This window comes from Cupressus sempervirens, chromosome 6 (genome assembly GCF_028749045.1).
Source record: "Cupressus sempervirens isolate cs-2001-9-10 chromosome 6, ASM2874904v1, whole genome shotgun sequence".
NCBI lineage: Eukaryota > Viridiplantae > Streptophyta > Pinopsida > Cupressales > Cupressaceae > Cupressus > Cupressus sempervirens.
The window spans coordinates 399,417,734-399,489,822 of NC_143123.1; the positions used below are offsets into that span (position 1 = coordinate 399,417,734).

General features: G+C 36.3%; 1 protein-coding gene across 1 annotated transcript; it reads right to left on the reverse strand.

Moving 5' to 3' along the window:
* Window positions 1–18,806: 18,806 nt before the first annotated feature.
* LOC149552745 (protein NRT1/ PTR FAMILY 6.2-like) lies at window positions 18,807–22,502 on the reverse strand. The gene is made up of 5 exons (XM_089788290.1): window positions 22,378–22,502; window positions 21,772–21,892; window positions 21,464–21,681; window positions 20,540–21,096; window positions 18,807–20,190 (listed from the first exon to the last, which is right to left on the reverse strand). The coding sequence occupies exons 1-5, from the start codon at window positions 22,378–22,380 to the stop codon at window positions 19,266–19,268; spliced, it is 1,824 nt and encodes a 607-aa protein (XP_089644416.1). The 5' UTR covers window positions 22,381–22,502; the 3' UTR covers window positions 18,807–19,265.
* Between the last annotated feature and the right edge of the window lie 49,587 nt (window positions 22,503–72,089).

A 72,089-nucleotide genomic window follows, 5' to 3' on the forward strand; every position in this document is an offset into this window, starting at 1 on the left:
TGACCTTGAAAATTAAAATGGTGTAGCATCTATGCTTGGCCTCTGAAGAGCTTGACTTAGAGGAGTAGCAGATTAATCGCACTAGTGTTTGAATTGCTAGTTGCTCCTCTAGCTTGGATGTCAAGCTTAACTCTTCAGTCATGTCCTTCTCTTCCTCTGTAGTTCTGATTGCACCTTGATATTGTGCTAGAGGTGTAGGTGTATCTACCTAACCTATTTGTCCTTGAGTACCTTCATTATTTTGTGTCTCTACCTTATCTTCTCTAACTATCTCATCCTTATCTTTTTCAAATTTTTTTATATTCACTGAGACTGGAGTGTCTTGCATAAGTGACAATGGAACTTGTTATCTCCTTCCTTTGATATACCACTATAGGAAGTGAAGGTTGTACACTTGTGACTTGAGAAGTGACTATAAGTGTGTCTAGTATTTTCACTTCCTCCTATGTAGTTGTCTTTTGAATTTCATCTACACTCACCAGTAAAAGGTTGTCACATAGTTTGGCGTGGAGAGTGGTCTCAAAAAGTATCCTTTTCAAATCATCCTCTATGATGGAATTGATGTTTTGAGCAATAGTCTAAAAAAATCCTTAACATTGAAAATTTTAATTTTTGTACCTATCTCTTGTGGAGGCCTGGCACTTGGCACCTATGTCTTGTACACTCTATTCTATTCACTACTCTTCTTCAACTAGTGTGTGGGTGTCAATGCTCATATATATGCCTCCCTCAATTGTGTCTTGTTCTTTGTCATCTTCTTCATCCTCACCTACCTCAATAGGTGTTTGCACACCTTCCCCAAACATTGACAATCCATATGTTATTTCCTACATTTTCTTGGACTTCTATTCAGCATCCTCTATGTTGTTTTGCAATATGTTGAATGCTTTGTATTTTGGCACAAATCTTGCAGCATACTTCTTAATGGCTTTAGTCATTTCAGCCTTACTAATTTATGGCATAATTTGGGCAAGAGTTATCTCCCTAATTTATTTCTTAGTGTCTAAATAATAATGCCACTTTTTCTCAACTCTATCATACAAGCTTTTAGGTATGGAGTTGGTAAGTTCTAGAGGAGTCTTTTTGAATATTGTCATCATCGCATACACTACCTCTTCAACTTGGTTCTTTTCAATCTTCTCAAGATTGTCAAACTCAATATGAGAGAATATTGATAATTTAGCATTGTTCCTAATATTCTCACATAGATTATCTAAATCTGAAGAGGGATTATGACTCACCACTTGAAATTGGTTGTTGTCGTCCGATTCAGTCTTCTCATCATTAGTTTTAGCTGGAGCAACATATTTCTTCTTTGGTCTATTCTAAGCTTCAACTTTCTTCTCCTTAGGCTTGGCTAACTCTTTAGCCTTTTGTGTAGTGACTCTAGTGCTAGCCCTTGTGGTAGGCATTGTAGGCTTGGACTATGTAGGTTTAGCAACCTTCTTGGGTTTTCTCATTGCTTTTTTCTTTTCTCTTCTCTTTTTCTTATTAGTAGTTGTAGATGCTTCACTAGCTTCTTTTTCCTCAACACCTTCTACAATTTCCACTTCTTCTTCTTTTTGGTCTTCTCCTTGACCTTGTGTTAATGCTAATGGTGCTTTCACTAATGTTTCCTCTTCTTCTTCATCATCTTCCTATTCTTCTTCATTTAATTCTTCACCAAATCTTTCTCTCAGCTTCTTAACTAGTTTATTCTTCTTCCTTATCACTAAGGTAGTCTTCAATTCCATTGTAATCTTTGACTTGGCGATGTCATAGTTTCCAAATGTTGTGGCTTCTTTATCTACCTCTTCTATAAGTAATTTTGTGATTATTGCAAAGGCCTCATCAACATTTCTTTCATATCCTAATGGCCTTATCCATCTCACTCTAGGAATTGATGCCTGAACATATTTGAAATTAGTGTCAACTAGGAAGCAAACATCATCAAAATATTTCTCCACTAGTGAGACTGGTATCCTCGGTATTTTCTTCATTTATTGTTTGAAATCTTCAAAATAACTTGTCATGATAGATTCAAAGGTATCACCTAGTTGCTCAATAAATTCACCTATTTGAACTACAATAGGTTTGTTTACTTTCCATGCAACTTTACCAAATGTGGGAAATGTATTCTATACATGAAAGAAAATACATAAAAGAATAGTTTTGAATTTAAATTGTGCACTTTTGGTTTTCCTTATAGCTCGCAAATTCTCAATCAATTGATGCAACTGCAACTTGGCAAGATCATAAGTATGATCCTTCTTTACTATTTTGCAACCCACATCAACTACAATGCAAGGTACACTATTTAATCTGATAGACTGATAGAACTTGTGTGCTATAACCCTCACTACAAAAGCTATTAGGGGATATGTGATTGTATCAATTGTCATCCCTCATTTATTCCACATAGCCCCTGTATTTCTTTCAATTATTTCCTTAGCTTCACTTCTCATTGTCCTGGGTAGATCTAGGGTTGGATATAGTGTGACTCCATGTACAATCTTCTTGGTGATTTTCATCAGTCCTTTCTCTAGCCATACAAAGTTGTCATGAATTCTAATCAAAACAATTTTTATCCACTCTGTTTTGAATATGTTGGGGAAATCTAGGGCATGAGTTAACCCTTTCTTCTCAACAATTTTAAATTCTTCCTTTAATGCTCAATTCTCACATAGTTTTCCATATGTCTCCCTAATTTCCATATCACCTATACTTCCAAGTTTGCATTTATAATAGTTTCTAACATCTTGTATCATCAAAACTTGCAGTGTTTCATGGATAATGCACTGGAGGGATCCTATTTGTAAGCGATATTTGGGATATCCCTAAAAGAAGGTTGTTTGATTTCATTACTTATCAATTGCACATTTAAAATATTTTTTCCCTCTATAACCTTGGTTGCTAAAGAACTAGATGCCATTACATGAAAACTAGGGTTTGTAAAATTTAAAATTGCATAGCTCAGCACACGATAAATACCTTGTGAATCCTATTAGAATGGTGTTGAATATCCTTTTAAATATCTTGCAAACACTTAGATCAATTTCTCTAGATCACCTTTATCTCTTCGTGCTCTACTTCAAATTTGAATGATGTCAAATGAGCAAAAATTGATCAAATAGCCCTTAAAACACTACATTTAATGCTAAGTGCTTACACAATTGTAAGCTCGACTTCAATTGAATTTCTAGCTTACTCAGCATCCATGTGTTTTTCCATACACTTGGAAACCACTACAAGCTCAACCTTTACTAACAACTTTTCTAGCTTGACATCCACTAAATTTTCACTCGACAACCATAGTGAAATTTTTCATGCTCAACAGTAACATGAAAACTAACAAAACTTAAAGATTTATTATTGATTCCTAACAACACTTTGCATCTTTATGCATGCATATGTAATCTTTTCAAAACTAAATCCTTGGAACTATTAATGTATAGTTTACCCTTTTAAATATTAGCCCCACATGCCTCTTGATTACTTAATTTGAGGGGGTGTGATCACCTAACCCATTGGGTGAAGCAATCTCATCTTCACTTGATGTGCTAAAATCTTCCTTTCTCCTCCATGTCTTGTTCATCTCATCTCTGACATTTTCAATATATGCCTGTCCTTTGCCTTTGTTGAACTCACAATTTGGTTCCTTTGACATTGTTGGACAATTTTTGCTTATGTGACAAGTCTTCAAATAGCTAAAAATGTTGTTTGACTCAACCACCTTTTGTAATTACTTCTAAAATGTGTTCTAATACAATTCTCAAGAATATGTCCATACTCTTGATAGTAGTGACAAATATACCTTGTATTATAATCCCAATTATAAGAATTCCATTTTTCTTTACCTTTGTCTGCTTGTTTGATGACCACTTGGGTTTGGATCTACATTCAAAAGCTATTTTTCTGTACTTCTGACAGTTATAATAGTATCCTTCAAATCTTTGAGTTTGCACAGTATTGGTTGTGCATTCATGTTCTTGATGACCTTATTTTTTACACTTGTGGCAATGACCCATGTTCTTCTACTTAACATTTAGATTTGTAGTCTTGTTCCTACAAACATTAGCAATATGACCTATTTTACCACAATTATGACAAATAGGTTTGGAGTTCTACCTCTTTTGCTTCTTTCTTCACCACTTTTGGATGATTATCCTTCTTCAGCAGTAGTGTATCCCAATCTAGAATTATCATTGTTAGATCTATGAGATCTCATCAATTATTCAAAGTACTTGATGGCTTCACTAGGTTTATTAATTTTTTTAGCAAACTCTTTTTCCCTTTGCATATCATTGCTCAACTATTCATTCTACAATTTTAATGATGTGATCTCAATGTCTTTGCTATTTATTTCATGATTAGCAATCATGACTTGATTCATTATTTTCAACTGCATGCGAGCAATCCTATTTATCTCTGATGATTTCTCTTCTAATCTGTTGGTCAAAATTCTTTTGTCATTTTCAATCATGACTTTTTATTCCATAGATTTCTTTATTTGTTTGGTCAACTCACATAGCAATATGGCTTGTGATTCTTGCTCTCTCTTTAGATTTATGATCTCTTCACCTAAGGTACTGTTCTTTTTCATTAGATATGCAACTCCTGCATCAAATTCATTGGAGTTTCCATTTGCAAATAGTTCAATAATGTCTATATTTAGGTATTGTGTGTCATTCTCTTCAATAGCAATTTCCTTCCTTCTTTTCAATGATTTATTTAGATCATCTCTTGCTTTATTCAAGTGATGTAGAATGAGTTGTATTTTAATCTTCTAGTTCTCAATAATCTTTCCCAACTTGTAGACTTCTATTTTCAAGAATTTTCCTCAAAGCTGCAAAGCTCTACTTTTAGAGAACTAGGCTCTGATACCAATTGTTGGAATTACAATACAAAAGGTAAAATTAGATGTCTCTCTATTATCCATTGTTTCCTCTCCTTTGTTCTCCTTTAACTAATTCTTCAAATGATACTCAAATCATAATACCTTGGTCACCATGAAGGTCATGTTTGCACATGCAAACTATCCCTCTCTTCACTTTGAACATTTATGATTTTTCCTCCTTAAGAAGACCTAAGTGACTTAGGATTAGGTATGAATAAATGACTATGATTCACCCATATTGATGCTTAAACCTTCCCTTTTTTTGATTGGATGCATGTAATACATAGGGATTCAAAATTAAGATTCGTCCTTATCAACAAAAAATTGTAAATCAATCCTTAAGTCAGCTTAAGAAAGGTTTACTTAGTAGTTTGTGCCAATACAAATAACTATGTTAAAACTATGTTACTCAGCATCTGAACTCCCTAGTGCTTGGCACTGACTGTAACTTCAATAATGTAACTCATCATTTGAATGACTTGGCATGCACTATTTGGTCAACACCTGAATCACTTGGCACATGAGTGGTTCAACACTTACTATTTTCTCGGCATGTTCTAACTTATATGTTGTGCTTAGTATATGTTATTTGTTTGGCATAAACTAAGTAAATGACTTAAGTGTATATACACTCACTTGTCAAAACCAATTTGAGATTAATAATGATTGGCCATATCTTTGGTAGACTCTTACTCATTTTTAAATTAGCAACATCTGATTTTAAGTACAATGCTAAGGGAGCAGATTCCTTTCTGAGAAAATAGTAAGTGTTGAGCCACTCATGTGCCAAGTGATTCAAGTGCTAACCAAATAGTGCATGTTGAGTCATTCAAATTCTTAGTGACATTATTGAAGTTATAGTTAGTGCCAAGCACCAAGGAGTTCAAATGCTAGTTAACATAGTTTTGACATAGTTATTTGTATTGGTACAAACTACAATGTAAACCTTTTTAAAGCCGATTTAAGGATTGATTTATGATTTTTTGTTGATAAGGATGAATCTTGATTTTGAATCCCTTGTTGGAAGTGTAGATGGAGTAACTGAGAGGGGAGGTGAATCAATTAGCACAAAAACATTCCCATAGATCCCTTAGATGTTAACAAAATGTCATATCAGTTGTCAGTCTATGCTTACTAAGCTCACTTGGTCAGCAAGACAGTTTCTCTTATCTACTGAGCATTCCTAGAGATTACTCTACAAAGATAGTGTCTACCAAGCTCACTTGGCCATTAAAGGAGATTATAGCAGAAAGTAGTGTTAACCAAGCTCTCATGGTTAACAAACAAAAGTTGGTCAGAGTCAGTGTTCACCGAGTTCACTCAGTTAACAAAGGATTTTACAAGTTCATAGTGTTAACCAAGTGTCTATTGGTCAACATAGGAAATCATGTCAGGACTAATGTTTACCGAGTAGGGTCATCCAATGAAGAATTTTTTTGTTTTCGGATGTGAAGTTTAATTATTTTAAGTGTTGTTTCTAGCTGACTGAGGTAATAATTATTAGTAATTATAAGATGTAAATGAGCTGACTTGATAATTTGGATGGTATATATGAAAGGTCAAGTTGAGATTCTAATGTATGTATGAGTATGCAAGTGCATTGATTAAAAAGGAAAGTGTGTGAGAGAATTTGAAGGATGGTCAGATATCATTGTGGAGTAGCATAGTAACATTCAATTAGGAAGGACCAAGGCTTTGTGAATAGAATAGAGATCTAGATTCAACAATTTAATTGCATCTCAGTCAAGTCATTTCATTTTTACTTTCTTACCATTGTAGCAGTGATTTCAAAATCTCTTAACAGAGTTGGTTTAATAGCCAGTTGTAAATCCTCTAACAAGGTGATAGTTCCATTGAATTGTTTTAAGACCTCTTGCAAGGCCACTTCTAACAAGGTGATTAAATCCTCTACCAAGTTCACACCTAATAGTGTGTTTTGTAACCTTTAACCAGGTTGGCTCCTAATAGGGCTCACTTCAAAAGAGTGAAAATCAGTAACTAGTTACATTGGTGATTTTTCCCATATTGGGTTTCCACATTAAATCTTGGTGTCTCATGTGTCGATGTTATTTCTTTTATGCTTTCAAGTTAATCACTATGAATGTTTAAGTTCAGTTAAAAGTATAACATACACTGCACTTACTAAGTTACAACATTTTTCAATATGTTTACCGAGTGATAGTAGTTTTGTTGACATCTAAGGGATTTGTGGGAATGTTTTTGTGCTAACTGATTCAAATTCCCCCCCCGCCCCCCCCCTTCCCCCCCCCCTCTCTTAGTTACTCTATCTACATTTCTAACAATTGGTATAAGAGCTTTTGGTGCTTCCAGGAAAGGTTTTAAGGACCTAAGCTATAGATCAAGATGTCTTACAAGAGAGGAATTCCAAAGCTTAACAGAGAAAAATTTTCAGCATGGAAAGGACTCATGAGACTTCATCTAGCTTCCATTGGTGATTCAGGGTGCAAATATCTTGATGAAGAATACACAACTCCTTCTGGCACATTATCTGTTGAAGATATTGCTGAGGAAAAGAACCATAACACCATGATGATAGATATTGCATTTGCTCTTATTTATGAGAAATTTGATGATATCAAGGACTAAAAAACTGCTTTTGAAATGTTGAATAAGCTAAAGGACATCTATGGTGGTGATGAAAATGAGAGGAGAGCCAAAGTTGAAAGCCTTAGAGGAGAGTTTGATCAGATGAGAATGAGAGAAGATGAAAGTGTTGCCAAATATGTGGAAAGAATCAAAGCCAATGTTAGTGCAATCAAAGCATCTAGAGGAGAAATCAAGGAAGAAATTGTTGCAAGTAAATTTCTTAGAACATTGCTCCCTATCTATGCAATTAGAGTATCTGTTATTCAAGAAAGGAGATGTGAGACAAATCATAAGATAACATTGGATACCTTAGTGGGAAGATTGACAACATTTGAACTAGACAATTATGACAATTATGTTCCAGCTTCCAAGAATATTGAATTTGCATTTGAGGCCAAGCTTTCACTTAAGGAGAAAGGCAAGAAAATAAAGGACATCTAGTCAAAAAGTGAAGAAGAACTAGAGGAAAGTTCTAATAGTGACCTTGAAGTTTTTGAAGCTCTACTTGCAAGGAAATATTCTAGAGGCAGAGGAAAATACCAAGGTAAGGTTCCCTTAATCTATTTTTCATGTGAAGAAGTTGGTCATATTGCTCCTAAGTGCCCAAACAAAGAAACCAAGGATGAGAAGAAGAGTCACAAGTGCAATGGCAAGAAGGATTTTAGAAATCACAAATCATTCAAAGAAAAAGGTAAGAAGACCTATTTTATGACTAAGGATTTTGATAATAGTGAAGATGAAATAGTTTACATTGCTATGAAAGATGAATCTAATGATGACGAAGATAAGATGACACTTATCTCTAATGTGAGAAAAAATGATACATGGATCATAGATAGTGGATGTTCACATCATATGATTGGTGACAAAAAAAGTTTGAACATTTTGAAGACTATACTGGTGGTAGTGTAAGGTTTGGAAACAATGAACCTTGTTTCATAAAAGGGAGAGGCCAAATCTCATTAACGAAAGAACTTGTATGTCACAATGTCTATTGAGTTAAAGGACTAAAACATAATCTGTTGAGTGTGGCACATATAATCAACATTGGATTCAAGGTGGAATTCATGCATGGCAAGGCAAGACTACTAGATGAAAAAGGAAAACTGATTGGATCAAGAAAACAAACAAAAGGTAACTTGTTTTATCTTGATCTTGGTGATTGCTCATGTTTTATTGCTCAAGTTGAAGAAAGTTGGTTATGGCACAGAAGGTTATGTCATGTAAATTTTGATAACATGGTGAAAATAAGAAAACTTAAGAAAGTAAGAGGCATTCCTAGTTTGAAGAAACCAGATGTTGGTTTATGTAAGAATTGTTAGATTGGCAAAATGGGAAAGACTAGTTTTAAAAGCAAAAACTATCAATCTGAAGATATCTTAGAAATTGTACATACTGATTTGTGTGGACCTATTGAAATAGAACGCTATACTGGAGAAAAGTTATTTGTTCTTTTTGTTGATGACTATTCAACAATGATGACTATTATGTATCTTAGAGAAAAGTTAGAAGCATTTGAGACATTCAAATGGTATCTAGCAAGAGTAGAGAAAGAAACAGGAAAAAGACTGAAATGCTTAAGATTAGATAGAGGTAGTGAATTCATCTCCAATGAATTCAATAACTTTTGTATTGAAAGAGGAATCAAAAGATAGGTATTAACCCCTAGAACTCTCGAGTAGAATGGAATAGTTGAAAGGAGAAATAGATCTATCATGGATCGTGCAAGAACTTTGATGATTGAAAAGAACATTGCTATCAAATACTAGAAGGAAGCTATCAGCACTGCAATTCATACCTTAAACTGAGTATAGTTGAAGAAGGACTCACTTAAAACTCCCTATGAGTTATGGTATGGCTACAAACCCAATGGAATTTACCTGAAAGTATTTGGAAGTAAATTTTATATCTTGAAAGAATCTAGAAAAAGAAAGTTTGATGTGAAAGGTGATGAAGGTATATTCTTAAGATATTCTTGTAGAAGTAAGGCATATAGATGTTTGAATTTGTCTACTCATAAAATCATAGAAAGTGCACATGTGAGAATTGATGAGTTTGTAGAAAAGACTAAAGAAGAAAGCAAAAAGGAACTAGAAGACTATAGGATATTTGTTTACATAGAACTTGATACGTTGCCAGAAAAATCTATCAATAAGGAGACTTCTACTCTTGAGTCCTCCTCAGTCACCGAGATGCAAACTAAGTCACAAGGACCTGAGTCATAGTTTGAAGCTATTGAGCCAATGACTACTGATTCTAAACGACTTGAGCCTCAAATAGATCAACTAAAGCCAAAAGTTGAAATTCAAAATGAAGATAGTGGAATTTAGTCAAAAGGAAAAGAACCTGTATTGGCCAAATATGTCAGGAGGCATCATGCACCAGACTAGATTATTGGAGATAAATTAGAAGGTACTATGACAAGAAGTAAGCTAAAAGGTAAATGTTTACTTGTTGATTTTGAACCTAGAAATGTTAAAGATGCATTTGAAAATGAAAGTTGGATTGAGGTCATGAATGAAGAAATTGAGCAAATAGAGAAGAACAAAACCTGGGCTCTTGTACTTAGGCCTAAAGATAAAAATGTGATTGAAACAAAATGGGTATTCAGGAATAAATTGAATGAAGATGGTAAGGTATCAAGAAGCAAAGCTAGATTGGTATGTAAAGGCTACTCTCAAGAAGGCATTGATTATGGTGAGACTTTTGCTCCTGTTGCAAGATTGGAAGGTGTTAGGACCTTACATGCATATGCAACACATAAAGGATTTAAGGTATATCGGATGGATGTTAAATCTGCATTTCTCAATGGTATTCTGAATGGAGAAGTCTACATTGAACAACTAGAAGGTTTTATTGATCCAGATAGAAGGGACATGGTCTACAAATTATACAAAGCATTGTATGGTCTGAAACAAGCTCCTAGAGCATGGTATGGGAGGTTGCACAACTACATTATACAAATTAGTTTCTAGAGAACAAATGATAACAGTAGTTTGTACATCAAGGAAGGACCAGATAACAAGATAGTATGACAGAAATATTTGTGGATGATACTTTATTTATAGGGAATGATGATCTATGCAAATAATTTTCAGAGAAAATGAACAAAGAGTTTGAAATGTCTATGTTTGGTGAGATTAAGTTCTTTGTTGGACTACAAATACAACAGAGCAAGAATGGTATCTACATCACTTAGTCTAAGTATATCAAGGAGATACTCAAGAAGTTTGGTATGGAAGATTCTAAACTAGTTGGAATCCCCATGTAACTAGATTAAAGCTTACCAAAGATGAGGATTCAAAAGAGGTAGATCAGACCTTATATAGATCAATAAATGGAAAACTATAGTATGTGGTTCATACAAGGCCTAATATTGCTCTTGTAGTTGGTATAGTAGCAAGATTCTCAGCTAAAATCAGAGAAAACCATATGATGGAAATCAAAAGAATCTTGAGATATTTGAAAGGTACTGAGACTATGGTCTATGGTATAAACTTGGAGGAAATCTGGACCTAAAAGTGTTTATTGATGATGATTGGGTAGGAAATTTGGATAATAGAAAGAGTACAAGTGGTGGAGCATTCTTTCTTGGTAAAAGGTTGGTATCTTGGACAACCAAAAAGAAAAATTGCACATCCCAATCCATAGCAAAGGTAGAATGTGTTGCAACAGCAGTGAATTGTTCTAATATTGTTTGGTTTAAATAGTTGTTGGAAGGCATGAAGGTGGAGATCAAAGAACTAGTTGTCATGTTTTGTGACAATACAAGTGCAATTAACATATCTAAGAATCTAGTGATGCATTCCAAAACAAAGCACATTGCTATAAAATATCATTTTGTCAGAGAATTGGTGTAGGACAAAGAGATTAGATCGGAATATGTGCATACAAAAGAATAGATTGCATACACATGTACCAAGCCATTACCTAAGGATGAATTCTTGTATCTAAGAAGTAAGTTAGGCATCATTCCCCTATCTAAAGCTCACTAAAATAAAGTTTTAGTGATGCATCAATAGGAACCAAGTTGTAGATCTATTAGTTGATGCAACATAATCAAGAGAACATTGCATATGAATCAGTACTCAAGGTACATTGATACTCATTTGGTATGTGTTGTCTTTGGCATGTGTTGTCAAAGAGGGAGAGTTTACTATCATATCTTTCTGAAATTTGTTTTGAGGAAGAAGCTATATAATTCCTTCACAAAGGGAGATTAATGCATAAGAGAAACTTGTGGTATAAAATCTAAGTGGGAGAAACTTTCTATCAGAGAAAGTCTTGTTTTCAAATTTCATTGTGCTATGACATGTTGTGTTGCCATCAATGCCAAAGAGGGAGATTGTTGGATACAATTATCTAATTGTGTGTTGTCTTTAATGTTACACAAATGTCATATCAGTTGTCAGTCTATGCTTACCAAACTCACTTGGTCAGCAAGACAGTTTCTCTTGTCTATCGAGCATTCTTGGAGATTACTCTACAAAGATAGTGTTTACCGAGCTCGTTCAAGCATCGAAGGAGATTATAACAGAAAGTAGTGTTAACGAAGGAAAGTTGGTCAAAGTTAGTGTTACCCGAGTTCACTTGGTTGACAAAAGATTTTGCAAGTTCATAGTGTTAACCAAGCATCTGTTGGTCAACATAGGAAATCATGTTAGGACCAGTGCTTACCGAGCAGGGTCGGCCAATGAAGGATTTTGTTGTTTTGCCATGTGAAGTTTAATTGTTTTAAGTATTATTTCTAGCTGACTGAGGTAATAATTATTGGTCATTATAAAATGTAAATGAGCCAACTTGATAATCTGCATGGTATACATAAAAGGTCAAGTTGATATTCTAATGTATGTATGAGTATGCAAGTGTATTGATTGAAAAGGAAAGTGTGTGAGCAAATTTGAAGGATGGTCAGATACCCTTGTGGGGTAGCAAAGTAACATTCGATCAGGAAGGATCAAGGCATTGTAAACAGAACAGAGATTTAGATTCAGCAATTTAGTTGCATCTCAATCAGGTCATTTCATTGTTACTTTCTTGCCATTGTAGCAATGATTCCAAAATCTCTTAACAGAGTTGGTTTAATAGCTAGTTGTAAATCCTCTAACAAGATGATAGTTTCATTGAATTGTTTTAAGACCTCTTGCAAGGCCACTCCTAATAGGGTGATTAAATCCTCTAACATGGTCACACCTAACAGTGTATTTTGTAACCTTTAACTAGGGTGGCTCCTAACAGGGCTCACTTTATAAGAGTGAAAATCAATAACTAGTTACATTGGTGGTTTTTCCCATATTTGGTTTTCACGTTAAATCCTAGTGTCTCATGTGTTCATGTTATTTCTTTTATGCTTGCAAGTTAATCACTATGAATGTTTAAGTTCAGTTAAAAGTATAACATACACTGCACTTACCGAGTTACAACATTTTTCAGTATGTTTACCAAGTGACAGTAGTTTTGTTGACATCTAAGGGATTTGTGGGAATGTTTTTGTGCTAACTAATTCAACCCCCCCTCTCAGTTACTCCATCTACATTTCCAACAAGGGATTTACAATTAAGATTCATCCTTATCAACAAAAAATCATAAATCAATCCTTAAGTCAGCTTAAAAAAGGTTTACATAGTAGTTTGTGCCAATACAAATAACTATGTCAAAATTGTGTTACTCAACATCTAAACTCCCTAGTGCTTGGCACTAACTATAACTTCAATAATGTCACTCAACATTTGAATGACTCAACATGTACTATTTTTTTGGCACCTGAATCACTTGGCACATAAGTGGCTCAACACTTACTATTTTCTCAACATGTTCTAACTTAAATGTTGTGCTTAGTATATGTTATTTGTTCAGCATGAACTAAGTAAATGACTTAAGTGTATATACACTCACTTTTCAAAACCAATATGAGATTAACAATGATTGGCCACATCTTTGGCTATTTTAAGTTCGCTAATATCTTTGGTAGACTCTTACTCATTTTTAAATTAGCAACATTTGATTTTAAGTACAATGTTAGGGGAGGGGATTCCTTTCCCTCTTAGACCTTTGGGGGGGTATAGATTGAGAATGGTTTAGGAAAAGAGATAAATTTCACAATATTGGTCTATATATCTCCCTTAAAGGGGGAAGCTTTGACATAGGAACATTTGGGTCCATAAAAGGAACAATCTACATAAAAGTAGAATGACAAAATACCTATTGAATATTGATAATCAAACATATCAAAAGAGGTTCCCCCTCTATTACTTAAGACCTATCCAAAGGAAAATAGGAAGCCACAACCAATTCTCTATCCACACATAAAAAACTAGGAGGGTTGGAGGGAACAATAAGAAAGGGGACTAGAATGACCTTTTCCACCTTCAGGTTAGGTTCTACACCTAGGTAGATATGAAGATGCTCAATTAGGATGTAAAAATAAAATAAATTTGTATCTTAACCAAGGGCCACCTAAGGTTCCTTAACTTTATCATTTCTTTTGATACAAATTTGTATCTTAACCAAGGGCCACCTAAGGTTCCTTAACTTTATTATCTCTTTTCATACCAACCTTGTCATGAAAAACCCCCTAACAAGGACTTGTAGGATGATCAATTGAAGAATAACATTTTAAAATAAGAGGGCAGAGTTCTCATATTCAATGTGTTGAGTCCAGGACCCTAACCTAAACTTCAATTCGATGGAAACTAAAAAGTTTGAGCCAAGCACCATGAAAACATAAAACAAGGTTAACAAAAACCTCTCCCTATTCTTAGTGACAAAATCAACACCCAAAAACCAAAGGCACTAAAAATTACTTTAATGACCTCCCCATCCAAAAAATTTAATGGAAGGCCAAAAAGTAAACATAGGTTGGGATAGCCATAGAGAGATGGGTAAGATGATTTAAATCAAGCCTCCATTTGCACACTAGGAGGAGTTATTTACCAAAAACCATGGCCCAACATATAAGATGTCAATACAATCCTTGTTTAAGGATAAGGTAAAATGAGAACACTCCTCAGGAAGTGCCTAAATGGACAGACGCCCTTTGACATGTCATTTAGATGCAATCTACTTTTTAGCCACTACAATGTCTAGGCAATAACCCCAAACTTCCCAACTAGAGAGTTTTGCATCTTAGGTAGAGTCCTATTTAAGGCAAGGTCCAAAATAGCAATGCAAATACCCGAATCTAATTGTTCAACCAAGACACCTCCAAAGGAGACAAAGTGGTCCTTAATAAAAGAGATTCTTCTAGGGCCTAGAAGATCCTTTGTCAGCAAAAGTAGACTTAGGAGAAAAGAACCTAATGATCTTGTGATGTCTAGTCTAGATAGTTTGAGTGCTTTTTATTGTTAGAGACCCAATTTTTGGGAAGAGGAAAAAGCCATCTACATACGTAATCAAGGAGACAAGGTCTAGGACCCCAACTAGAGAGTACTCCAAAAACAACACATCTTACTTGAGATCTAGTCCAATCTACACATTTGATGCACCACCCTAATTTTCCTTCTCACCTCCACTTGTAGAAAATATGTTGAAATTCTATTCAATATTTCTGAACCATGGTCATAAGCTCTACATATAAGAAGCCCCACTATTTCACCAATGGTCAGGGTCAACAACTTTCCATTTCTGATACGATAGAGAATGATACTGTGGGGACTTGAACCTTGGTTTTTAGCTCTATAGACAAGAACCTCCACCATTTCACCAAAGGGTTTATTGATGTTGTTGCATAATTTGATAATAGTAGTATTCTATGTTTATGATCATGACAAGTGTAATCTTTGAGGTTAATAAAGTGACCATAACTTAATAAACTCAAGCGAGTATAGTGCTAACTTTGTTAAAGTGTGATTTATAGTAATTAGATTCAGTTTAGTTTCTTGTTAATACATGGTATCTTAATAGTTGTAGCATTCTTAACTATTGTTATCACAAGATATATTGAGAAATATAATAATAAATTATTTTAATCCTTAATATTAGTACTATTTCTTAATTGGGAATTTAAATTCAATATTGTAAATCAATAAGACTTAAATAGATTGAATATATCACATGATATGATGAGCGAGGCTAATTGTTACAATTAAGTTCCATTGTGAATAGTAGAATTATTTTTAAAATGTATCAAAGTTATGTGAATTTATTACAGACTAGTTATTATTAAAATTTAATAATCATGCTAACTATTATATGGATTTCAACTACTACATATGCATTTTAATTTGATTATCAGAGTTCAATAATTTAATTTTTATAAACTTTTTGGGCTTTATATTCCATGTATATATTTGATATTTGCAATGATTGTGCACTTGAATAGAATTATGAATGGAAGGACATATAATCATTGTGACTCTTAGTGTTATTTTTCTTCATAATGTGAAGCACGCAAATTGTAAAGTAAATGATGCAAAATGCACCTCTTACACTAATTTATGAGAGGAATAATTAGAAAATTAGACTAATCACATAATTGCATGGAAATAAACACAAAAGTAATATACTTTAACACAATGTCTTGTCTTGTATGGGGAAACCATTTTAGAAGAAAAACTTTGCACTACAAAGAAATTCATTTTTATTATGCAATCAAATGTTAATTATGATTATTTAAAAGCTATAGAAAAGTGTACATAAATCTATCACAATAACAAAATAAAATAGGATGTCAATCAATATACATTCATAAGTTAAAAATATAGCCAAATAAGCATAAATAATAAGGTTATTATTGATCCAAGTTGTTTCAAATGAAAGCTTGAGCAAGAAAAACCATAATATTATGGTGGAGTGCTAGTACTCTCGAAAGAGATGTGGTAAGTTCAAATTATAAAGAATAGAGTTTGTCTAGGTACCTTTTGTCCGACAATTAAGTGTCTTCTACATAGAGTACATGCTTGTCTCATATACTACACAAAGTCTTGTTTGTAGACAATTAGGTGTCTCCTACATGATAGTCATATATACCAAATGCCACATTGTTTACAAAATAATTAGGTACCTCCTACATAAAGTACGTGCTGCTCCCTATATTAGATAATGTGACAATCAATGCCTCCTATATAAAGTAGAAGCTAAAACCATGTACCCCTATAAATAAAAGAAATTATTTTTATATCTATTGCTATATTTTTCCCATGATTTTACAGTCTTCTCCATTGAATGGACATCCTCCTCCTTTGGCTTTATTGTTACGGAAAACAAAAGTGTCGCTTGTTGGAATTGAAGCCACTCAAATGTAAGGAAACTTTTCTATCCTTTATGCTTGGTGGATGTCCACGCCCTGTCCATCAACAGAGCTTTCAAAGACTAGGGGTGCCATTCCTCTTAACTACAACGTTGCAGGTGACACCAAATCACCTAACAGTTGCCGTATACTTGAGTCCTTTCCTCTTCAATTTTGAATGGACTTGTAATTTATTTATTTAGGCTTCCTAACATAAGTTATTAGCATGGGGATGTGACATATGAAAGGTCTTAAACCTTGTTTTTCTCTACTTATGCTATACAATGACAAATTTCAAGAAATAATTGACTCAGATTGAAAATGATGACATGTATTTTGAAAGGAACTGACGTAGATGCTTTCTATTGTAATAGAAGTCTGAATACAATTATGTCTTTATTGAAATGTGCAGATTTCTTTTTAGGATTGTATTTGATTAAGATTCAAATAAGATATTTAGTGTTAGTTATTTTAGATAAAAAATTGAGAAGAATATATTTTTATTCGGTGTATACAGTCAATAAAATATTCCGTGTATTTGTTAAATTTGACTAATATACAATCTTATTATAAATATCTATTATACTTGATCAATGCACAATCTATTATAGTTAACTAATGTATTATTCAAAATATGTACTTAGGAAAGATATATTCTTGATGATTCATTATGAATTATTTGTGAACCAGGATAAAGCTCTTTAGTGCTCTTTGTTTCTTCTGTTGTTCTGTTCTCTTTGGTATTCAATAAAAATTGTACCCCTCTTTTAGTAAAAATTATTCTCAATACAATCTATTTCAAACTCTTGAAACTCATCACTCCACAAAAGTACCACTATAAATTTTGGAAAAAGTGATAGAAGATTTATAGATTAAAATGCATTCCAAGAATTGGTGTGGATATTCTTTTTTAAAACACTTTTTGTTAATGATTCATTTCAAATTTGTACATCTATTATACATTTTGGGTGATGTTTCCATCAAATAAGTATGTAAAAAAATGTACCTCTAAATGAATATCTCAATGAGAGAGTTTATATGAACTAACCCAAAAGATTTGAAGTTCATGACAAGATATACATTATATCAATTAATAGTCACTTAATGTACTCAATCAAATATGTTATGTGCATTATAATAAAATTGATCAATAAAAGTATAACAAAGAACCTGTCAAAAATTATAATTATAAAAGAATAATAATATGTAATAGATACGTTAGGCAGACAATTTTCAAATAGTTGTTCATAGAAATTGATATTATATAATAATCAATCTAAGAATTCTAAACACCAAATACAGGTTAACAAAGTGCTAGAAAAATACAATAAAAGTCTCTAAATTTTTTTAAAGAAAAACTTGAACTACAATAAAAACCTTCTAAAAACTCTTAAAAAAATACTGATAACTTAACAGATAATATACAGTAAATTATATCAATTATTACATAACTAGAAATATATTTATATTTATAGAGCTTCATTTCATTTGAAGATCAACCATATACTCGTCCTGGCCTAGATGGGGGAAAATAAGTAACCGCTGAAGTCATCCCATATAAATCACACCCTCCTTTTTATGTTTATGAGGTGTCATAGAAGATATATGCCATATTTTTGTCTTTTTTAAAATTTATATTTTGATTGGTAATGAAGTCAAAACAAACTGCTCTGTATCCCATTCTTTAATGAACTAGACATATGAAGACGCATGCCATGAAAGATCAAATCATCCAAACATCGCATTCTTTATCCCTTAGCTTTGAAATTATAACCAAATACTTTTTTCCCACATGACCATGTAAATTTACATTGATTGACTTGAGAAAAGGAAACCCCTATAATTGATACGCACTACAACAAAATTCAATTTGTTTGAAAAGTGCATTCAAAGAACGTTCATAGATCATCCATGATTAGATAGGCACCGTATACAACCCAAATTCTCTTTAAAAGATAGATGGATTAGATATACAATAAATCAAAGCAATCTAAATTCTTTAGAAAACTATACTGTCATCACAGAAATGCTACTGAAAAGATAGACCTTAATAGTCTGAAAGGAATCAATGGATGGCTAGATTTCTTGGACAAACTCTAGATCACAATCAAACAAGGACTTCTTTTATACAAAAGGATTGATTTAAGACATATCTGATAGAAAATATCATACTTGCATCTCTCCATATTGTAGTGGGCCATGAAATAGGGAGCACGTGGAGATGATCCATACTCCAGAAATTTCTGAGATTTTGGTCTTCAATAAGTGGCATAGATTAAACATCCTTGAACTTCTAAGCATTGGGAGCAAAGTTAAAAATAGAATCACTCTGGTAAACTAAGTTTTGCATTTCTATCCTCCCCTTACGCAACTTGATGATGAACCCACAACTTCTACATTTTATCAACATAGATTAAACATTCTTAAACTTTAAGCAATGTAGGTGAGACTAAAATAGAGTCGATCTTGTAAACTGATTTTTGCATTTCAGTCCTCCCCTTGCTCAACTCGATGATAAGTGTCCACCACTTATGCATTGTATCATTCAAAGATGTACTAGATACATCCCTCCACACCCTCCTTTTGAGCCAAAGTGGACTTTGCCAACTGCAACCCCTCCCCATCATCATCGGTAGATGATCTTCCTTTTGTGGGGTTCCTTGTTTCCTTGTAAGTATACCAATTAGCAAATATCAAGTATGCAACCAAGTTGAGTAGACTCATTAGGGCAACCAGCCAGTAGAAGTTATCTAGCCTTCCCTTGTTCACATTGTCAGAGAGCCACCCCTGGTGAGAGTGTGTCATGGTCACATGATTAACAATAGACACTAAAAGGCTGCTGATGAAAAAACCAAGGGCTAAAGTGGTCAAGAAAAGGCCAGTGCTCATTGTCTTCATGCCATCAGGGGATTCCCTGATGAAGAAATCCAATTGCCCTGTATATACAAAGGCTTCTCCTGACCCAACCAGGAAAAACTGTGGAATAAGGTAAAATACACTCATGGGAACAGTGGATTTTGGCTTCTCCCAAAGATGATGATGTTTCACTTCCTTGAGACGCTTCATCTCGGTCAGTGCTGCAGCGGCCATTGCTAAAGTTGACAAGGCCAATCCAAACCCTATTTTCTGGAGTGTTGTGAAACCCCCTTGTTTGCCCGTCCAACGCCTTGCCAGGGGCATGATTAGGCGGTCATAGAAAGCAAGTGTGAGTAGGATTGCACCCACAAAGAATACTGTCAAGGAGGCTCCGGGGATCTCAAAGTTTTTGCCAATGTTTCTCTTCATGGTGGAGGCTTGTTCTACTGAGAATGTCACCATCTGAGCATAGGTGGTCCAGAACATTATTGTGGTTGCCCATATTGGCAGCATTCTAATTATCGTCTTCACCTCTTCTACTCTTCTCACCGGGCACAGCCTCCATGGACTCGAATAGGATGCTTCCTCCATTGATAAGTCTACTATGGCAGCTCTGTCTAGAAATCTGCATTGTTTCACCATGGCAAATACATCAGAAAACTTCTGGGCCAAAGCCTGGATTAGTTATTATTATGTGTAAAGTTCAAAGATTTAAACTGAATCGAAGACCTCCCACATGAGAAGTTCATAAATTATCATTATTATGTGTTAAGTTTAAGTAGATTGGAACTGAAGACCTCTGACATGAGAGGCTCATAAGTTACTATTATTATGTGTTAAGCTGAGTCTACTCGAACTGAAGACCTCCCACATAAGAGGCTCATAAATTACCCTTATGTTGTAGGCTCTTGCATGGAAACTAGTTACTATATATACTATATAGGTTTAGCCAATGTAACAGAATTAGCACTCACCTGAACTGATTTGTATGTGGTATTCTGCTGTGGGATGGAGATGTTGGACTAGCATCGTCATACAAGTGAGTGTCATCTGCAGGGAGTTTCAGCTTCCTGTTTCTCCAAGCTGCTACCAGAACTTGAGCAATTTGAACCAGTGGGCTTCCTGATGTGGTCTTCTTGAATCTATACTTCTTTGTTCCTCCCAAGAAAATGATGATGGCAAGCAGCATACAGGATGCACAAATGCCATACCCCCAGCTTCTTCCCACATTGTCTTGTATATACACAAGCACAGTCACAGCAAGCAGGGACCCCAAACTAATGCAGAAGAAGAATCTGTTAAAGAAGTAATCCATTTGACTCCTCTCCTTCTCATCATTTTCATCAAATTGATCAACTCCAAAGCCAGAGACACTGGATTTCAGACCTCCAGTACCCAATGCAATAAGATACAGAGATACATCGAGAACAGCAAGCTGTACACCATCTGCTGCTTCGCAACGCTGATTGTGCATGCATGGAGGAGGACTCAGTTGTGGCAGTGTAGTGGAGATTGTCAACACACCTATTCCCTGAAAAATCAAATACATATAATAAAATAGCACCTTGTGCCTTAGCTTCCGAATAAGTGCATTTCTCCTTAAGTTTAGAGAATGGGTATGAATATGAGAGACTCCTCATCAATTTATATGTTGTTTGACAATTTTCTGGATAGATTTTGTAATAGTTTTTCAATCAACGTTTTGGATCAAACTCCTTGATGCATCATCAAGATGATAAAGCGAGCATAAGGATATCAGAAACTGATGATGGATCATGGAGTGTGATCCCAAATGTTGATATTATACAATCTGTTCGAAAAAATTGTCAAATATTATCTATGGATTGTTGGAATCTGTTCTCTTTAATTTATGATATTGTAGTGGAGTAGGAGCCTACCAAAGCTTGAACGGTTGCGAAAATGGCAATGGTCAAGTATCTTCCCAAGAAGGAATCAGCAAGAAAGCCTCCAAAAAGGCAGAGAATGAAGGAAGTCCCCAGGAAGTTTGTCACTACATTTGCAGATTGTGGGCTAGGAAGATGCATGGTATTCACCAAATATGTTACCAAGTTTACAGCTATGCTTAAAGTTGTCAACCGCTCGCATAGCTCAATCCCTGCAAGGCCTCTGGTTAGTCAAATGCTATAATCAATTTTCCAATACATCAGGGCTAAACTTTAGCATTGAGATATTAAATCTTATATACCTAGTATGAAAACTGCAGGTAGCCAACCCCCAGTTTTGGTCTTGTCTACAAGATTGCCCTTATAATCAACAACTTGGACTTTTCCTCCTGTGCCTGATGAATTCAACTCTCCATGATGGGCCTGTCAGAAAAATAACTAAATTGTAAGATCTGTAATAGTCTACAAGCAGGGATTGACATGTATAATACTAATATGCTTGTGGAGCCTTGCTTTGGCAGCTCTGTAGCTAAGTTTGAAACAAATCAGAAGCACATGTATTTGCTTTTCAGTTAGTGGGGTTTATATCTGAAAAAGTAAGGCCTCTCAGATGAAACAAAAGATAGGAAGGTCCAACAAGGTGGTGCTACAGAAAATGGAAAAACAAGTTGGTCTTCGATATCAAAAAGTGGAAATAATAAAGTTCATGTACAATTTGAACTCCTGGAAATTTGAGCTCACACTCATATCTCAGGGATAACATAAACATAATTATATTATAAGAATCTAATATGCCAATAAAGCCTAAAATTTATTTCAACTAACACAGAAAAGAGTCCTAAATCTCATTTTCTCTCAACTAGACCAAGAAGAGATTCAACAAGAACAAGGATGATTCTAGTATGCACCATTAGGGCAGGAACAGACTGGTTCTCGCTTGAGTTTTCTTAATCTGAAAGAGAATAAGCTTTATCAGTTTTTCCTACTTGAGCATTCGTATGATTCACAAGAGGGGTATCATACTCTCAACTTTGTTCTTCCTTTGCCCCTCATGACATCCTTTATATGCAAAGGTGGGCGGTGGTGGTATCTCCAATTTCTACAAGTTGTCATAGAAAGCACCCCGAAATGATGTTGACCATTATGAACACCATATGATCCCAAAGGAACCCATATCCTAGATGGATCTATAGTGGAAGGGTAGATTTTGAGTGACCTTGTGGGGCTTCTCCATTTCAAATCAATATATCCCAAAGATCTACAGAAATATGGTCCGTGTAAGATAAGTTTCAAAAGGGTATTCTGGCTTATCTCTCTCAGCTTGTCACTCTCCAGTCTCATTCATGGTGAGAAAAAGGTGTATGTGATTCCAAATCCAAAATGGTTCAGCAGTATCAAAGAAGAATGGCTTCCAGTGAGGATGTAATAGACTAATGTTGCACAAGGCCTTAACTGTGCTGTCTGAGAGATATGGTATGGGAAAATCCTTTTGGCTACCCCAGACTGAACACTCCATCAATCATGTTTCCTTGTGTCAAACTTATGTGCTTTGCTTCTAAAGTTATTGCCAGTATAGCAGCCAGTTAATAATGTTCACTTTCCACTCCATTCCCAAATAATGAAACAAAACCTTATTATTTTGAGGTAATGAGACAATGCTTACTTGACAAGTTGAGTTTACAAGAATGGAAACTATTTGAACTTCTTTCTAAGGAAACCAAGCATGTAATGCCCAAATAATAGACCACATTTGTCATTTTATTAGTGTTTTATATGATAAGAAAATTCTTAAAAGGTTTTTCAATGATTCACTCTTGGCACGTTGAGTTTACAAGAATGGAAACTATTTGAACTTGGATTTTTCTATTGAAATCAAGCATGTAATGCTGAAATAATAAACTTCATTTGTCATTTTAGTAGTGTTTTATATGATAAGAAACTTTTCAAAAGGTTTTGCAATGATTCATGACTTTTTGGGTAGGCATTCTAAGTATTTGCTGTTTGGCTCTCACCTTGTAAGTAGGCAATCTAATTTTTCATTAATGTAATTGTTAATTAGGAGATACTTTAGAAATTATTTCAAATTTTTGGTTAACTCATTTTATTGTGTACTTTTTAAGTCAAATATTGACTGATACTATGTGAATAGTAAGTAGTTTACAGTTATACGAACCATTACTCATGAAACGTAGGTCAATAAGTTTGACTTAAAACCACATTCTTGTGAGACACTACTCATAAAATATGAGTAGTGGCTTTATAAACAACTAAAAGTTAAAGAATATAAAACATAATTGAAAAAAAAACTAAGTGTCCTCCTTTGTAAGATATATGTTGTGAATTTGAATTAAAACTATACAATGAAATTCTACTTATAAAACATGTTTTTGACTCGAAGCTACATTCTTGTGAGATACTACTCATGAAATACAAGTAGTGGCTCAATAGCCAATTAAAAGGTTAAGAATATAAAAGATATATGTTTTAAATTTGACTTAAAACTATATCATGAAATCCTACTCATAAACATAAATCAAATACATTTTGACTACATTATATTTTGATGTCTTGTGAGACACTACTCATAAAATATGAGTAGTGGCTTTATAAACAACTAAAAGTTAAAGAATATAAAACATAATTGAAAAAAAAACCAAGTGTCATCCTTTGTAAGATATATGTTGTGAATTTGACTTAAAACTATACAATGAAATTCTACTCATAAAACATGTTTTTGACTCGGAAGCTACATTCTTGTGAGATACTGCTCATGAAATACAAGTAGTGGCTCAATAGCCAATTAAAAGGTTAACAATATAAAAGATATATGTTTTAAATTTGACTTAAAAATATATCATGAAATCCTACTCATAAACATAAATCAAATACATTTTGACTACATTATCTTTCGATGTGAATATGCTAACTGCAATTGTTAATGAACTAGTTCTTTTATTCCATAGACAAGTACCCTCTTACTACTTTAATTATAAAAAACATTATATTATGACTAATACACTTTCATGTACATATTACAAAAATTAAGAACTACAATCTAAAAACATTAACTTAAAATTTATAAACTATTACAAGTCAATGATAAAATATATAGCTGTAAGAAAGCATATAATAACCTTTAAATTAATTAGGGTCGCTTTTTATTATTCATTCTAAAAATCTAAAATGTTTCAATGTATATATATTTAAATGGCCATCGTCAAGTTTGAATCTTTAGCTCTCGTAGATAGCAAGTTTATATATCAATAAGGCCCACTCTAGTTTAAAAAGGGCCATTATTGCACCAATAATTGGTGTCTAATAATTTCGAAGGCTTTGATTAAGTGAATTGTATGGTAAGATCCCGTTTGCTTTCAACTTGGACATGGAAGTAATGTCGATGGATAAATAATAATAATAATATTAATAAAAACAATAATAAAAAACAAAACAAAATGAAACTATACTATTGTTTTTTATAATGTAGGTTAATATTTTATTGAAATATATTTTTTTTTAATATTTTACATTTGTAGTGTTTAGGTTGTTTTTAGTTGATAAATAGTATTATATGATATGATTTCTTTATTATATAATCTAATTTTATAATTTTCAATTTTCTTAATTTTTGTTACATTGCATTTTGACGACTTATTATTAGACTTATAATTACTTATTGTTCGTGATGTAATAATATAATATAACATTATCAAAATATTAATTGTATGGTGTTGTTTGGTCATGTGTTGGTTTCACTTATTATTACTTAATGAACAAATATACATAATGATTGGATTTGAATTTGATATGATATCTATATCCATATAAAATGTGATTTGCTTTATTCAATTATGTAGCTCACCTTACTTAAAAATAACGTTACTTGTAAGACATTAATAAAACATATGTAGTTCAAACTCCTCCACTATGTAAGACTAAAGATCATTATATGCTCTTATGCATTTTTTTAATATATATAATTATTTTCTTTTAATGTGAAACTTTAGGAAGAACTTAATAAATATTGAGGTTCGTTATTTGGATTTTATTCGACAAATTTTAGCATGATAGAAGATACCATTTTAAAATTTATGAAAAAATATAAGTCCATATGAAAGAGATTGATTGATTGATTGACTTTAAAAAAGGAGAAACCACTTGTGCAAATGTAATTTAGGAGTAAGTTGTGAATTATTAAAAATGATAAAAGAGTTGTTATTGTAAGTTAAAGAGTCAATTTAAAAATTTTACATTTCAAATATATTATCTCCAATTCAAAAAAGTTTGAAGTGGAAAATGTAAAAAATAAAAAGATTATTATAGAAAAATAAAAAATATCATTTATTTTGTGGTTTAGAGTGATCGATTTTATTATGATAGCTAAAAAAATGGTTTATAGAGTGGTTTTTATTCTAATTTTGATTGTATTTATTTTATGTTAAAAGGGGAACTCCAAAAAACTAATGTATAACCCCTTGTCCCTATGTGGTTTCTTAAGTCCAATTTTTGCTTAATTTCTTGTGTTGGGGGGGGGGGGGGAGGGTGGAAACCAACTCCACAAATAGTTGCTAAAAAGGTTGAGCAACAATTGCTAGCCAAACTAGGCTTAGTAGCTGCATGGGGACCTACCCTAAGACTTGTGAAGGTGACTGTCGTGATTAGGAATGGGGGTTTCACTTAGTGAACTTGAATCATAACATGTACATTCATGGCATACTATAGAATTATCTTATTTTAAAAAAAATATTGCTTCAAGCTCATTTTTTGTCACTCCTCTCCAATACAAAACACACATTTTTCTTATATAAACCCCCACCCCTAAAATTCCCTTCTCCCTATTTAGGCAAAATATTTGCCCTTTATTTTTCCATTTCTAAACCTCCCCAATATGAGTTCATGTGGTATTGTACTACCCCATTAGTGAAGACCCGACGTGGATAGGATCATCTAGCAGTTCACCTTTAGGATTAGTTGATTGATATATGCAAGCTTGATCCATATGTTGTAATAGTTATATATGGACCAAGCCAATTAGGCTGAAACTTTTCTTTCTTTTCTCTATCTCATTGATTCTATAGATTCTCTATAAGGGCAAGGTTGCCAATATCAAATGTGTGTGGCCAAACTTTATGATTTTAGCTTTGACATATATGTTTCTAGTAAGCTCAAAGGTGATTAAGAGTGTTTTGACATCATTTATCCAACAACTCTAGCTCTTGAAGATGGAAGATTCAACATTCTTTGTCATTAAAAATATTGCATAAGGAAACCCTTAGGGAAGGTAACTTGACCTCAATGGGTAAGATTACTTTATATTTGTGGCAAAGGAATATGGTGCGACACTTGTAGGAGTGTGAACACTCATATGCTATGCCCACGATGAGGGCTGAGTTGTGGTCAACTTTATTGACTATATTTTGAAGAATTTTCAAAATGATTTTTTTAGAGGTCTTGATTTGGCCATTTCTTTAGGGATATCAAGATGTTGAAAGAGATGTTGGATTTTGAACTTATCACAAAGATCATGAACATTGCAATCACATGATCTATGATAATGGAGATAGAAACACCACACCAACAAATAATGGATTTAAGGATAAATGAGGCTATCTATTTAATTGTAACATGTATTAGGGAAATGAAGTACTTAATGATAGAAAAATGAATTTATGGTCATTGAAACAATGTGGATGTATCTTTCCCACAAGGTCAAGTCCTCATTGGCAAGGGGGAAAAGATGAAATAGTTAGTTGTAATTCATTTGTTGTGACCTATCAACTCTCCATGACTTTGACATTGTTTGAATTTCTCCATAAATTAGTATGTGCCATTTTCTATTGTTATCTAGTAATATTCATTTTCCATGACCTCATTACCTAATTTTGGACCTCATTTATTGCATATATACCTTTGTGTACCTCTTGTAAGGCATTTTGAACCTTATCATGCCCTGCACATCTACTGAGTACCATCAAGATCTCTTTGATATAAGATGTCAACAATGATGACCTAATAGAAGGCTAAATAGACAACTTGGTTCTATGGACATTATTGGAAATGTCAAGAGGTGTAGATATTGCCATAACACAAGGATTTGGGACCAATAATATGACATAATAGTGTGTATTAGGAAAATTTATAAGTGAAAACCAAGAGATGTTCTGTATGAATTATTTTTGGATTTGATTGTGTATATTTTTTAGCATTGATGTTTCGAATCACACTTTGTGATCCATCATCACGATGAGAGAATGTAACTATACAAATTATTATGCAATCCAAGCCACAATTAGGAGGCATAAAAGGTGGGAGAAGGGAGGCCAAAAGAACAAAAAAATCAAAAAATAATAAAAAGCAATATGATTTAATAAAAAGAATGAATATAAATTTTTTTTTTTAAAAGTAATAAATAGTGAAAATATAAATGACCAATGCACCAAACACAAAAATAAAAGAAGAGAATAAAAAGACCCCAAAGAGATTGAAAGGATATATATGTGTGTTTGTGTACACACACACACACACACACACACACACACACATATATATATATATACATAGACATATATATATACATACACACACATATATATATATACATATACATATACATATACATATACATATACATATATATATATATACATATACATATACATATACATATATATACATATACATATGGGTATGTGCAGGATCATGGTGTGCCAAAAAGTGGCAAGTTAATGGGTGATCAATCCATAACATGCATGACTCATGATCTAAGCAATAAAGTATGCAGATCATTATCACATTAATATATGAAAGTAAAGTAAAAAGAGAGACATGCAGATCAAATTAGAATTATCATGATTTGTGTTAGGATAATCAAAAGAATGGATTATGAGGATAGAACAACATATTGCCTTCAAATTGGTTCAAATCATCTGAATTTGGAGAGAAAACTCCAATAATAACATCCTCTTCATGAGGAACAGAAAATGGAACAACATGGAGGGAAACTCCATAAAAATATTATCCTATCAAAATGGAACAGATAGGATCAAATGGAGGGAAACTCCATATAAAATGAGTGCATACCAATATAGGATGGAGGGATACTCCATGGGCCAGATAAGGAAACTATGTATCAGTTATACTGAGGGGACCTACATAGTTATCCTTGAAAAAATTGGCTCCCTATGCAGCTCAAAGAAAAAATATCATATAAATCATGTAGATCAATGGTATAAAACCATAAAGTGCCAACATGGGCATAGAACGATGGTATAAAAGCATAAAAGTGCAACTATGGGCACATCAAAATATCAAAATGAAGGCAAATGTGTAAGATTACTCATAATCCAATTAAGTAAAATGATTTAAGGAAGATCAACTAAATATAGATATCAGGTATAAAACTCCATTAAAGGTAAACATGGGTACTGAATTCATTTGTAAATTTGAACAAGTTCATTTGAAATAAGCATATACAAGAGACTTTAATAATCATTGTAGTCATAATAGTTTGTATATTTATCTAAGTATATACATGTGCACCCATATATACTTGAATAAATATACTTGAAACATCATGGTATGAAATCTCATAATTAAAATAATGCAAAATAGGGTCAAAGCTAACTTACATGAAAGCCAAATGGCTGATGGAACATAAATACTTTACATAAAGTAAATACATTGGAAGAGTTTAGAAAAAAAATTGTAAAAAAAATTAAAATAAATAGATCCCTTCTTTAGACACCAAAGATATATGAAAAGTAACTTTTAATAAAGTGAGACTACTAAAATTGAGTTTAAGAAAAGATAATTTATCCTAATAGTAATAATTATACTATAGGCTTTAACTCATGTCATAGCAATGCAAAAGATCACCTTATCTCATCTCAAAGCATTTTTTAATTTGGAATAGACTATCTTAGAGAGAACTAAAGCAGTTTAGTATAAGCATCAATAAGCATGAATTTAATCAAAAAATAAATAAACATATAGACTTAAATGAAAATATCATAGTAAAATTAAATCAAATCATTAAATAATGAAGGAATAATTATATTCTAAAGAAAGGGTCTGACAACTATAATGATATGGATGAGATTGAAGAAATGCTTACTTTGTTTTTTGATAACTCACCCAAATTTCTTGATAGCTTAGAGACCACATTGAATAAAGAACCGGTGGATTACAGAAAACTGGATGCTTATTTGTATCGTTTCAATGGCAGCAGCTCAAGCATAGGGGCACAGAGAGTTAAGAATGTATGCATCATATTTCGTGCCTTCTGTCAAGAAAAAAAAGAATTGGGTGTTTGCAGTGTCTGCAACAAGTGAAGTAGGAGTATTATCTTTTCAAGGACAAGCTACTAAAATTAGTAATGGTTTCTGACAGACAAAGGCAATGCAGGTGCAGAGTTTGATTTCGCAGTGGAGTCCGGTGGTTTTTAGGGCAGTATGGAGGTTCTGCATAGCCGGGGAAAGTAACGGCCACGAGCGCCACCATTCTGGGTGGTTGAGCAGCTCGTTGCCCACCGTGATGACACAGATGCGAGTGGAGGGATGGAATGGCTGCATGTGTGTTGAGAGCCTGCACCTTCCTCAATTACTCCTGCTGATCTCGGCATTAAGTGTGAAGGGTTTGGGTCGGCATATAATCCCTATAGTCCCTACATTTTGGATGCTATCTACGTTTCCAACGGCAACGGGAACAGAGGCGTGGAGGTCGTTGCCTCCAAGTAATGAGAGGGAATAGGCCCACACCATGCAACTCTGCCTTCTAAAAAGCTATGATGATAAACCTGCAATATATATAGTGAAAAACTTTCCTCTAATGTCTTCTTACGCATCACCACTCAGGGTTTGAATCGATGGTGAGAACTCGTTATAGAGAGAATGAACCTAAATCGGAGAACCCAGATGAAATCTCAGCACGAGCGTCATTAAAACTCTTTTTTCAGGCAGGATAACAAAAAGCATAAGATGGAGAACATGGCAAACAAAGAAGCCATGAGAATTTTTTTTTTAAAATTCTGCAACCACAAATGCCATCCTCATAGAAAAATATTAAAAAAATAGATAAATAATAAATTTTAATTTTAAATATTAAAAAAATTGCACACTATATAATTAAAAAAACTATTAAAATAAGAATTATAAATGCTACTCCTACACAAATTAGAGCAAACAGGAGTTAATCGGGTTTGGCGGTAAACCAACCAAATCCAAAAAAAATTCAATTTCTTCCATCTTAAAAAGATTAAAGAAGAAATTAGTGAAATCTCTCTCAAGGGTCTCCTTCGAATCGTACCTTCATGCAAACACTCAAAACAAAGATTAAACTACTCTGATACCATGTTAGAAATGGAAAAAGAAATCTGTAAATAAACAATACCAGGAAAGAATCTAAGTGAGTAAATGCATGAAGAGATATTACCATAAAATAGGAGAGAGAAAGCTTCAAGCTCCAACACCATGAGACAAGATATTTGGAAAGGGGAAAGCAAAGAAAACCCCTTGTATTATTATGAATGAGGCATCAAAAGCCTAAGAAGGAGGAGAGAGAGAGATAGAGAGCAATGCTCATACAATAATTGAGAAGAGGAAGAAACCTCATTGTTGTGAAATGAGAGAAGAGGGTCATCTCTTAAATAGAGATGAGAGAGAGGAGTTGGAATGTAACTCCCATGTCTATGAATGCCACCATTCATATGTGTGTGAGGCCAAGTGTGAGATTCCTCTTAAGGAGGAATAATCTAAAATTAGAAATTACAATACATATTTATCCTCACATATTCCACTAGATGACAAAATACGATGTAGTGGAAAAAGAACAAAAAAGAAATATATTAGGATACCTTGGCTTATATCCTAATATATTATAATAATAAATAAAGGAGGTCTAACCTTGGTTTATAAATACACCAAGGAAAGATTACAACTTCTAACAAAGATGCCTAAAAGCGCTTCAAAATCCGCTCTGACTTTTTGTACCTATCCAGGAACCAAACCTGTAGGGTTAAGCTGAGCCTTATCAGATATCCGATATCATATCGGATATCCGATTTGATATCGGATATCCAATTTTAAATCCAATATCCGACTAATAATTAAAATCATATAATAGTATGATATATTATTTAATATTATTATTATTGATATAAAATAATAATAATAATATTAAATAATATATCATATTATTATATTATAATAATAATATTATTATTATAATTATTATTATACTATAATATAATAATATTACTATAATTATTATTATACTATAATATAACAATATTATTATTATAATAATTATTATACTATAATATAATAATAATATTATTATTATATTATAATCGTATAAAATTATACTATAATAATAATATTATAATAACATATTATATTATAATAATATAATATAATATTTCATATATTATAATATATAATAATGTAATATAATATATATATATAATATAATATAATAATAAAAATTAATATCTTATAATATAATATATAATAAAAAAGTATAATATATTATAAATTATAATAATATAGTATAATAATAATATTTTATATTATAATATATAGTAAATTAATATAATAAATATAAAATATAGTATAAAAATATATAAAATGTAATATATATGTTATATTATATATATTATAATATTGGATATCTGATATAATATCGGATATCCGATACCTGTGCATGGATTAAACACAAAATCACAGACCTGCGGCCCTTATTTTCACGCGAATTTGGGCCAATCAGATCGGATATCAGATAATAAATCGGATATCAGATAGCAAATCGGATATCAGATATCAGGTATGTCCCCCCCCCCCCCCCCCTGACTCATTTTTAACCTAAATTTAATAGATTTTAACAAGATTTTGTTTGTTTTAGTTGAATCTAGGGTTTTTTTGACAAAAATGGTTAAAATTTAGATTTTTTTTTAATATATATTACGTTTTGGAATTCAATAGGAATGGCTGATCAAAATGATGACACTGAGGCAGGGAATAATATTCCTCGCAACCCACCACCAAACGATCCAGTATCCCCACAAAACCGTCCACCAAATGATCCTCTACCTCCTCAAAACCCTCCTCAAATCGAGGATTTGATAAATGAAAATCTCACTGAGTTGAGAGGTTTGCATAGAACATACAATAATGTACCTGCACTAGCTCCTATGTTATCCACGTTAAACACCATAGTGGATAACATTGAAACTCTTACAAACCAACAAAATGCCGTTCTTCGTTGGCGTGATGAAATGCACCAGATGTTTGATGATGGTTTGGATTATGATGAGGTCTCGGCCCTCAACATAACCAAAGACGATTTGGCAAGCCTTTTTGCTAACCCAAAAATGGGTATACCAGTTGACCCAAAAAAAACCAAACTATCGATTAAATGGTGCACAAATGACACCATACGTGCAAATTTTTGGGACCGTTGGTGGATGGTCTTTGATATCCCTCCACATGGCAATTTAGACATACCATTTTATTTCCTTAAAAAATTATATGCAGAATTTGTGTTGAAACTTGAAGTGAACTATTGGAGCATGAAGCCCAACATGGGCTTAGGACTAGGAGCTCCTCAGGATAGACGCTCTTCCCAGCGGAAGAAACTTGGCACTTTTGTCCCCCCCTGTTATCTCCCCCCCTCCTCGAGTGTAGCATCCAGATATTATGGCAGAGGCTAGCTCTCAGACCATCAAAGCCATTCATAGGCTGAGTAGCCTAATGATATCTCAGGCTAGGTCAGTCTTGCCTCCTCGTGTTGATGATGTTGGTGCCAGTTCATCATCGGCTAGCTCATCACACATTTGTGTGCCTCACACTTGCATTACATGCAAGAATATTTTCCTGGGTCCCATAGGTGATCTTCCTGAGTATCATTTTGTATTAGACGAGGATACACCAGATGCACGTGCAGAGGCTACAGACCCTAATGCGAGAGAGGAGGGGAATGTAGAGGCATGGACTTCTTTGGTGTTGGTACGTGTATACATTTTTTTGTTATGACATATGTGATTTAAAGTTAATTTTTATAATAGAGTAATTTTAATTTTTAAGCCATACTGACTTTTACATGTATGTGATCTTCATTCATGTTTAGTTGATGACCGAGGAGGAGCTCAGACAGATAGATGATGCTACACTCTCGGCCATTTCATTTGGCCTTGAGACATCTATGGTAAATTATGTTGTGTTCGCATTTCTTTTTTCTATTTGATATTGTAGCATATATGGTTGCTAATCTTTCTTTTATCTTGCAGATACCACCTGCCCCGGGGGGACAAAGTGCGGGGGGTGAGCCAACATGCATTGACAAAGGAAAGGTAATTAGATGTTTTCTAATTGATTAAATATTGATGCATTCTTGTAAAATGTTTGTGGTAATCTCATTTAATTACATTATTTATTGTATATAGGGTGTGGCTACTAGCGATGAGCCTGTATAGATTCGGCGTCCTAGATCATCAGGGATTTTCATTCGCACAGAGAGCCCCATTGTATGTATAAGTATCATTTATTTTTTATTTTTTTAATTGATGTAGAGGAAAGTATGATTGTTGTTCTATACAATTTCTATGATTTTTTTCGTACCAATAATGATTCATGTCTTGCATATGTTCATTACAACTTAAATAGGCTTATATGCACCTGTCCAACCGACCAAGTTGGTTACAAAGGTTTATTTAATCAAACAAATACCAAATTACTACTTTCCCTCCAAAACTAATATGACCATTTGAATTTGAAATTCAAATTTCAAACTATAGTTTTTATGCATTCCCTAACTTTCTAAACTATTCCATTGACTCAAAATTGGTCATATGGATTTATTAAATGCAACTAAGTAAATTTCCAAAAAATTGAAGTTTTTATTATTTTTTCTCCAAAGCACCGTACACTCTAATCTCCCCCTTTCAACTGAGATCACATATGACATATATAAAGGTCTACATGACCGTTGGAACAACCATATAGGCGTTCCCAACCATAAAACAAACAAACAACCACTTTTTGCTAATATTGTTTAGACTCTAAATACCCTATTCTAAGGCCTTTTGGTCCCATGGAGTCACTTGGTTTATAACCACACCAAAATGCTTGTGGGCCTTACATGTGCCTTTATTACAAAACATAGACCAACTTGTAAAATATGGACCAAACCTTTATTCCAACTTCCTAATCTACTTGAATCCTCGCTTTCATGGAGTGGCAAGGTGTTCGGCAACAAAGATACTTGTTCCCCCCTGCCACATAGGTTAGGTGCCATGCACCACCTTTCCTCTCTCTCATTCTGAACACTAGTCCACCAAGTGAGTGATGTTCCTCTCAGTCTTGTTGTTGCTACTTTTACCTTCTTATCTGCCTCTATGTCTTCAAGATCAAAGTAGTTCTCAAGGGCCTCTATCCACCCTAGCACTTCTTCACTGTCCATTTTACCCTGGTATATTGGAAAATCAATATGGTTCTTCCCACCATTACCTTGTACTGCCTTAATGATTCTCATAAATCTCCTTTCTTCAGGATCATCTGTTGTCTCATGCTCTTGCCTTGCATTACCAACCTTTTCTTCTTCATGGTTCTCTCCATGATTTCTTCCTCTAACCTCTTCTCCTCTAGGTTCTTGCCTTTCCTTTTCTAAGGATTCTATCCTTGCAATAAGCTTCAACCTCTCTCTTCTCATCTGTCTTTCTTCCCTCACTCTAGATGCTTCAAGTTCTCTCCTCTCTCTTTTCTCTTTTGCAACCTCTTCTCTCAATTCTTCAAGTTCTCTAGCCATTTGATTTTTAGGAGGCATTTTCACAACAAGTTTTCTTCCTTCCCAAGGGCCAACTCACTGATTCTCTTTCTTTCCTCACCAAGAAATCTCTGGACACCACTTATGTACCTTTCAACTCTGGGACACACAAGGAGGAATTAGACACACCAAGGCTTCAACAAAGGGACCAACACACTAAGGATTTTCAAGATTATAGGTCTTGGTCACACTCCTAAACACCCAAACTTCAAAACCCTCCTTAAAATGGCTTAAAAACCAGGGCCTGCTTGTTCAAACCCCAAAACTCAATTCTAGAACATTTTGACTTGTCTAATGACAAGATATGATCATGACAACCTACATGAACCTATCAAATGACACATCTACCATATGAAATCCTAAAATCCTATCTCATGCCCAATTACAACTTTCTTCCACATATGAGTCCAACATTATAACTTTGTATGCTTCCATGAGCCATAATTGGTGCAAGGATTGCCCAATTGACTTCAAGAGATGTTCCATGACCTCTGTAATGCCTTGGATCTTCAATGTTCCCCTGATGAGCATGGGATGCTCTTGCATCACTTATCTTCATAAATAAATTCAAAACTATTTTTTGTGATATTAACAACTACTATTTTGTATCTCATAGGAGACTCCTAGTGCACATGAGGTTCGACAAGACAGTTATGTAGATTTGATGACGCAGCCACTCACTCCTGAGGAGGAGCCTACAATAGTAAGTTGTAGTTTGAATTCATGATTAAATATGTTATAAATTTAGCATGCTATGAATTATAATGTTATAGTTTAAATTTTAGATTCATCTGACAAAGGTATTTGAACATATACAACCCACAATCACAGAGGTACCAGCATTGCCGAGGGCATACGAGAGGACTCCTGACCGGCACAAGAGGTCGATGAGAGAGGTATTTATTATGAAATTTTGATAGTATTAATCTTCAATACGAAAAAGATCATTATGCATTTGAGTAATTCAATGTTGGATACGTAGAATCATATAAATTTAGTAGTCTAACTTTGGGTTTTTCTTTTTTGTTTATGTAGGAGGCATCCGATCCACCTAGTGCAGTGAAGAGGCTGCATTTTGATCATCCACCAGCACCCTAGGATAGTATAGTTTTCGTAGGATGCATCATGAGACATTTTGAGATGGCATATGCCACATTGTATATAGAAACATTGATATTATACACATTCTGATGGCAGGATCAGCCACATTTTGTATATGGATCTATGTATTTTGATATATATATATTTGAGTACTTTTTCTATGGATACATGATCTTTGATATATATTTGTGTAAAATTTTTTCTATGGATACATGTATTTTGATATATATTTTTATCATTTACGTGCACAATGATATACATATTAATTTAGTATCTAGTATTGTTCAATTTATCGTGGATCATGTGTCATGCCCTAAATTTTACTAGTAAAAACACAACAATTTTTTATTTTTTTTTTAGCTTATGAAGTCGCATAAGAAATTACATATTGTAAAACAAGGTTATCATTGAATAGGAGTTCAAGACTCATGTGAATAGTGTGAAGGTGTTAACATTTTAGTCACAGGTGGTTTTCAAATAGATTGGATGACAGTCTAGTTCAAGTTAGCGTCATGAGTCAAATGAGCAAGTTCAAGATACAACACTCATAAATTAGTGAGGTAATTCATATCCTAACAAGCCTCTGATACTAATATTCTATTAGGGTCTGTCAGTTGTATCATATGGACTAGGTCGTGATTCTAGCATGTAAGGGAAGGGGATCAGAATTACTTATTATCCTCATTACCAATGTACACACATTCATTAATCATTACAATATATATTAATGTGACAATTAGTATATTACTATATCCTCATTATCTATCAACATTGCTTCCTCACCAAATTATTGAGTGCACAACAAGATTGTAAGCAATCTACTAAGTTTTAAATTTATACAATCAATGGTATCACATAACATCTATGGATTGTTATTATCAACTAGTCATTTACAATACCACAAGGAGAAAACTTTCTTTCACATTTTTAAATGATAACAATGATGTCATAGCAAATCTGTGACTCGTACCAATGCTTTCATAACAATATAAACTCCAAATGAAACATGCATATACAACCTTATCAATATTTTCTTCTACACGTACATTAGGTAACAATGATACAATCTCCTTCCATCACAATGGGGCAACATAAGGGACTTTTCAAAATCATAAGGAACATGGACATTGAAAGATATGGACAATGAGTAGCATGAACATTGTCCAACATGATCGTTGAGAACATGAACAAGCTGGTGAATCCTCCTTCACAAATGAGGGCACAATGTCAAGTTTTCTCATCCAACATCAATCTGCAAGATGATCATTCCAAGCCATTTCCATTGCTCCCTTGGACACAAATCTGCATATGCAACACAACAAAATAACAAGGACCATGGGTGCTTTCCACCCAACCATAGGCCTCAAAGAGACCACCCCCGCGCTAGGGAACAAGGCTCAAACTGGGATACACATACAATCTTTCAATGCATAAACATTACATTTCAAACTTGAAGAATTCCCCCCCAAGACTATTTCACAATGGCTTCACAGATGGAACCATAAACATAGGGTGAAGGTGTGTTCTAAAATGGAGACTTGCCATACCAAACCATATTTGCAATAAAAAATTTTCATGCCCTCTCGAGGCTATCATAATTCACCAAATTTCATGCCCTCTCGGGGCTATCATAAATGAACCATTTAATGCCCTCTCGGGGCCTCCACATTTCCTCCTCCAAACCCACTACCATCAGCTGTAACTCCTCAAACTTCCTTTCTACACCATACTTTCCTTATCACCCCCAGCAAGATATGAAATGTTATGGCATACAATGGAGCCCATACTCCAAGGTTCTCAATACATTTTTCAAACCCAACTTAAGCCCTTCACCCTGGACTTCTCTTCCCTTCCCACAAGGGTGAGTGTAAGTCCCAATCCCATAACAATACTCAAGCACAAAACAAGAAAACAAAACCAAGTAGAAATAAAACAAGAAATTTTGGCAAACACCCCACTAGTTTGGCCAAGACCCTCTAATAAAGCCTTCCCACTAACTTATTTTAGCAAAAACACTAAGCCACTCCATCTTTACGAACTTGTCTCCTCTAACGGTTCATCGATAGCCCTCACGAGCTCTGAGTTATGACCCTTGAAGGATCGACCTCAAAATGCACTTAGAGCACCTTGAAGACTCCTCGGTACGGGGTGGCCACAAATGATGGATGGTCTTTGTGGCCAGAACAAAGGTGTGACTAGGGTTTACCCGCTCATCTGGAGCTAATGGGACTGACGATTCGATGCCAAGATCAGCGGTTTCAAAGTTACGCTGTGGTGCACCTATGAACTGAGGCATACTGCGAGTTTTGGCATCGAGCGAGATCGTTGTGCTAAATCCAAACAGAATGTGATCTCTCAAAAATGAGATAGGTTATTTTAGGCCTTAGGATCACCGTCCTATAGCATTTGACAGTTCGTCGATAGCCCTCACGAGCTCTGAGTTATGACCCTCGAAGGATTGACCTCAAAATGCACTTAGAGCACCTTGAAGACTCCTCGGTACGGGGTGGCCGCAAATGATGGATGGTCTTCGTGGCCAAAAAAAGGGTGTAACTAGGGTTCAACCGCCCATCCGGAGCTAATGGCATTGACGATTCGATGCCAAGATCAGCAGTTTCAAAGTTACGCTCTGGTGCACCTATGAACTGAGGCACACTGCGAGTTTTGGCATCGAGCGAGATCGCTGTGCTGAATCCAAACAGAATGTGATCTCTCAAAAATGAGATAGTTTATTTTAGGCCTCAGGATCACCGTCCTGTAGCATTTGACATTTCATCAATAGCCCTCACGAGCTCTGAGTTATGACCCTCGAAAGATCGACCTCAAAATGCAGTTAGAGCACCTTGGAGACTCCTCGGTACGGGGTGGCCGCAAATGATGGATGGTCTTCGTGGCCAGAACAATGGTGTGACTAGGGTTCACCTGCCCATCCAGAGCTAATGGCACTGACAATTCGATGCCAAGATCAACGGTTTCAAAGTTACGCTGTGGTGCACCTATGAACTGAGGCACATTGCGAGTTTTGGCATCGAGCGAGATCGTTGTGCTGAATCCAAACAGAATGTGATCTCTCAAAAATGAGATAGGTTATTTTAGGCCTCAAGATCATCATCCTGTAGCATTTGACAGTTCATCAATAGCCCTCACGAGCTCTGAGTTATGACCCTCGAAAGATCGACCTCCAAATGCACTTAGAGCACCTTCGAGACTCCTCGGTACGGGGTGGCCGCAAATGATGGATGATTGTTTGAAGACTACTCCATGTGTCACTATCTTTCTTGGAAAAAAAATTGCTTTTGAACATCAAGCTTGCAATATTATCAATTATTGTCAAACTTTTTCAACCAAGTCAAAATGTCAAATGCAAATATTTGTTTGCATTTTTTGCTAAGGGGAGTTTCATAAATTGACTTTGATTTTCTATGTCTCTAGTGCTTGAACATACTTAAAATGGCTCTTTGGTCTTAGAGCTATTGGTATTTTCTAACTTCATGGTCTATGATATGCATACTAAGAATTTCTTTCACTAAATGGTTTCCTTGATCTATTGACTACACTTAAATTTGTTCACTTGTCATCTCTCTTTCTATATGTTCAATACAAAGAGCTAGAAGAGACAAATAATATTTGCAACAACATGTATTTCGAATTTTGAGTGGCACACAATAAAATGGCTTCAAAGATTCAAAAGCCCTTTGTGATATATGAACACTTGGATGACTCTCTCTAAATTTTTTGAACAACATAGTTTGACTTACCTCCAAATAGTGTTTAGGATGTGGCGTGCAGTCTCTGATGCCAATTCTCAATTTTAAGACATCTTTAGCATTGGGTGATACTCGTGAGTTAGAGTGCCAAAATTGTATAATTTCTTCCTTCACATCGTCAGATAGCTTCTTATCAAAACGTGGAAGTCTCCCACCAAATGCCCATGTTTCATTTTGAAGAGGATCATCAATTTTCTCTCGTCGACTAAGTGCTCTTCTCAAAGTAGTACAATTTAGATTCAAATCAATACAAGTTTGTCTCATAGATCTACCCTTTCTCAAATGATGACTTACCAAAGAGGTTGTAATAACCCTTCGAGCAGCTCTATTATCCTTCTCTCTGCTATTTTTCCCAACGCTATTGAGAGCACTAAAAAGATTCTTCACAATAATGGCATTTCTTTCCAACTTTTTATTGACACGAATTTTCAATTTGGAAAGCATAGGTCTCATCTTTTGCATCTTTAATAAGTGCATGAAAAGCTGACATTGCTCTACCACCGTCTTGTTGCCGAAAAACATCTGATATAGTCTTGAAGCCCATAACCAAATGGTTCTTTTTGATTTTTTTCCTTCCAAACTAGTCATAATCGTTTCATCAATTTCAATTATCCATTTCGGTGTTTTAGAACCTTCATGTCGATTATAATTAGGAGATATGTACGGTTCTTGTGCATTAAGTTCCTGTGCATTGTCATCTTCGACATGGTCAATTATGCAATTTGGATTATGACTTGGTGGCATTTCTTCTTCAAAATTTTCAATCTCTACATTTTCAATTTTCGCATTATCATTTTCAATAGGTACATTTTCATTCCCCAACTGTACATTTTCATTATTTGACTCTATGATTTCACCTTCTATTAATTCATCGTCAACTTGATTGATATTTAGCATACCTTGTCTTTTTTTTCGGTGTTTCATTTTGTCCTTTTCCCTATATGCTGCAATGTTTTCATTGGATATCTTCCTTTTACGTTTATTCTTTCAACGACTGCTGCTCCCCATTCAGATGAAATATTCGAACACCTAAGGTTATATTTTAAAATTCTTTTCAATTGGTTGGGCCCCAAAACACGACTTTTTACAAATCCCGTAAAAAGAGAGGTAAAAAAGTAATGTTGTCGAGTCTGTAGGGATAGTCAAATATTTGAAATTGATGCCAGTATAATCGGATATCCGATATAGGAAAAGGACTTTTGGGGAGAAAACTTGCTAAGGTTTCCCTCCTTTGCCATAATAATATTAATATTATGAAAATATTTGGAGGCAAATGACTTTAATTTATAACTAAGTTAATAGTATATTAGTATTAGTATAAAATATCAATAATATTAATATAAAATAGTATTAATATACCTATAGTATCAATATTATTATTATACCAATAATAGTATTAATATTATTAATATAGATATAATAGTGTAAATATATAGTGTTTATTTATATTAAGCTACAATATATAGTATTAATATATATTATTATTATAGCTATAATAGTATTATTATTATTACTATACATATAATAATATTAATATTTAGTGTTTATTTATATTATAATTATTATCCTAAAATAGTATAAATAGTATATCCTAAAATATTACGTTATATATACTAAAATATTACATTATTATATAGATATATTAATAACATATATTATAATATAATAATATTTATAATATATATTATATTTAAAAAAAATATTAAGTTGTTATATATATATAATATTATTATACATATTAATATAATAATATATAATACAAAAAGGGTCGTCATTTGATGGGTCAAAGGGGGTCATAGGTCACCCTATGACCCCCTTTGACCCATATGAATGACTCGACTATGTCCCTAGGGGTCCTAGGACCCCTAGGGACATACATCGTCATTTAATGGATCAGACCTATGACCCCCTTTGACTCATATGAATGAATCAAATATGTCCCTAGGGGTCCTAGGACCCCTAGGGACATATGTCGTCATTTAATGGGTCAAAGAGGGTCATAGGTCACCCTATGACCCCCTTTGACCCATATTACCCATTCGAATATGTCCCTTGGGGTCCAAGGACCCCTAGGGACATATGTCATCGTTTAATGGGTCAAAGAGGGTCATAGGTCACCCTATGACCCCGTTTGACCCATAATACCCATTCGAATATGTACCTAGGGGTCTTAGGACCCCTAGAGACATATGTCATCGTTTAATGCGTCAAAGGGGGTCATAGGTCACCCTATGACCCCCTTTGACCCATATTACCAATTCGAATATCTCCCCAGGGGTCCTAGGACTCCTAGCGACATATCTCGTCATTTAATGGGTCAGAGAGGGTCATAGGTCACCCTATGACCCCCTTTGACCCATATTACCCATTCAAATATGTCCCTAGGGGTCCTAGGACCCCTAGCGACATATATCGTCGTTTAATGGGTCAAAGAGGGTCATAGGTCACCCTATGACCCCCTTTGACCCATATTACCCATTCGAATATGCCCCTAGGGGTCCTAGGACCCCTAGAGACATATATCGTCGTTTAATGGGTCAAGAGGCTCATAGGTCACCTTATGACCCCCTTTGACCCATATGTATGATTTGAATATGTCCCTAGGGGTCCTAGGACCCCTAGAGACATATGTCGTCATTTAAAGGGTCAAAGAGGGTCATAGGTTACCCTATGACCCCATTTGACCCATATTACTCATTCGAATATGTCCCTAGGGGAACATATGTCGTCGTTTAATGCATCATAGGGGCTCATAGGTCACCCTATGACCCCCTTTGACTCATATGAACGATTCAAATATGTCCTTAGGGGTCCTAGGACCCCTAGGGACATATGTTGTCGTTTAACGGGTCAAAGGGGGTCATAGGTCACCCTATGACCCCCATTGACCCATATAAACGATTGGAATATGTCCCTAGGGTCCTAGGACCCCTAGGGACATATGTTGTTGTTTAATGGGTCAAAGAGGGTCATAGGTCACCCTATGACCCCATTTGACCCATATTACCCATTCGAATATGACCCTTGGGGTCGGAGGACCCCTAGGGACATATGTCGTCGTTTAATGGGTCAAAGAGGGTCATAGGTCACCCTATGACCCCCTACGACCCATAATACCCATTCAAATATGTCCCTAGGGGTCCTAGGACCCCTAGACCTATGACCCCCTTTGAACCATATTACCCATTCGAATATGTCCCTAGGGGTCATAGGACCCCTAGCGACATATCTCGTCGTTTAATGGGTCAGAGAGGGTCATAGGTCACCCTATGACCCCCTTTGACCCATATTACCCATTCGAATATGTCCCTAGGGGTCCTAGGACCCCTAGAGACATATATCATCGTTTAATGGGTCAAAGAGGGTCATAGGTCACCATATGACCCCCTTTGACCCATATGTACGATTCGAATATGTCCCTAGGGGTCCTAGGACCCCTAGAGACATATGTCATCATTTAAAGGGTCAAAGAGGGTCATAGGTTACCCTATGACCCCATTTGACCCATATTACCCATTCGAATATGTCCATAGGGGTCCTAGGACCCCTAGGGACATATGTCATCATTTAATGGGTCAAAGGGGGTCATAAGTCACCCTATGACCCCCTTTGACTCATATGAATGATTCAAATATGTCCCTAGGGGTCCTAGGACTGCTAGGGACATATGTCGTCGTTTAATGGGTCAAAGGGGGTCATAGGTCACCCTATGACCCCCTTTGACCCATATGAACCATTCGAATATGTCCCTAGGGTCCAAGGACCCCTAGGGACACATGTCATCATTTAATGGGTCAAAGGGGGTCATAGGTCACCCTATGACCCCCTTTGACTCATATGAACGATTCAAATATGTCCGTAGGGGTCCTAGGACTCCTAGGGACATATGTCATCGTTTAATGGGTCAAAGGGGGTCATAGGTCACCCAATGACCCCCTTTGACCCATATGAACCATTCGAATATGTCCCTAGGGTCCTAGGACCCATAGGGACATATGTCTTCGTTTAATGGGTCAAAGAGGGTCATAGGTCACCCTATGACCCCCTTTGACCCATATTACCCATTTGAATATGTCCCTAGGGGTCCTAGGACCCCTAGGGACATATGTCATCATTTAATGGATCAAAGAGGGTCATAGGTCACCCTATGACCCCCTTTGACCCATATTACCCATTTGAATATGTCCCTAGGGGTCCTAGGACCCCTAGAGACATATATCGTCATTTAATGGGTCAAGAGGGTCATAGATCACCCTATGACCCCCTTTGACCCATATGAACGATTCGAATATGTCCCTAGGGGTCCTAGGACCCCTAGAGACATATGTCGTCATTTAATGGGTCAAAGAGGGTCATAGGTTACCCTATGACCCCATTTGACCCATATTACCCATTCAAATATGTCCCTAGGGGTCCTAGGACCCCTAAGGACATATGTCGTCGTTTAATGGGTCAAAGGGGGTCATAGGTCACCCTACGACCCTCTTTGACTCATATGAACGATTCAAATATGTCCCTAGGGGTCCTAGGACCCTTAGGGACATATGTCGTCGTTTAATGAGTCAAAGGGGGTCATAGGTCACCGTATGACCCCCTTTGACCCATATGAACGATTCGAATATGTCCCTAGGGTCCTAGGACCCCTAGGGACATATGTCGTCGTTTAATGGGTCAAAGAGGGTCATAGGTCACCCTATGAACCCCTTTGACCCATATTACCCATTCGAATATGTCCCTTGGGGTCCGAGGACCCCTAGGGACATATGTCATCGTTTAATGGGTCAAAGAGGGTCATAGGTCACCCTATGACCCCCTTTGACTTATATTACCCATTCAAATAAACATATATCATCGTTTAATGGGTCAAGAGGGTCATAGGTCACCCTATGACCCCCTTTGACCCATATGAACGATTTGAATATGTCCCTAGGGGTCCTAGGACCTCTAGACACATATGTCATCGTTTAATGGGTCAAAGAGGGTCATAGGTTATCCTATAACCTCATTTGACCCATATTGCCCATTCGAATATGTCCCCAGGGGTCCTAGGACCCCTAGGAACATATGTCGTCATTTACTGGATCAAAGGGGGTCATAGGGTGACCTATGACCCCCTTTGACCCATATGAACAATTCGAATATGTCCCTAGGGTCTTAGGACCCCTAGGGACATATGTTGTCGTTTAATGGGTCAAAGAGGGTCATAGGTCACCCTATGACCCCATTTGACCCATATTACCCATTCAAATATGTCTCTTGGGGTCTAAGGACCCCTAGGGACATATGTCGTCGTTTAATGGCACAAAGAGGGTCATAGGTCACCCTATGACCCCCTTTGACCCATAATACCCATTTGAATATGTCCCTAGGGGTCCTAGGACCCCTAGAGACATATGTCGTCGTTTAATGTGTGAAAGGGGGTCATAGGTCACCCTCTGACCCCCTTTGACCCATATGTACGATTCCAATATGTCCCTCGGGGTCCTAGGACCCCTAGGGACATATGTCGTTGTTTAATGGGTCAAAGGGGGTCATAGGTCACCCTATGACCCCCTTTGACTCATATGAATGATTCAAATATGTCCCTAGGGGTCCTAGGACCCCTAGGGACATATGTCGTCGTTTAATGGGTCAAAGGGGGTCATAGGGTGACCTATGACCCCCTTTGACCCATATGAACCATTCGAATATGTCCCTAGGGTCCTAGGACCCCTAGGGACATATGTCATCGTTTAATGGGTCAAAGGGGGTCATAGGTCACCCTATGACCCCCTTTGACTCATATGAACGATTTAAATATGTCCCTAGGGGTCCTAGGACCCCTAGGGACATATGTCATCGTTTAATGGGTCAAAAGGGGTCATAGGTCACCCTATGACCTCCTTTGACCCATATGAACCATTCGAATATGTCCCTAGGGTCCTAGGACCCCAAGGGACATATGTCTTCATTTAATGGGTCAAAGAGGGTCACAGGTCACCCTATGATGCTCTTTGACCCATATTACCCATTCGAATATGTCCCTAGGGGTCCTAGGACCCCTAGGGACATATGTCGTCGTTTAATCGGTCAAAGAGGGTCATAGGTCACCCTATGACCCCCTTTGACCCATATTACCCATTCGAATATGTCCCTAGGGGTCCTAGGACCCCTAGAGACATATATCATCGTTTAATGGGTCAAGAGGGTCATAGGTCACCCTATGACCCCCTTTGACCCATATGAACCATTCGAATATGTCCCTAGGGGTCTTAGGACCCCTAGAGACATATGTCATCATTTAATGGGTCAAAGAGGGTCATAGGTTACCCTATGACCCCATTTGACCCATATTACCCATTTGAATATGTCCCTAGGGGTCCTAGGACCCCTAGGGACATATGTCATCGTTTAATGGGTCAAAGGGGGTCATAGGTCAGCCTACGACCCCCTTTGACTCATATGAATGATTCAAATATGTCCCTAGGGGTATTAGGACCCCTAGGGACATATGTCGTCGTTTAATGAGTCAAAGGGGGTCATAGGTTACCCTATGACCCCCTTTGACCCATATGAACGATTCGAATATGTCCCTAGGGTCCTAGGACCCCTAGGGACATATGTCATCGTTTAATGGGTCAAAGACGGTCATAGGTCACCCTATGACCCCCTTTGACCCATATTACCCATTCGAATATGTCCCTTGGGGTCCGAGGACCCCTAGGGACATATGTCGTCGTTTAATGGGTCAAAGAGGGTCATAGGTCACCCTATGACCCCCTTTGACCCATATTACCCATTCGAATATGTCCGTAGGGGTCCTAGGACCCCTAGAGACATATATCATCGTTTAATGGGTCACCTATGACCCCCTTTGACCCATATAAACGATTCGAATATGTCCCTAAGGGTCCTAGGACCTCTAGAAACATATGTCATTGTTTAATGCGTCAAAGAGGGTCATAGGTTACCCTATGACCCCATTTGACCCATATTACCCATTCGAATATGTCCCTAGGGGTCCTAGGACCCCTAGGGACATATGTCGTCGTTTAATGGGTCAAAGGGGGTCATAGGTCACCCTATGACCCCCTTTGACTCATATGAACAATTCGAATATGTCCCTAGGGTCTTAGGACCCCTAGGGACATATGCCACCGTTTAATGGGTCAAAGAGGGTCATAGGTCACCCTATGACCCCCTTTGACCCATATTACCCATTCGAATATGTCTCTTGGGGTCCAAGGACCCCTAGGGACATATGTTGTCGTTTAATGGGTCAAAGAGGGTCATAGGGACCTATGACCCCCTTTGACCCATAATACCCATTCGAATATGTCCTTAGGGGTCCTAGGATCCCTAGAGACATATGTCATCGTTTAATGGGTCAAAGGAGGTCATAGGTCACCCTATGACCCCCTTTGACCCATATGTACGATTCGAATATGTCCCTAGGGGTCCTAGGACCCCTAGGGACATATGTCATCGTTTAATGGGTCAAAGAGGGTCATAGGTCACCCTATGACCCCCTTTGACCCATATGAACGATTCGAATATGTCCCTAGGGGTTCGAGGACCCCTAGGAACATATGTCGTCTTTTAATGGGTCAAAGAGGGTCATATGTCACCCTATGACCCTCTTTGACCCATATGAATGATTCGAATATGTCCCTAGGGGTCTGAAGACCCCTAGGGACATATGTCGTCGTTTAGTGGGTCAAAGAGGGTCATAGGTTACCCTATGACCCCATTTGACCCATATTACCCATTCGAATATGTCCCTAGGGGTCTTAGGACCCCTAAGGACATATGTCGTCGTTTAATTGGTCAAAGGGGGTCATAGGTCACCCTATGATCCCCTTTGACCCATATTACCCATTCGAATATGTCCTTAGGGGTCCTAGGACCCCTAGAGACATATATCGTCATTTAATGGGTGAAAGAGGGTCATAGGTCACCCTATGACCCCCTTTGACCCATATGAACGATTGAAATATGTCCCTAGGGGTCCTAGGACCCCTAGGGACATATGTCGTCATTTAATGTGTCAAAGAGGGTCATAGGTCACCCTATGACCCCCTTTGACCCATATTACCCATTCGAATATGTCCCTGGAGGTCCTAGGACCCCTAAGGACATATGTCGTCGTTTAATGGGTCAAAGGGGGTCATAGGCTGATGAATTATTCGACTATGTCCCTGGGGGTCCTAGGACCCCTAGGGACATATGTCGTCATTTAATGGGTCAAAGGGGGTCATAGGTCACCCTATGACCCCCTTTGACCCATATGAACGATTCGACAATGTCCCTAGGGGTCCTAGGACCCCTAGGGACATATGTCATCGTTTAATGGGTCAAAGAGGGTCATAGGTCACCCTATGACCCCCTTAGACCCATATGAATCATTCGACTATGTCCCTAGGGGTCCTAGGACCCCTAGGGACATATGTCATCATTTAATGGGTCAAAGGGGGTCATAGGTCACCCTATGACCCCCTTTGACCCATATGAACGATTCGACTATGTCCCTAGGGGTCCTAGGACCCCTAGGGACATATGTCATTGTTTAATGGGTCAAAGAGGGTCATAGGTCACCCTATGACCCCCTTTGACCCATAATACCCATTCGAATATGTCCTTAGGGGTCCTAGGACCCCTAGAGACATATGTCGTCGTTTAATGGGTCAAAGGGGGTCATTGGTCACCCTATGACCCCCTTTGACCGATATGAACGATTCGGCTATGTCCCTGGGGGTCGTAGGGACATATGTCGTCATTTAATTGGTCAAAGGGACCTCCTTTGACCCATTAAAGGATGACATATGTCCCTAGGGGTCCTAAGACCACTAGAGACATATATTGTCGTTTAATGGGTCAAAGAGGGTTATAGGTCAAACTATGACCCCCTTTGACTCTTATATATTAATAATATACATATTAATAATATACATATATATATTAATAATATACATATCAATATAATAATATATATATATAATAATATATATATATAATAATATATATATATATATATATATATATATATATATATATATATATATATATACATATACATATTACATTATTATATTTAATGAAAATATTACGTTATTATATAAATATATTAATAACATACATATTAATATAATAATATTTATAATATATATTATATTTAATAAAAATATTGCATTGTTATATAAATATTATATTATTATACATATTAATATAATAATATATAATACATATTACATTTAATGAAAATATTACATTATTATATATATTAATAACATACATATTAATATAATAATATATAATACGTATTTTATATATATATAAATTACGTTATTATATTTAGTAAAAATAATAATAATATATATTATATTTATAGATTGTAATAAGATTAACATAAGATATTATTATATATTACTAGATTATATCTTGTATGTTTACATTACGTTATTATATATATATATATATATAATATTAAAATATGCCTTTACATATTAATATAAGTGAAATAATTTAAAAATAAAAAACTTGAACGTTTAAATCGAATTTCCTTCCAAAATTTGAAGATTTTTGGAATTTGACTACCGAGTCAAATCGGATATCCGATCAGGCTTGGTATTTACCAAGCTTGCCCGGTCAACCCCAAAGACGTGTTTATAGAGAGTTTTAGTGATACTCAGACTTCGGGTAGCCGTCTGACAATGTTATTTTGATCGAAATTGAATGAAACGAAATGGGTTTTTTAATATTTCTCTCTAGATTCCATCAATATAATTTCTGTCAAATTCTAAGTTCGATAAGTGTTTATTAGTTAATTATCAATGAAGATTATTGTAAAGTGTTGATTGACATACTGAATGAAAAATAGCTATAACTTTCAAACGGTATAAAATTTTTTAAATCGAAAAGTTGCGTCACATTCTATACTTTTCCTAGTATAAGAAAAAAATAAGAAAAGAAAAATTTGATCAAATTTTCTATTAGTTAGGGTGGTCAGACATGGGACTTTTTTTAATCCGAAAAAGTTTTGGTAGAAAATTCATATTTAATTATTTATTTGGAATAAAAATATTAAAAAATATGCGTCACATCCAGGCATGAGTCTAGTTTTCATATCTATAATTATATTAAAAAAATATTATGATTTGATTTTGATTAAGGTGGTCAGACATACACCTACTTTTTATTTTCGCCCTGAAATTTTCTTACTACTGCATTAAAATTCAAACTTTTGACCAATCAATTATTTTTTTCTCCTGATAAGGCCTAGTAGTTTAGAAACTACATTCAATTTTCTACAAATTATTTTCTTACAACTTTTTGATATAAAGTCCATAACCACTTCAAAATTATGTGTCAAGTTGACATAAACCTGATTTGCTGATTTTTTACTGCCACTTAAGACCATAGTTTGGTACACCATGATCTTGCACATACCCATATGCATATACATATACATATACATATACATATACATATACATATACATATACATATATACATATACATATACATATACATATACATATACATATACATATATATATATATATACATATATATATACATACACATACATATACATACACATACATATACATACACATACACATACACATACATATACATATACATATACATATACATACATATACATATACATACATATACATATACATATACATATACATATATATATACATATATATATATATGTATATATATATATATATACATATACATATACACACAGATATATATGTATATATACCCCTACTATCCATAGGGTATTGCACTTGGCACGAGATGCCGAAGAGAGAGCCAAACAGTGGATTTTCGAAGTTGTTGGCATTACTCTGTTCTCCCCTCTTTTCAGAATTCATTCGTTCGTACTGAATCGCTTGCAGAATCAAATCCCGTTCTGCAAGATCTCGTATTAGCTATACACCCTCCTTGCATTTATGCCGGAGATGTCACCAGTGCTATGGGCTTTGGCCTATGTATATACAAAATGATGCATGGGATTGTGGCACTCTACTCGCTAATGCAGAGGGAAGGGAATGGAGCGCTTTGCTCCGTCGGATGCGTCAGAGCCCCCCCTCAGGGCTTTCTCACCCAGTACCAATCAACAGGTGGCCAATCAATAGGTGGTGTGGTCGAGTGCTCTGCTCGCCCTCTCTCAGGGAATGAGAATTCCCCCTCACCCAAACTTTCACCCCCCAACTACCTGGGGTGGGTGGGAGGCCCGGCGGGTGGGAGTTCCCCCAGGGCCGGGAATAGTTATGGTGGGTAGGCCCCTACTATTCTAAGGCGCGCTCGAGGCCCAGATATAGGTAGGGGGCCGATAGGCCGAGGAACTCTATGTCAGACCGCTGGCACAAACATAGTGGTCTCTGACCCAAAGAGGGACCAGGAACAAATTCAAATTCGGATCCCGACATGTCAGCAGTTTTTCACCGTGGGCATCTTGCTAGGGAGTTAGTGGGCTCATCATGAATTGGGTTGGGGTGGCCAGTGGTTTCGAGATCCCGTGGAAAATGCTTCTCCCATGCCTTGGGTATTAGCTACAGCTTGTATTCATCCAGTCATTCTACCCAAAGTTTATCTCTAGACCTCGTTCCCCAATATTGTTACTTTTTCATGTCGTGTCTTAGGAACATTTTTGGTACGGTCCAGATTGCTAGCTTCTATTCATAGTCCTACTATGGATTCTACACAAGGAATCTTTTCATGGCGATTCCTCCTTCTCATTACCGGCATATCCCCGATCCTCTTCTTCCAGATCTGTGGACATCGGTCCATAAAAAGAACAGTGTTCTCTAAACCCCTCACGGTTCGCCCAAGGTCATTTATGCACTCTTGCTATCAATGGGATAGGGCATTTCATTTATGCTCGTAGGGCCCCCTGCAGGGGGGGAGGAAATAGTTATTGTTGGGTGGGCCCTACAAGAATGAATCTACCTTTGCAACTCTATCCCCCCACTTTCCCCGTAGGGGTAGGGCATATTGGCTGGGGGGTAAGAGGGTGGGGCGGGAGGGTGGGCCCCGACACTTTCTTAGTCCTACTATAGCCCTACCCTACCCTACCCCTACTATTATAAGGTAAGGTAAGGTAAGGTAAGGTAAGGGGTAAGGGTTCTCGTCGGCCCTACAATAATCTACCTCTACACCGGAAGGCCAATAGAACCCCCCACCCCTTGTCCTACTATTCTAAAGGGCGGGTTGGGTGGGAACTCTAGTTGGGTTGGGTGGGCCTGGGGTGGCCCTATTATTATATGTATTGACGCCAGGGCCTTGGCCGCCATAGAATTGTAGGGGCACCCTGCTGGTGTAGAGGAGAGCGAGGGGTGAATAGTTATCTACCACCCTACCCCTACAATAATATGAAGGGGGGCCCCTACAATAATAGGCGAAGGGGCCCCTACAATAATAGACTACCGAGGCCCCGCCCAATAATCTAGAAGGGGCCCCTACCCCTACCCCTATATTTGAAAGGGAAAGGGAAAGGGCCTATTATTGCGCCCCCTTCTATATTATTGCCTATTATTTTATTGCTAGGCTACTATAGATAGAATAGCCCATAAAATTGATAGGTAGGGGCCCGCCTTGTTGCCGAATAGTAGGGCCATCCCAACTAACTAATCTACCTCCTGCCAATTCAATATACCTTCCAGGAACAACTATAGTATAGTAGTTCTTCTCGGGGGTAGGGCCCCTACAATTCTATGGGAGCGCTGTTGGGTGGGCCCTGCAATAATAACCCTCACCGGCAATAGCCTTACTATTTTAGGGGTACCTTGCTTTCATCTGCACTGCCCTTTATTAGATTATTCCCGGGCGGGGCCGTGGGAGCCCTTTGCATGCACCAGCAATAGAATAGAAGCCCTCCCTAAATGATATATAACCCTCCCAGCTATAATAACCCTCTGCATGCACCGACAATAGAATAGTAGCCGCCCTCTGCATGCATTCATTGGGTTTCAATATAATACATATCATAGTAGCCCTCTGCATGCATTCACCGAGTTTCAATATAATTCAAGCCCTCAATTCTATATAGGAGGGGCGGGGGGGCCTACAATTATATGGGCTATTTCCGCAGATCCTTTAGAATAGTAGGGCCTACAATTCTATAGGCTATTGCCGATTCATGCAGATGTAGGGTGCCCCTACTATAGTTCTCGTTGGCCCCTACTATTTATAATAGCCAGTGCAGAGGGCTCCGGCTTGCTTATATTGAATTGAAACCCGGTGCATGCACAGGGAGGGGAAGCCGGTGTAGATGCAAGGTTATATATCATTGCCCACACATGCCCCAGCTGAATAATCTGTTTATGCAAGGGCCATAGAATTGTAGGGCCACATGCCATCGAATAGTAGGGGCCGGGGGAATAATCTGTTTAGGGGGAATAGTAGGGGCCATTTCTCACCCTGCTAGCTGCCATAATGCCCTTCTATTTATAGGGAGGGCCTGACACTATAGCTACAGTAGCCCTACTATGGAACAGGGTAGGGGCCCTGCAGGGGTGTAGATAGAGATAGGGTGGGCAGGTCGACTATCTAGAGTCCAGTCCGCCCTCACCCCACATTGCGAGCTTTCCTTATATATAAATAGTAGGGCAAAAAATGTGAGTGCGGCAAAGCCATAGCCATAGCCCTAGCCCTATAATTTAGAGGATAGGATAGGGATAGGGCGGCCCATAGTAAATTGGGGGCGCTGAATGCATAGGGCCCCTCCTATTCGCCAGGGGTGGTGTAAGAATCCAATGGTCAACCCTTCATTTTTTTGTTTTATTCCATTACAAGCAAATGTAGCCTAATGATATCCGTTCAATATAGCCTAATGATATCCGTGCCCCCGGTTGCTAGTCCCCTATAATAGTAGGCCTCGAACTTCATCGCCCCTACAAGGCAATAGTGTCCTCGATTACCTATATAATGTGGGGGTCCTATAAAATTGTAGGGCCCCCCATAGACTTTTAGGCCCGCTGCCTTTATAATAATAGTTCTGTCATGCTGAAATGGTAGTTATTACTATGGCTGGCCATAAAGGGTGATGAATAGAAAGGTTTGCCCCTACTTCTTAACTATAAGGTACCCCTAAAGAATATTAAAGGAGGGGGCTAAGCCTTGGGCGGTGCTATACCCCTAAAGAATATCAAAAGTGAAGGGGCATTTTGCGACCTCATCATCATTTATATACCTTTTTACTCCCATATAATTTGAGGGGCAAGGAGCAGCAAAACTCCGCACAGGACAAGTAGCTCAGGCCCCCTCTGCTCGAGCATCATCCCTCGTCACTTGGATTTCCTATCGACTGCTTCACCTTCCCAAACAAAGAACAAGGTGGATCGAATCCACTAGGTATGGGTAGGACATTCCATTAGGTAGGCCAGTAGCAGTCTTCTCCAGTAGTGGGATCGAATGAATTGACCTGGCCATTCCATCTCCCATAAGGTAAGACGTGGACCGTAGTTCACCATTAGGTTAGGATGGTAAGAGAGTCTGCTTCTACACTAGCTGACTTACTGACTTAGTAGGTTCCAGGAGATATCTGCGAATAGAGAACATGCATGTGAGCCCTATGGCCCTGCCCTCACCCGTTGCCCCTTCTCATAGAATAGTAGGGGTGTTGCCCTCCCTTAAAAGAGTAGGGAACAATAATCTGTTTGTGCCAGTGCAAAGGGGCACGTCTGCAGTAGGGGTTGGGGCCCACATGAACAACCCCCTACGGGGCTGCCCTTGCATTAGAATAGTGCTGCCTATAGAATGGTAGGGAACAATAATCTGTTTGTTGTTCGACTTCTTTCTGGGTCGCTGATGGATCTTTAGGTAGGCTCTCAAGATCGATCAGCTTCTTTTTGGCTCATAGAACCGCCCATAGAATAGTAGGGGGGCAGGTGGATCTATTCTATACGTAACATGGTGCAGATGAAAGCAAGGAACTATAGGTTTGTTGTGGGTAGTTGATCAAAATTTTTGCAATGTCGCCCGCTCAAGTGAATAATAGCCCTTACCCTTACCCTTACAATAATATGTTTGGGGGCCCTTCCCCTTCCCCTTCCCCTTCCCCTTACCCTTAAAATAGTGGGCCCCCCACTATTCTAAAGGGGATTATTCCACTTCACCTATTATTGTGGGGTAGGGGTAGGTCACTGGGGTTAATAATAATTGGGCGGTTGTGCCTTATTCTAGTGCATGCACAGGCTTCAACATGGCAGTGACCCTCTCGCATAGTAATTCCAACTAGAGCCCCCTCTTCAAGTGCATGCACACCACCCGCGCCTTACCACCAATCCTACCTTCTACCTTTCCCTCCCAACCCCTTACCCCCCCCCAATAAGAAGTTTCCCGTAGGGGCGGGGGGTTGGGCTCTCCAACTGTGCCCACCGGGGGGCTTGTTCCTTAACATCATTTTCTATCTAGCATCTTACTTGTCCCAGCAGCTTAAGATATTTGTTTATTGGCCCGAGGTAGAGCATTGACCACCTCTGAGAAAAGAATAGTTAGGTATGCAGGGTGGGAACTATAATGCTTCATAGTAATCATTGGGTGGCCCTATGATAATATAGCTCCTAGAAGCCCTCTGCACCACCAACAGCGAGCCCTCGATGCAGCGGGCCCTTGATAATAGTAGGGGCATCATGCACCAGCCCATAGAATTGTAGGGGCCCATAGAATAGTAGGGGATAGAAAGATTGTAACATGCGAAGTGAAAGTGGATTCTTTCTTGATCCCTAGCATTCTTGGCCTGCCGAACCCCATTATTGGGATTCCTTCCTTTCCTTCTTTGCCGATAGATAGTAAGGGCTTCCCGACCCCATTCTTTCTGAGGAATGAAGGTAAGGGAGGAAGGTAAGGGGTAAGGGAGGCCCACCCAACCCCATTCTTCCCAACCCCACTAGCCCTAGAATTCTAGTTATAAGGGTGGGGAACTATAAAGTAAGGGGTAGGCCCCCTACTATTCTATTATTCTCGCCTAGCCCTTTATTATTGTAGGCTGCCCATACCCATCAAATTTTAGGCTAGGGGCGAGCGGCCATAGAATTTGAGGAAAATAATAGGCAAGCCCTTATCCCTTATAAATAGTGGGGTGGGGTGGGGGGCTATGGGTGCCATACCAGCAAGATATATTCCAACCCTTGGGCTTGGGGATACTGTTTCTGAGGTGTGGGACACTACAGATGATACAGATACCCCCCAGATGCCTACTATCTAGTTGGATAACCCTGGCACCATGATGGCGGTAGATCGAATAGCTGCTCATTCCTGTTGGAGCCGAGTCCATGATCCCTGTAATTGGTGGAGGAATAAGTATCCCAGCAGCAGATTCAGTTGCTCGGCCTGCCTCTGATGTTTCCATTACTATGAAGACCCGACATAATATCTTTGGTTCCTCTCGCTTCCCCCCATGCCTCATGAAGTAACTCCAGTGGTTGGATACGAAGCAGATGTCTGGTCTGAAGGGACTAGGGAAGCGAGCTGATCTCCCCCACCCCTCCCGGCAACCCGCCTCCTTAGGGAAAACCACTCTTCCAGAACTGCCACCCCTTAGTTTGAGGGCTCCGACCCTACAAGCTGGGTCATCAATTAGTAGGAGATGGAATCGCCTGAGGTGGCTATAGCACCGAGCAGGAGGGTCGAATCGCCGACTTGGTCAATGGAGGGTATGACGTGGAATGATATGGGCCCTCGATCGAATGGACACTACTCCACTTCTAGCCCTACGGCCATGAGAGCCCCCCCTACTATTTTATAGGCTATAGGGTATAGGCCTACCGGGGTCGAGGCGTGACGATGTGGAATGCCACGTCCCTCGCTGCTACCTATCCATGCCCTATCTCCCACCCACCCCAATCTATAGCCGTACTCTAGTTCCCCCATGAATGCACACCTTTTCTAGCAACTAGAATTGCTTCCCTACAGGAACTAGAATCCCCATAGGATTTATAGGGTGACCCCCCCTACTATTCTAAAGGGCCCTACTATTATCAAGGGTTCTACCTTGGCCCCTATTCCTCCCATCCACCCCCTACCGCCCCCCCCCCCCCCCCCCCCCCCACCCTAGAGGGCAATTAGTTGGATGTCCCCAGGTTGGTTCGACCATAGTAAATGGTCTTCTTCCATTACGGCTCTGCATGTTGAGCCAAGAAGTCCACTTCTGCCAGCCCCACTCTGGCACATCGGTCGATGGGGAAGAACGGAGATTTCGATATTGGTCGATCAACCAATGCCCTACTATAAATAAGGCTCCCCCTAGGAACAGAGCTGCTACATCTGGTAGTGGTGGAGAAGAGCCAGCTTCATTCATTGCACCCCTAGAAACCATGGGGGCTGGTCTTGAAAACTACCAACAATTCAACCTTCCCTGTTGCCTCCCCACTAGGCACCCGAGGTTTCTGCCGAAAGAAAGGCAGTTCTAATTAGTTATCTTTGGCCCCTTCTTTTAGTCAATAAGTGAGGGGTTGCTACTAGAAGAAAGGTTGGGGGATCGAGTATTGGTCTCTCTACAGACTGACTGCAAAGGAGAAGAATAGGACTGGTAACCCTCTCAATAACATCCATCTGACACCTGACCAAAGGCCCAACTAACTAGAATTGGTTCCCCGCTCTTTGCATGCACCTCAACCGATCACCTATAGATAGTAAGGGTTCTGGTGCAAAGAGCTGTCGAGGCCAATCCTGCATGCATCTACTCTGCATGCTTCTTCGATTTCGAGGAACAAAAAAATAAAGCCCCTCTCCACTATGAATAGAGAGGGGGTGGAGTTGCATCTCGACGGCTCGATCTCACCCATCCGACTGGACCGGGCCGAATCGATTGAATGGACCAATGGCTAGGGGCCCGACCCAAAGTAGAGAGCTTGGAGCTAGCCCTTTAGTGGGGTGGACCTGGGCATCCCATCTGGATGCCAACCCGTAGCTTCTAGTGATATGTTTGGTTTCTCCCATCCCTAGATTGGTGTTTGTGCTTACATAAACAAAAATTGGCCAAAGAAACTATGGGGCGAAGCCTACTGTAACCTTGATAGAAGATAGAAGGGGAGCCCTTAAAATGGTAGTGGGTTAAGGGCCACCCAACTTTATGGTTCCACCCACCCAGTTCGATGGCCCCCGGCTAGAGGTGCATGCAGAAGCGATTCATTCACTGTTGTTTAATGGGTGGGTGGGTCCCCTACAATGGCAATAGGACCCCACATTATATAGGGAATCGAACCCCCCATGCAGGGGTGCCGCCTACCCTACACTTTAATAGGCCCCTACAATGGCAGTAGGACGTATAAAATTGCCATCTTGCACCTGCACGATGATGGTGATGCACCTTACACATAAGCTTTCCATACATAACATCCCAATAATGCATGCAGACTCATCTGAATGCCCTACAATTCTCAGGCCCTAAAATTCTATGGGGGCTTACCTGAATGGTCGCCCCGCACCCTATAGCCTGTAGAAACAATGAATGGGTAGGCCATGGCAATAAAATAATAGGCAATAATCTAAAGGGGGGGTAAGGCAGTCGCCAATGGATGAATGAAAGCCAATCACTTCACTATATGGTATGTTGCTCAATGGGTGGGAACGATTAACTCATCTCCACATAAACTTCTTAGCGCCCTTATAGATTCTCTCTATTTGGTTGAAGACTACCTTAGAATAGTAGGGCAATAATCTGTTTAGGGAGAATAGTAGGGATCTAATAATAGGGACTGAATCGAGGAGCTGAGTGATGACCGAGATACAACTCCAGCCGTCACTATTAGTTATGAATTGAGGTACGTTGGTTCACCACACATGGGCACCTACACCTACTATTAGAGATTTAGATTAGGGAAAGGACTTCCAGAAAAAACATTCTCATATTACATATGCCCTATGATTCTAAGGAAATATGCTATATGCCTATCTCTATATGGGGAACCCTGGCCAAATGTCTATAGAGATCTGGGCCGGGGCGTGCAACTATAATTCTTTTCTTCATGACTACTATAGTTTAGTTGCAAAAAAACAACCCGGTGGACCATAGAATAGTAAGGGGCTCCCCATAGAATAGTAAGGGGCAAACTGTTCTCCACTATCTCGCTCAAGCTTACCATTCTCTTGAAGGTTGCTACCCCACCCACATATAACCCCCCATGCTGCCTGTGCATTCCCCCCCTCAAATTCAATTGTGGGAGGTATTATAGATGAGGGAGGGCTTCTATTATATTGCCAGTGCATGCATGAACTATAGAAAGTTGTAGATAACAACAACTATCTATAGTCATTTGGGGTTAGCCCCATATAATTTGTAGAGGAGGGCCCCCTATCAATTCTATGGTACATTAATGCTGAGGTAGATTATTGTGAGTGACCTGCCTGCCCCTGACCCGAGACTTGATCATTCATCAGGGTCATATGATTGGCAAAGTGACCCAACTCCCCCACCCCCTCTGGGCTATAGCGGTAGGTAGGTAGGGAGCCCGAACCGCTTGCCTAGCCTATAATGGTTGTTTTTCGGCAAGGCATATTATATACGTCACATGCCCCCCACTATAGGGCTAGTGCATGCACAGGCTCAGCAAAAATTTATACTCGTGTGGGGGGATGCGTGGGGGCCGATCTGGTGTAGCCGCCGCCCACTTTAGATAGTACCCAAAATATTTGTGTGTGGGGGGGCCTATCTCTTTAAACTGCCCTATCTTCTTTAAACCGCCCTATCTTTGAACCTCTCTCTTTCTCGAGTTTAGTTTAGTTCGATCGCAACTGTTGAAGTAGGTGGTTAACAATAGGGTAGGTAGCTCTCTCTTTAAGGTCGGCTATTTCGGACTATAGTACTAGGAGAAATCCTCAAAAAACTACTGCTCCATTCAGGAGCCCCCACCTACTCAAGTAAAGATGCAAGCCCCAGATGATCATCACGAGCCTATATTTTAAGGCAATGCGTGCCTTTTGTTCTGCCCCTTTAGAATAGTAGGGATCTCGCCTATAGATAGTAAGGGCTGCTCAGCGATCTCTACTGCAGATCGATCCAAGGCACCTTCCAAACTATTGTTCTACAGATCCCTATCCTCAACCAACCATGTTACGTATAGAATCTTAACCCCCCTACAATAATCTCCCTACTATTCCCCCTAAAAAGATTATTGTGGGGCCCACTATTTTAAGGGTCGCCCTGTGCACGCATACATTTTTGAACTCCGACCCCCTCTTTTCTATTCTTCTCCCTTCGTGCTACCCCTACTATTCTATGGTGTTGAGGTCCTAACTGCCATAGAATAGTAGGGGAATAATCTAATAATAGGGCCTACCTATTCTGGATTTATATTTGAATCAAGAGCATCTTAAGCAGTACCTTATAATAACCTTGGCTTGTGCCTCTATTACCATAGAAAGCAGCCATAAAGCCAAAAACATTCTCGCTTCTCCACCACTACCTCTAGCACCACCACCAGCAAATGTTAATGACCTAGAACCACCACTAACACCCCATAGGGGCAGCTTAAGAAGCAGTTTTCAGCCCTACAGGGACTAACGAGCTAAGATTCCAACCCCTTACCCCCTATATAATTTTAGGCCCTTGCCCCCTATAGCCTATAGAAACAATGGGTAGGCCATGAAGGCACCTTAAAAGAATAGTCAACACCATGAACATCTGCAGGCCTAATGCACTTGTGGATACGAATGGGTGATCTGAATGCCAAGAGCATCTACGACACCTAATGCATCTGCGGATACAAATTAACTTAAGCAACATATAGGCCAATAGCTGGTCTTATGCACTATCTTCTGCAATACTATGTGCTCGCAATAGTTGGAGTGTAACTAGTTGCCCCCCCTACTATTTATAAGGGAAAGGAAGGCCAATGCCTTTAGACTCTCTAGGTGCAAATATAGGTGCAAAACCTACAGAGTCCCCAGTTCCAGGTGCCTATAGAATGATAGGTACCCATGCATGCATACACAGTTGCATTTGACTGAGCAAAGCCTAAAATTCTATAGGGGGAGGTAGAGCATAAGCAGGGATGGGTGCCTATAGAATAATGGGGCAGAGCCAATTTGCCCTACTATTCTATGGGTAGTTCAAAAGCCAGATGTTGACCCGATTTAACTAGCAGTAGCATCCCTTTGCATCAACATTTTTGGACTACTATTCTATTATTGTGTTTATATATATATATATATATATATATATATATATATATATATATATATATATATATATATATATATATATATATATATATATATATGTCTATGTATCTATATACATATATACATACATATGTGTATATACATGTATATACACATATATATGTATGTATATGTATATATAGATATACACACACACACACATACACAAGGATGATGGGGGGTATTAAGGAAATTAACAAAGGTTGCCAAGATAGGTTAATGAACCACCCATCATTTGAGTTGAGATTAATATTGTGATGTGGAGGCTAATCAGACTCTAAGGTTTATTCAATGTGATTTCCCCCAAGATTATTTCTACAAGGATTTGGGGGTAGTTCCCCCAAGAGGGGATCAAGGGGTAGTACCCCTTACGAGGCCTTGGGGTAACATCCTAGGCACTCTACCTATCATAGTATAGGGTGCGATCAAGGTGAAAAAAGCTTGTATAAGCTTATTCTAGCCCTAATTTTGTAAGTGGCAAAAGCTTGTATAAATTGGCTTAGGGTTAGGGATTTCATAATGTATGATGAGATTGCAGCTTCTTGTGGTCGTATTTAGATGTAAGGGATTACAAATTGTAATCATTAGATAATAATAATAGTGGACTTGCTATTGGTGGACGTAGCCTAGGGATTGGGTGAACCATGTTAAAACTTTGTGTCTTTTGTTCTCTTCTATGCAATTTATTACTTTCTGGTATTGGTTATATTTGCATGTAATTTTTATTTATGTACATGGTTAATCCTAACAAGTAGTATAGGAGCCAAACTATCATCATTGTTTTTTAAAGTCTAGACTATTGTTGTTTTATTAGCTATCCTCTGCAAGAAGGTTTCACAATTGAGTGAGAGAAATGATAGATGAGGGTAAGTTGAAGGTTGAGAAGTTTAATGGGCAAAACTTTTAGTTATGGAAAGTGCAATTGGAGGACTATCTTTATCAAAAGGATCTATGTTGACCTTTGGAAGGAAAAGCCAAGAAACATGCAACTTTGATAGATGAAGAGTGGGAAATTTTGGATAGAAAGGCACTTGGAAGTATTCGATTATACTTGGCACAATCAATGAAATTTAATATTATAAAAGAAAAGATGATGAAAGAGTTGATGTAAACTATAGCGAAACTGTATGAAAAGCCCTATGCTTCAAACAAGGTATTCCTCATAAAGTGTTTATTTACTATGAAAATGGTAGAAGGTGGATCTATTGTAGATCATTTAAATGATTTTATAGTTACTACTCATTTATCTTTTGTAAATGTTAGTTTTGATGATGAAATTAAGGCTCCCTTGATTTTGTGTTCTTTGCCTGGAAGTTGGAATGGATTGCTAATGGTTGTAAGTTATTTTGTGTTTGCATCTAATACCTTAAAATTTTATGATGTGATTGGTGTTATTTTGAGTGAGGAAACTCATAGGAAAAACTTATATGGATCTACATTAGGAAGTTCTTTGAACACACAAAGTAGAAGCAGAATGACTAAGAGAGGAAGTAACTATAGAAATTATGGTAAATCAAGAGGAGAATCAAAGGGGAAGAGGTCTCAATCCAGAGGACCAAGATGTTGATGGTACTATGGGAAACCAGGCATAAGAAGAAAGATTGTTGGACTTAAAAGAAAAATGAAAGAGATAAACCAGAAGGGAACAATGAGGCAAATGTGGTAGGTAACAAATCTGAAGAGGATGCTTTGCTTCTTTCTTTAGAAAGTGCTGATGATTCTTGAGTTTTAGATTCTGGAGCTTCATTACATGCTATGCCCCATAGAACTTATTTTATTAACTATGTCCAAGGGGATTTTGGGCTTGTTTATTTGGGGGATAATGAACCCTGTCAGATTGTTGAAAAGGGAAAAGTTAAGATTATGTTGTAGAATGGGAATCATTGGCTACTACATGAAGTAAGACATGTTCCAAGGTTGAGTAGGAATTTAATTTCAATAGGAAAACTTGGTGATGAGGGTTGCGTAGCTACTTTAAATGATAAAAATTGGAAGGTTTCAACAGGTTCCCTTGTAGTAGAAAAGTGTGTAAAAGTAGGCACCTTATATCCTTCCACTTTAATTATTTTAGAAAAAAATGAATGCTTAGGAACAGTTGTTGCAATTGAGCAGGGAGAACAAAGAGTTGTTGTAGATTCCGATACAACACTATATGGCACAATAGAGTTGGTCACATGAGTGAGAAAGGTATGAAATTACTTTAGTCAAAGAAAGTTTTACCGAGTTTGAAATATGTCAATATGGATCCCTGTGAAAATTGTGCATATGGAAAACAAAAGAGAGTGAGTTTTGTGAAGAGTGGGAAAGAAATGCAAAATTGGAATTTATAGATTTTGCATATAAATGTATGGGTACTAGCTCAAGTATCTTCCCTTTGTGGATCTCATTATTATGTTACATTTATTGGTGATGCAACTAGAAAAGTATGGGTTTATTTCCTTAGACAAAAATCTAATGTATTTCAAACTTTTAAGAAATGGAAATGCTTGGTTGAAAATGAGACTGGTAAGAGATTAAAATATTCTAGATCTAATACTGGTTGTGAGTATTGTAGTTGTGAATTTGAAGATTATTTCTCCACTCCTAGTATTCCTAGAGAAAAAATTGTTTCAAGGACTCCACATGAAAATGGAGTGGTTGAACGCATGAACATGACAGTAATGGAGCATGCAAGAAACATAAGGTTTCATGTTGGATTGCCCTTAAACATGAAGGAAAATATTATCAATACTACTATATATTTGATTAATAGAGGTTCCTCAATTCCTTTGGGTTATGGTATTCTAGAGGAAGCATGGATTAGTAAGAAGGTGAGTTATTCTTTTTTCAAAACCTTCGACTATGAAGCACTTACACATATAGATTCTGAAAATAGAATCAAGATGGAAGATAAGTCAAAGAAATATGTATTTTTTGTATATGGAATTGATGAATTTGGTTATAGGATTTGGGATTTTGAAAAGCATAAACTTTTAAGAAGGATGTCATTTCAATGAGAAAACATTGTCAAAATATCTATTATAGCAACATGAGAAGAAAGAGAATGATTATGTAGTGCCGTGTGATACTCAAAAGAAAGATGTTCCAATAGTCCCTCATGCTCTACAACAACCACAACAATAAATAACCCTAATTCTAGTAAATGTTAGATGGTCAACAAGGCTAAATAGACCTCTAGAAACATTTTCTCCCTCTTTGTATTCTTTTTTTATTAACAGATGCCGGTAAACTTGAATGTTATTATAAAGCTATGAAAGTGGATACAAAGATTCAATGAGAGTCTGCAATGAAAGAAGAAATGGAATCCTTGCTGAGAAATTAGATTTGGGAGTTATGCAAGTTGCCTGCAAGTCAAAGGGATTTATATATTAAATGGGTTTACAAGTTGAAAGAAGAGGATGGAGGTAAGAAAATATTTAAAGTCAAGTTAGTGATAAAAGGATTTTCACAAGAAAAGGCATTGATTTTGATGAGATATTTTATCTTGTTGTTCAAATAACTTCTTTCGTACTATTTTAAGTATTGTGGCTATTGAAGATTTGCATTTGGAGCAACTTGAGATAAAAATAATCTTTCTTCATAGTGATTTAGATGAAGAGATATATATGGAATAGCCACAGGGATTTGAGGTCAATAGTAAGGAGAACTTAGTGTGCAAATTGCAAAAAAGTTTATATGACTTGAAGCAAGCACATCAACAATGGTATCTTAAATTTGATAGTTTAATGCATGAGCGTGGATACAATAGGTGTCATTCATATCATTGTATTTATATTAAGAGGTTGGATGATGAAAACTATATTATTTTATGTTTATATGTTGATGATATGCTTGTAGATGGGTCTAACATGGATCAAATCAAGGGGTTAGAAAAATAGTTAGCACATTCATTTTCTATGAGGATTTGGGGGTAATAAAATAAATCCTTGGCATGAAAATTTGCAAAGATACGAAGAACAAAAAATTAACATTATTTCAAGTTGATTATATTGAGAAGGTTTTGCAATGTTTATTTATGGAGAATGACAACGTTGTCAGCACACCTTTACTTGGTCATTTGAAGTTGACTAAGGAGATGTGTCCAAAGACATAGGAAGAAGAGGAAAAAATTTCCAAAGTACCCTATGCTTCAGCTGTAGGAAGTTTGATGTATTCTATGGTATGTACTAGGTTAGATATTGCAGATGCAGCGGGAGTTGTTAGTAGGTATATGACGTTAGCACTATGCTCATGGATTCTAGTGCAGAATGAGTGACCCATATCACCTATATAGGGTGCACCACAAGAGAACACAATCTTATAGACTCCAAAGTTAAGGAATGAATCTTTGGAGTCTTTGAGAGGGGGAACACAATCTCTCAAACTCGAAATAGGTTTGAAAGCAATCTTATATATATCCTTTCAATCTCTTTGGGATCTTTTTATTTTCTTCTTTTATTTTTGTGTTTGGGGTATTATTCATTTATATTTTGGCTATTTATTACATATTTTTTATTTTTATATTCATTCTTTTTATTAAATAATATTGCTTTATATTATTTTTTGACTTTTTGTTCTTTGGGCCTCCATTCTCCCTCCTTTTATGCCTCCTAGGTGTGGCTTGGTCTGCATAATAATTTGTATTCTTACATTCTCTCATCCTAATAATGAATCACAAAGTGTGATCGAAAATGTTGATGCTAAAAGACATACAAAATCAAATTCATACATTTCAATAGGTTTTGGAAATATGATAATGTTAAGAGATGTTCTATCAAGAATTTAAACCATGTGTCCATTTGTAGCATATCCATGATAGATGCTTTGGTAACCATGGAATTAAAGCTTTGTTTTTGTCTCTAGGAATTTTCTCAAAAGTGATTTAGATATAAAAAATTCTTTGAAACCATCAAACATTATTATGTAAGGCATTACATTTTAATTATTTATTGTATGATGATCATTATCTTATCTGATTATCAATTGAGAATCACCAAAAACTCATAGATGTAGTTGTAATACCACAAAATTGGCACATTGGCATTTTGAATCAATTTCAGTGCATCATGTAATGCCTACCCCTAGTTCACTTTTCATGTTCTGTTGTTGAACTCTTCTAGGCCAATTTTATGATTATGTTTTATGGTTTTGGTACTTAGTTTCTAGATTTGATTAGATGTTATTTCATATTTAGTTGAGATATTTGATGAGTTACTTGATGCTCGGTTATCTCATGTGTACATGGTTATTCTTTCAATGATGATGTTTATATAAACTGATTTTAGTTATTTCATCATGATAGTTAAATAGATTATTTATATGTAGTTTCTATGAATACTTACCCCATATTTGCATGTGTATGGTGTACATGTATGTTTTGCCTTATGTTTGATATTTTTGATGTGGTTAAGGGAGGGAGTCCTAGGCACCTACTCATCAAGATCTACATGATACACCATTTCTTACCATTTCCTATTTAGTTTAGATTATATGTATATGTACATGCTTGAATTTTATGTAGATTGTTGGTACTAAGCATCGACTTCCTTGAATTTCCAAGATGAATGTACCCTATTGCAGTATCTCAATGGTAAAAGAGGGTAGATAATTCTTGAGTCCAAATCCTAACCCTAAGCCATTTGTCCTAGAAAGTAGGACATGTATCTGAATTTTACCCTTCTGAATTTGTCAAGTGATGTGAAATTCATGATTTTGACCCTTGAGTTTGATCTAGTACTTTATTCTTTATAATGGGTTTTCATATTTAGTTTTGTGGGTCTATTGTGATTTTCAGTTATAATTAAATCAAATTAAAAGATAATTTAATGAACATTTTATAAAGAAAAATCAATATTTAATTATATTTAATTAACTAAGAAATTAATAAAATAAAATAATTAAATTTAAAAGATTTAATTGAAGTTATAATTTTGGTGCAATCATATTTTTAAATTAAATAATAATATATTTAGGAGTTTCAAGTTCATAATAAACTCTAAATATTATTATTAGTTAAAATAATAAATATTTTATTAAAGACATCTTGTGATTTAATTAGAGAAATAATTAATTTAATAAAGTTTATTTTAATTAAATTACAAAAGGTTGCACATGAAATTAAAGTAAAATAAAATAATTAAGAAAAAGGTTTTGTGTGATTGCAAAACTAAAACCCTAAAGGGAGAAAGCTCTTTATTAAGAGATTAGAGCTCATTTCTCCACACACAGGGTTTGGAGGAGCCAATTTTTGAGAAGACGGTTTTTGAAAGAAAATGAATTTGCTTGCAAGCTCTATGCATCCATTTGTTTAGCATCAGATCTAGGCAAGATCTTGTGGGTTTTGCATAGTAGTTTCTTTCTTTGAAATCTCTATCTTCTTCATCTCTAAATGGAATTATTTTCAGAATATGGGTATGTGTAGGATCACAGTCAACCAAACTATACTCTTAAGTGGCAATGAAAAACTTAGCAAATCAGGGTTATGTTAACTTGATGTACAATTTTCAGCTTGTTATGAACTTTCTATCAAGAACTTGAAAAAAAAGAATCTCTAGGAATTTGAATTTAGTTTCTAAAACACTAGGCCTTATCTAAAAAAAATATAAATTGATTGGTCAAAATTTTGGATTTTAATGCAATAGTACACAAATTTTAGGACAAAAATAAAAAGTAGACATATGTTTGACCACCTTAATCAAAATGAATTGGTAATATTATTTCATAAGATTATAGATATAACAAGTAGACTCATGTCCATATGTGACACATATTTTTGGGTATTTTTATTCTAAATAAATATTTTATTGTTAATTTTCTACTATACTTTTTTTGGAATAAAAAAACTCTTGTGTCTAAGCATCTTAACTATTTCTAAACTCTGTAAAAAAAAATTCTTTTGGATTTTAAAAATGTTGTTTTGTTTGAAAGTTATAGTTATTTTTCAATCAGTGTGTCAATCAACACTTTATACATAACTCCATTAGAAAATAAGTAATAATTACTTACTGAATCATAAGTTGACATACATTACTTTTATGGAAAGAGAAGACCATTCTTACAAAATCCTTTTGGTTTCATCAAATTTGGGTGGAAAAAAGTCACCAGATACATGTTTGAAGTAAAAAAACACACAAAAAGATGTAAAAAACACATTTTTGAGACATTTAAAGTTGACCATGTAGGGTTGGTATCCAAAGATATACTAGACCTTATAAAGGTATTAATTTTTTGGTTTGGTATTAGGATGGGTAGGAAAAAAGTTGGAATATATTTTGAAATGCTTTGAGGCATTTCAAAACTACATATTTTTTAGATTGCCACTTCTTGGCACATCATGATCCTGCACATACCCATATATTTAGGTTGAAACCCTCATTAATCAATTTATTGTTCATTGTTATGGAAACCTTTTTTTATGAATTATTATTCTTCATTTTGAAAACTTCTATAAATTGAATTGAAGATTGGAACTTTGCTTGGTAAATTTTAGAGATTCATAATTTGATTGATTACAATTTGGGTAGGGTTTGGAAAAGAGATCAAAATTTGATATACAAAATTCAATTGGTTGTTTGTGTTTTTCTTATCATATCTACTATGTAAATTAAAATAAAATAAAATATGTTAATACAAATTACCACAGTAAATATTTGTATGGTGATAATTTTTATCACATATTATAATTGGGAATCAATGAATTTCTTATATTTAATAGAGGAGGGCTGTATTTTTTATGTTTATATTAAAAAAGCATTAAAATAATAATAATAATTTGTGAAAGGGAAGAACGGGGCAGTGACCTCCCCATCCCGACTTCCTGTATTGCTTTGGTAGCTGACTGTGAAGGTAGCTAGGGTTGCCGATAGTAGCATAGCTACTCCAACAACCAATGTTGCCTAAGCAACCAACGTTATTGCTAGCAGCATGGTCGGTGGGCCTAAAATGTAGGTAATAAATTGTTTTTTAATATAATTGTTTTTCTCTACTATTAATATTAATTTTTTAAAGATAAAGTTTTATAATATATTAAATATTAAATATTTATTATTATGTTTAGTGTTAGATATTATTAATAACTTTTATTATATTATAAATAGATAATTATTATTAATAAGTAATGTTAATATTTTTTATTAAAGAATTAATAATGATCATAATATTAATTTAAGCTATTATTTAATTTTAATAATATTTATAAATCTATATATATAGTTTAAATATTACGAGATTTGGAAATTGAGTTTTGATTTAAATCTTCATGGTATAATTATGTTATTTATTTTTAAATCTAATATCGATTTAAATAATCATTTATCTGGTAAGGAAAAATTTGTAAACTTTTGTAAATGGACTTTTTGGGATACATATTTTAGATGAAGTATGAAAACTTGAATCCTATTGTTTAATCAATATCATATGTTTTGGAAACCAAAAAAAATCTATGAAACTACACTACTATGATGTATGTTTTCTTTTGGGTTCACTAGTGGGGCATTACACATCAATCCTACAACATCAATTTCTACTTCAATTAAGTCCTATTGTACTAGGCATTTTTGGTTCTAATTGTCTTAACTTGACCTAAGTGTCAAATGTAAAGAATCTGTAATACGCATTAATCATATACTTTATTTAATTCCTAAATATTGATCTAAATTGGCTAAATTAACCTCCTAAGTGAATTATTTTAATTACAAATCCTAGCACTTCAATTAAATTAAAATCCACCCCCTTTAGCTAATACACATGAAAAAGGAACTAAATATATTGATTTAATTAAATATTCTCATTATAATCTCTAAAACTAATTATTAGATTAATTATAATATGAGATTATATTTGAATGGATCAATATTCTTTCCTAATTCATCTCACATGAAAATGGAATTAAATATACTGATTTAAATAAATATCCTTATCATAATTGTTGAGACCAATTATTTAATTAATTAGAATATTAGATTATGAGGTCATATTTGAATGGATCAATATTCTCCCTTAATTCATCTCATTAAACTCCATAAAAATGGAGGACTCAATCTCTCCTTCAATATGAACCATACATCCAGTTTAATCTTGACCATTGGTTAGGTCCAAGATTCTATAAAAGAGACCCTCAATCTCTCATTTGAGAGGATGCAAGTGAAGAATATAGAACAACTATTGGATTGAGTACTCAACCATTTTGTGTTCACATCTTCATTTCTTTTACATTTTTATCATCTAGATTACAATGTATTCATTTAGACTAACTTTTTATCATTGTTCTTAGATTAATTTGAATATCATCTAGATTAATTCATATCTTTGCATATAAAATCTTAAAAACTTAGATTAGTCTTACATTTTCATTCATTGAAATCCTTTGTACTAGTTTGGTCAAGTTACTAAACTCTCAATTCTAAGAACATATAGTAAAAACCCTATCTAGTTAGAAGGAAACAAATCACCTTGCATAGTAATGTTGGATGAATAATCTCATTTTTATTTTGGGATGTTACTGATAAACAATGATCATGTTGAAGTGTGTGGTTGAATTAGAGGCCCATATTTAACACTCACATTTCTAGCGCCCACTGTGGGGTAGCAAAATCAATTGTATCACCACATTTATCTTCATTTTTGATATTCTAGATTCTATTGTGTACAATACGGTGAAATCACATGCACAAAGATCTTTTCTCATGCAAGAATTTATATTTCTTGCACAATCCTTTATAATTTATTGTGTGAAATTGTATATACTCACATGGAGATAGCATTATTTTGCATGACACAAAGTATTTCATCACATAGTCTAGTGTAGAGTCTTGTGTAAGACTTGACAATAGAAGATCCAAAGTTCGCATTTTTTGTAATCTATCATTGATATTTATGTTCTCACCTTTGCTTCTAAAGCAATTATTTTGTGTTTTCTTATTTCTGGAATAACATAATGGTGGTTTGCAGAATGATTGTTAAAGATACCTTGAAATGAACACACAGCTTGCTAATGGTTTGATTGTAGGACACTTCTCAAAGACAATTCAAACTCACTCAAACAATGTGTCTTTTTACATGCTTTCAATTCACATAGTTTAAATGAGCCTTGTCAACTTCATAGGGCTCCAAATAGATGAATAGGGATTATGCTCTTTGCTACTTGGAAGAGATATCCAACAATAAAAATAAAAACCTAGATACCTTTAGAAGATGGTACCCAAGAGAGGCAAGGAAGGTAGAGGTTCTCCCTAACAATTTTTTAATGAAGAGATAATTCTCATTTCCCTTTGGAAAAATTAGAAACCTAAAATAAGACAAGTTGGGATTGATAAGATAGCTTGGTGATGAATGTGTTCTATGTGTTTGGGTAAGGTGAAAAGGTATAGGAGTATGCTCTTTTCCCTTTGGGAAAATTAGAAACTTGGACTTTTGAATCCAAACCAAGTTTGAGTCAACCTTTAGAGGGCCTGCTAGAGCAATCCAACCTTTAGGAACAACTCGAGTGAGCACACACCTAATGTCGATGGTTACAAATCACTATAATAAAGAAGCTTTGTAGAGTCAAAAACTCCAAAGCCATGTTGATTTCTTCCTCTTGATTCTGGACATTGCATATCAAGAGGAGGATTTGCCTATTGCATCGGCGCTGCCCCCAATCTTGATAGTCAAGTGTGAGCAATTTTAGGTGTCAGTGTGGGCTGCTGGCTTTAACCTCATTTGTGAGGCCACTGAGGATTAATGTGAATAGAATCCTATATACACTTTGTAGTTAGTTTCTACCCAATTCACCTCCAAAAGGGGCATAATCTTTGTGCAAG

What these genes read in the sequence shown, in the direction of transcription:
- LOC149552745 (XM_089788290.1), bottom strand. An exon ending in ACCTGCAGTTTTCATACTAG is followed by an intron (nt 21,682 to 21,771) that starts GTATATAAGATT and finishes GAGGCCTTGCAG; the next exon opens with GGATTGAGCTATGCGAGCGG. An exon ending in CCACATACAAATCAGTTCAG is followed by an intron (nt 20,191 to 20,539) that starts GTGAGTGCTAAT and finishes GAAACAATGCAG; the next exon opens with ATTTCTAGACAGAGCTGCCA.